Source organism: Arachis hypogaea, chromosome 7 (assembly GCF_003086295.3).
Source record: "Arachis hypogaea cultivar Tifrunner chromosome 7, arahy.Tifrunner.gnm2.J5K5, whole genome shotgun sequence".
Classification (NCBI taxonomy): domain Eukaryota; kingdom Viridiplantae; phylum Streptophyta; class Magnoliopsida; order Fabales; family Fabaceae; genus Arachis; species Arachis hypogaea.
In genome coordinates this window covers 33,920,207-33,992,295 of record NC_092042.1, presented here as the reverse complement: position 1 = coordinate 33,992,295, position 72,089 = coordinate 33,920,207, and the positions used below count along the sequence as shown (strand labels likewise).

The 72,089-nt window shown below is 40.6% G+C and overlaps 3 non-coding genes across 3 annotated transcripts; all 3 read left to right on the top strand.

Moving 5' to 3' along the window:
• The first annotated feature begins 10,282 nt into the window (after positions 1-10,282).
• LOC112704267 (small nucleolar RNA R71) lies at positions 10,283-10,390 on the top strand. The gene has a single exon (XR_003154902.1). It is a non-coding gene; the product is annotated as a small nucleolar RNA R71 (small nucleolar RNA).
• Positions 10,391-50,443: 40,053 nt separating this feature from the next.
• LOC112704706 (small nucleolar RNA R71) lies at positions 50,444-50,551 on the top strand. The gene has a single exon (XR_003155317.1). It is a non-coding gene; the product is annotated as a small nucleolar RNA R71 (small nucleolar RNA).
• Positions 50,552-56,124: 5,573 nt separating this feature from the next.
• LOC112704818 (small nucleolar RNA R71) lies at positions 56,125-56,233 on the top strand. Its single transcript, XR_003155424.1, has one exon. It is a non-coding gene; the product is annotated as a small nucleolar RNA R71 (small nucleolar RNA).
• Positions 56,234-72,089: the final 15,856 nt, after the last annotated feature.

Here is a 72,089-nt window from a genome sequence, read left to right as displayed (position 1 = left end):
AATTATATTTAAAAAAACGAAAATAAAAAATTTTTTTGAAAGATTTTTGAAAAGAAAATAAAAAGAAAATTACCTAATCTGAGCAACAAGATGAACCGTCAATTGTCCATACTCGAACAATCCCCGACAATGGCGCCAAAAGCTTGGTGCACGGATTTATGATCATCAAAAATGGCTCCAATGACTTGGTAGCTCTCACACGTGAATTACACTTAGTCACAACTCCGTACAACTAACCAGCAAGTGCACTGGGTCGTCCAAGTAATACCTTACGTGAGTAAGGGTCGATCCCACGGAGATTGTTGGTATAAAGCAGGCTATGGTCATCTTGTAAATCCCAGTTAGGCGGATTCAAATGTGATTGGATTAGATAATTAAAAGATAAATAAAATAAAAAGGAAATAAAGATAAAGTTACTCATGTAATCCAATGGTGGGAATTTCAGATAGGTGCATGGAGGTGCTGTGTTCCTTCCGAATCTCTACTTTCTTATTACATTCATCCAATCCTTCTTACTCCTTTCCATGGCAAGCTGTATGTAGGGCATCACTGTTGTCAATGGCTACATCTCATCCTCTCAGTGAAAATGGTCCAAATGCTCTGTCACAGCACGGCTAATCATCTGTCGGTTCTCAATCAGGTTGGAATAAAATCCCGTGATTCTTTTGTGTCTGTCACTAACGCCCAGCCTTCAGGAGTTTAAAGCTCGTCACAGTCATTCAATCCCAGAATCCTACTCGGAATACCACAGACAAGGTTAGACTTTCCGGATTCCCATGAATGCCGCCATCAATTCTAGCTTATACCACGAAGATTCTGATAAAGGAATCCAAGAGATATGCGCCCGGTCTAAGGTAGAACGGAAGTGGTTGTCAATCACGCGCGTTCATAGGTGAGAATGATTATGAGTGTCACGGATCATCACATTCATCAAGTTGAAGTGCAACGAATATCTTAGAACAGGAATAAATCGAATTGGATAGAAAATAATAGTAATTGCATTGAAACTTGAGGTACAGCAGAGCTTCACACCCCTAATCTATGGTGTGTAGAAACTCCACCGTTGAAAATACATAAGTGAAAGGTTCAGGCATGGTCGAATGGCCAGCCCCTAGGATCTGAGAACTAAACATCCCAAGATGTAACGTGGTAAAAAGGACTACTAATACACTAGTAAAAAGTCTTATTTATACTAAACTAGCTACTAGGGTTTACATGAATAAGTAATTGATGCATAAATCCACTTCCAGGGCCCACTTGGTGTATGTTTGGGCTGAGCTTGATCTATCCACGAGTTGAGGCTTCTTTTGGAGTTGAACGCCAAGTTGTAACGTGTTTTGGGCGTTCAACTCCGGTTTGTGACGTGTTTCTGGCGTTTGACTCCAGACAGCAACATGGAACTGGCATTGAGCGCCAGTTTACGTCATCTAATCACGAATAAAGTATGGACTATTATATATTGCTGGAAAGATCTGGATGTGTACTTTCCAACGCCGTTGAGAGCGCGCCATTTGAAGTTCTCTAGCTCCATAAAATCCATTTCGAGTGCAGGGAGGTCAGATTCCAACAGTATCAGTAGTCCTTTGTCAGCCTCCTATCAGAGTTTTGCTCAGGTCCCTCAATTTAAGCAAGAAAATATATGAAATCTTAGAAAAACACACAAACTCATAGTAAAGTCCAGAAATGTGAATTTAGCATAAAAACTAATGAAAACATCCCTAAAAGTAACTAGAACCTATTAAAAACTACCTAAAAACAATGCCAAAAAGCGTATAAATTATCCGCTCATCGGATACCATGCACATTAGAGGGTACTTGTACCAAGCAAGCTCTATGTGACCTTGGGGCAAGTATCAACTTAGTACCTGCATCTACTATCTAAAAGCTTGGTTTGACTGAAGAAGTCAAACCAACCCGGATATGTCTCCAACTTGCTGATGGCTCCATTAAATACCCATCAGGCATGATTGAAGACATGATTGTCAAGGTTGGGCCATATGCCTTACCCACTGACTTCGTGGTGCTGGAAATGGAGGAACACAAGAGTGCAACTCTCATTTTAGGAAGACCTTTCCTAGCAACTGGACGAACCCTCATTGACGTCCAAAAAAGGGAATTAACACTGAGAGTCAATGAGGACGAGTTTAAGTTGAATGTTGTCAAAGCTATGCAGCATCCAGACACCCCAAATGACTGCATGAGCATTAATATTATTGACTCTCTGGTGAAAGAGGTCAATATGACTGAGAGTCTCGAATTAGAGCTAGAGGATATCTTTAAAGATGCTCAGCCTAATCTGGAGGAACCAGAGAGAATAATAGAACCTCTGAAAATCTCTTAGGAAGAGGAGAAACCTCTTAAACCCGAGCTCAAACCATTACCACCATCCTTGAAATATGCATTTCTGGGAGAAGGTGACACTTTTCCTATAATCATAAGCTCTACCTTAGAGCCACAGGAAGAGGAACCACTGATTCAAGTGCTAAGGACACACAAGACAACTCTTGGGTGGTCCATCAGTGATCTTAAGGGCATTAGCCCAGCCAGATGCATGCACAAGATCCTATTGGAGGATGACGCTAAGCCAGTGGTTCAAACACAGAGGCGGCTGAATCCAGCCATGAAGGAGGTGGTGCAGAAGGAGGTCACTAAATTACTAGAGGCTAGGATTATTTATCTATTTCTGATAGCACCTGGGTAAGCCCTGTCCAAGTCGTCCCTAAGAAGGGTGGCATGATAGTGTTTCATAATGAAAAAAGGAACTAGTTCCTACAAGAACAGTTACAGGGTGGCGTATGTATATTGATTACAGAAGGCTCAATACAGCTACCAGAAAGGATCATTTTCCTTTACCAGTCTTAGACCAGATGTTAGAAAGACTAGCAGGTCATGAATACTACTGCTTCCTAGATGGATATTTAGTTATAATCAAATTGCAGTAGATCCCCAGGATCAAGAGAAAGCAGCATTCACATGTCCATCCGGAGTATTTTCATACAGAAGGATGTCATTTGGTCTGTGCAATGCACCTGCAACCTTTCAAATGTACATGCTCTCTATTTTCTCTGATATGGTGGAAAATTTTCTAGAAGTCTTCATGGATGACTTCTCAGTATTCAGAGACTCATTCAACTCCTGTCTTGACCATCTAGCACTTGTTCTAAAGAGGTGCCAAGAGACTAACCTGGTTTTAAACTGGGAGAAATGTCACTTTATGGTGACTGAAGGAATTGTCCTTGGGCATAAAATTTTGAACAAGGGAATAGAGGTGGATCAAGCTAAAGTAGAGGTAATTGAAAAATTACCACCACCTACAAATGTTAAGGCAATCAGAAGCTTTCTGGGGCATGCAGGATTCTATAGGAGGTTTATAAAAGATTTTTCAAAAATTGCCAAACCTCTGAGTAATCTTCTAGCTGCTGACACGCCATTTATCTTTGATAAGGAGTGTTTGCAGGTATTTAAGACTCTGAAAGCTAAGCTGGTCACAGCACCAGTCATCTCTGCACTAGACTGGACATTACCATTTGAACTAATGTGTGATGCCAGTGACCATGCTATTGGTGCAGTGTTGGGACAAAGGCATGACAAGCTTCTGCACGTCATTTATTATGCCAGTCATGTTTTAAATGACGCACAGAAGAACTACACAACCACAGAAAAAGAGTTACTTGCAGTGGTTTACGTCATTGACAAGTTCAGATCTTATTTAGTAGGATCAAAAGTGATTGTGTACACTGACCATGCTGCTCTGAAATATCTACTCACAAAGCAGAATTCAAAACCCAGACTCATAAGATGCGTGTTGCTTCTGCAAGAGTTTGATATAGAAATAAGAGATAGAAAAGGGACAGAGAACCAAGTAGCAGATCACCTATCCCGAATAGAACCAGTAGAAGGGGCGTCCCTCCCTCTTACTGAGATCTCTGAAAACATTCCAAATGAGCAACTCTTTGCCATCCAGGAAGTACCATGGTTTGCAGACATTGCAAACTACAAGGCTGTGAGATTCATACCCAAAGAGTATAGTAGGCAGCAATCAAAGAAATTGATCACAGATGCAAAGTACTATCTTTGGGATGAACCATATCTCTTCAAGAGATGTGCGGATGGAGTAATCCGTAGATGTGTGCTGGTGCGCGAAATTGTGAACAACACTTTTCACAACCCTCATAATCCCCAGTCATGAACCCCAAAGACTTGGTGTTCAATACCATGGCATTACACAACTTCACACAACTAACCAGCAAGTGCACTGGGTCGTCCAAGTAATAAACCTTACGCGAGTAAGGGTCGATCCCACAGAGATTGTTAGTATGAAGCAAGCTATGGTCATCTTGTAAATCTTAGTCAGGTAAACTCAAATGGATATGGGTGATATACGAATAAAACATAAAGATAAAGATAGAGATACTTATGTAATTCATTGGTAGGAACTTCAGATAAGCGAATGAAGATGCCTTCCCTTCCGTCTCTCTGCTTTCCTACTGTCTTCATCCAATCCTTCTTACTCCTTTCCATGGCAAGCTTATGCAAGGGTTTCACCGTTGTCAGTGGCTACCTCCCATCCTCTCAGTGAAAATGTTTCTATGCTCTGTCACAGCATGGCTAATCATCTGTCGGTTCTCGGTCAGGCCGGAATAGAATCCAGTGATTCTTTTGCGTCTGTCACTAACGCCCCACCTGCTAGGAGTTTGAAGCACGTCACAGTCATTCAATCATTGAATCCTACTCAGAATACCACAGACAAGGTTAGACCTTCCGGATTCTCTTGAATGCCACCATCAGTTCTAGCCTATACCACGAAGACTCTGATCTCACGGAATGGTTGGCTCGTTTGTCAGACGAGCACTCGGTTGTCAGGCGATCAACCATGCATCGTGCAATCAGGAATCCATGAGATATTCACTCAATCGAAGGTAGAACGGAGGTGGTTGTCAGTCACACATTCATAGGTGAGAATGATGATGAGTGTCACGGATCATCACATTCATCAAGTTGAAGAACAAGTGATATCTTAGAACAAGAACAAGCGGAATTGAATAGAAGAACAATAGTAATTGCATTAATACTCGAGGTACAGCAGAGCTCCACACCTTAATCTATGGTGTGTAGAAACTCCACCGTTGAAAATACATAAGAACAAGGTCTAGGCATGGCCGAATGGCCAGCCTCCCAAAGAGGGTTCAATCATTAAAACATGATCGAAAGATTATAATACAATAGTAAAAGGTCCTACTTATAGAGAACTAGTAGCCTAGGGTGTACAGAGATGAGTAAATGACAAAAAAATCCAATTCCGGGCCCACTTGGTGTGTGCTTGGGCTGAGCAATGAAGCAATTTCGTGTAGAGACTCTTCTTGGAGTTAAACGCCAGCTTTAGTGCCAGTTTGGGCGTTTAACTCCCATTTGGGTGCCAGTTCCAGCGTTTAACGCTGGGATTTCTGAGGGTGACTTTGAACGCCGGTTTGGGCCATCAAATCTTGGGCAAAGTATGGACTATCATATATTGCTGGAAAGCCCAGGATGTCTACTTTCCAACGCCGTTGAGAGCGCGCCAATTGGGCTTCTGTAGCTCCAGAAAATCCACTTCGAGTGCAGGGAGGTCAGAATCCAACAGCATCTGCAGTCCTTTTTAGTCTCTGAATCAGATTTTTGCTCAGGTCCCTCAATTTCAGCCAGAAAATACCTGAAATCACAGAAAAACACACAAACTCATAGTAAAGTCCAGAAAAGTGAATTTTAACTAAAAACTAATAAAAATATACTAAAAACTAACTATATCATACCAAAAACATACTAAAAACAATGCCAAAAAGTGTACAAATTATCCGCTCATCACAACACCAAACTTAAATTGTTGCTTGTCCTCAAGCAACTGAAAATCAAATAAGATAAAAAGAAGAGAATGTGCAATGAATTCCAAAAACATCTATGAAGATCAGTATTAATTAGATGAGCGGGGCTTTTAGCTTTTTGCCTCTGAATAGTTTTGGCATCTCACTCTATCCTTTGAAATTCAGAATGATTGGCTTCTTTAGGAACTTAGAATCCAGATAGTGTTATTGATTCTCCTAGTAAAGTATGATGATTCTTGAACATAGCTACTTATTGAGTCTTGGCTGTGGCCCAAAGCACTCTGTCTTCCAGTGTTACCACCGGATACATACATGCCACAGACACATAATTGGGTGAACCTTTTCAGATTGTGACTCAGCTTTGCTAGAGTCCCCAATTAGAGGTGTCCAGAGTTCTTAAGCACACTCTTTTTGCCTTGGATCACATCTTTATTTCTTTTTTTTTTCGAAATTTTTTTTGTCTCTCTTTTTTTTTTTGAATAGAAATGCTTTTTCTTGCTTCAAGAATCATTTTAATGATTTTTCAGATCCTCAGTAACATGTCTCCTTTTTCATCATTCTTTCAAGAGCCAACATTCATGAACCACAAATTCAAGATACATATGCACTGTTTAAGCATACATTCAGAAAACAAAAACATTGCCACCACATCAAAATAATTAAACTGTTATAAAATTCAAAATTCATGCAATTCTTTCCTTTTTAATTAAGCACGTTTTTATTCAAGAAAGGTGATGGATTCATAGGACATTCATAACTTTTAGGCATAGACACTAAGACATTAATGATCACAAGACACAAACATGGATAAACATAAGCACAAAATTCGAAAAACAGAAGAATAAAGAACAAGGAAATCAAGGAACGGGTCCACCTTAGTGATGGCGGCTCTTTCTTCCTCTTGAAGATCCTATGGAGTGCTTGAGCTCCTCAATGTCTCTTCCTTGTCTTTGTTGTTCCTCTCTCATGATTCTTTGATCTTCTCTAATTTCATGGAGGATGATGGAGTGTTCTTGGTGCTCCACCCTTAGTTGTCCCATGTTGGAACTCAATTCTCCTAGGGAGGTGTTCAGTTGCTCCCAATAGTTTTGTGGAGGAAAGTGCATCCCTTGAGGAATCTCAGGGATCTCATGATGAGTGGGGTCTCTTGTGTGCTCCATCCTCTTCTTAGTGATGGGCTTGTCCTCATCAATGGGGATGTCTCCCTCTATGTCAACTCCAACTGAATAACAGAGGTGACAAATGAGATGAGGAAAGGCTAACCTTGCCAAGGTAGAGGACTTGTCCGCCACCTTATAGAGTTCTTGGGCTATAACCTCATGAACTTCTATTTCTTCTCCAATCATGATGCTATGGATCATGATAGCCCGGTCTATGGTAACTTCGGACCGGTTGCTAGTGGGAATGATTGAGCGTTGTATAAACTCCAACCATCCCCTAGCCACGGGTTTGAGGTCATGCCTTCTCAATTGAACCGGCTTTCCTCTTGAATCTCTCTTCCATTGGGCACCCTCTTCACATATGACTGTGAGGACTTGGTCCAACCTTTGATCAAAGTTGACCTTCCTAGTGTAAGGATGTTCATCTCCTTGCATCATAGGCAAGTTGAATGCCAACCTTACACTTTCCGGACTAAAATCCAAGTATTTCCCCCGAACCATAGTAAGATAATTCTTTGGATTCGGGTTCACACTTTGGTCATGGTTCTTGGTGATCCATGCATTGGCATAGAACTCTTGAACCATCAAGATTCCGACTTGTTGAATGGGGTTGGTAAGAACTTCCCAACCTCTTCTTCGGATCTCATGTTGGATCTCCGGATATTCACCCTTTTGAGTGAAAAAGGGACCTCGGGGATCACCTTCTTCAAGGCCACAACTTCATAGAAGTGGTCTTGATGCACCCTTGAGATGAATCTCTCCATCTCCCATGACTCGGAGGTGGAAGCTTTTGCCTTCCCTTTCCTCTTTCTAGAGGTTTCTCCGGCCTTGGATGCCATAAATGGTTATGGAAAAACAAAAAGCAATGCTTTTACCACACCAAACTTAAAATGTTTGCTCGTCCTTGAGCAAAAGAAGAAAGAAGAGAGTAGAAGAAGAAAAAATGAAGGAGATGGAGATGGCTTTGTGTTCGGCCAAAAGGGGAAGAAGTGGTGTTTAGGTTGTGTGAAAATGAAGGAGTGAAGATGGGTGTATATAGGAGAGGGGGAAGGGTAGTGAGGTGATTGGTGAATGGGTGAAGAAGAGAGAGAGAGAGTGGTAGGGTAGGTGGGGATCCTGTGGGGTTCACAGATCCTGAGGTGTCAAGGAAAAGTCATCCCTGCACCAAATGGCAAGCAAAATCTCGTTTTGTGCCAATTCTGGCGTTAAACGCCGGGCTGGTGCCCATTTCTGGCGTTAAACGCCAGCTTCTTGCCCTTTTCTGGCGTTTAACGCCAGTCTGGTGCCCCTTTCTGGCGTTAAACGCCCAGAATGGTGCCAGACTGGGCGTTAAACGCCCAACAGCTAACCTCACTGGCGTTTAAACGCCAGTGGGTGCGTCCTGCAGGGTGTGCTGTTTTTCTTCCTGTTTTTCATTCTGTTTTTGCTTTTTCATTAATTTTGTTACTTCTCATGATCATCAACCTACAAAAAAGATAAAATAACAAAAGAAAATAGATAAAATATAACATTGGGTTGCCTCCTAACAAGCGCTTCTTTAATGTCAGTAGCTTGACAGAGGACTCTCATGGAGCCTCACAGATATTCAGAGCCATGTTGGAACCTCCCAACACCAAACTTAGAGTTTGAATGTGGGGGTTCAACACCAAACTTAGAGTTTGGTTGTGGCCTCCCAACACCAAACTTAGAGTTTGACTGTGGGGGCTCTGTTTGGCTCTGCTTTGAGAGAAGCTCTTCATGCTTCCTCTCCATGATGACAGAGGGATATCCTTGGGCCTTAAACACCAAGGATTCATCATTCACTTGAATGGTCAACTCTCCTCTATCAATATCAATCACAGCCTTTGCTGTGGCTAGGAAGGGTCTGCCAAGGATGATGGATTCATCCATGCACTTCCCAGTCTCTAGGACTATGAAATCAGTAGGGATGTAATGATCTTCAACTTTAACCAGAACATCCTCTACAAGTCCATAGGCTTGTTTTCTTGAATTGTCTGCCATCTCTAGTGAGATTTTTGCAGCTTGTACCTCAAAGATTCCTAGCTTCTCCATTACAGAGAGAGGCATGAGGTTCACACTTGACCCTAAGTCACACAAGGCCTTCTTGAAGGTCATGATGCCTATGGTACAAGGTATTGAAAACTTCCCAGGATCTTGTCTCTTTTGAGGTAATTTCTGCCTAGACAAGTCATCTAGTTCTTTGGTGAGCAAAGGGGGTTCATCCTCCCAAGTCTCATTTCCAAATAACTTGTCATTTAGCTTCATGATTGCCCCAAGGTATTTAGCAACTTGCTCTTCAGTGATATACTCATCCTCTTCAGAGGAAGAATACTCATCAGAGCTCATGAATGGCAGAAGTAAGTCCAATAGAATCTCTATGGTCTCATTTTGAGCCTCAGATTCCCATGGTTCCTCATTGGGGAACTCATTGGAGGCCAGTGGACATCCATTGATGTCTTCCTCAGTGGCGTTCACTGCCTCTCCTTCCTCCTAAAATTTGGCCATGTTGATGGCCTTGCACTCTCCTCTTGGATTTTCTTCTGTATTGCTTGGGAGAGTACTAGGAGGGAGTTCAGTAATCTTCTTGCTCAGCTGACCCACTTGTCCCTCCAAATTTCTAATGGAGGACCTTGTTTCAGTCATGAAACTCTGAGTGGTTTTGATTAGATCAGAGACCATGGTTGCTAAGTCAGAAGTATTCTGCGTAGAACTCTCTGTCTGTTGCTGAGAAGATGATGGAAAAGGCTTGCTATTGCTAAACCTGTTTCTTCCACCATTATTGTTATTGAAACCTTGTTGAGGTCTCTGTTGATCCTTCCATGAAAGATTTGGATGATTCCTCCATGAAGGGTTATAGGTGTTTTCATAGGGTTCTCCCATGTAATTCACCTCTTCCATTGAAGGGTTCTCAGGATCATAAGCTTCTTCCTCAGATGAAGCTTCCTTAGTACTGCTTGGTGCATTTTGCATTCCAGACAGACTTTGAGAAATCATATTGACTTGTTGAGTCAATATTTTGTTCTGAGCCAGTATGGCATTCAGAGTGTCAATCTCAAGAACTCCTTTCTTCTGACTAGTCCCATTGTTCACAGGATTCCTTTCAGAAGTGTACATGAATTGGTTATTTGCAACTATTTCAATCAGTTCTTGAGCTTCAGTAGGCGTCTTCTTCAGATGAAGAGATCCTCCAGCAGAGCTATCCAAAGACATCTTGGACAGTTCAGAGAGACCATCATAGAAAATACCTATGATGCTCCATTCAGAAAGCATGTCAAAGGGGCACTTTCTGATTAATTGTTTGTATCTTTCCCAAGCTTCATAGAGGGATTCTCCTTCCTTCTGTCTGAAGGTTTGGACTTCCACTCTAAGCTTACTCAATTTTTGAGGTAGAAAGAACTTTGCCAAGAAGGCATTGACTAGCTTTTCCCAAGAGTCCAGGCTTTCTTTAGGTTGAGAGTCCAACCATGTTCTAGCTCTGTCTCTTACAGCAAAAGGGAATAGCAGAAGTCTGTAGACCTCAGGGTCAACCCCATTAGTCTTGACAGTGTCACAGATTTGCAAGAATTCAGCTAAAAACTGATGAGGATCTTCCAATGGAAGTCCATGGAACTTGCAATTCTGTTGCATTAGAGAAACTAGTTGAGGCTTAAGCTCAAAGTTGTTTGCTCTAATGGCAGGGATAGAGATGCTTCTCTCATAAAAGTCGGGAGTAGGTGCAGCAAAGTCACCCAGCACCTTCCTTGCATTGTTGGCATTGTTGTTGTTTTCGGCTGCCATGTGTTCTTCTTCTTTGAAGAATTCGGTCAGGTCCTCTAAAGAGAGTTGTGCTTTGGCTTCTCTTAGCTTTCTCTTCAAGGTCCTTTCAGGTTCAGGATCAGCCTCAACAAGAATGTTTTTGTCTTTGCTCCTGCTCATAAGGAAGAGAAGGGAACAAGAAATGTGGAATCCTCTATGTCACAGTATAGAGATTCCTTGAAGTGTCAGAGGAAAAGAAGAGTAGAAGACAGAAGTAGAAAATTCGAACTTATCAAAGAAGATGGAGTTCGAATTTTGCATTAAGGGATAGTGTTAGTCCATAAATAGAAGGATGTGAGAAGGAGGGAAATGATTTTCGAAAATTAACTGAAAAATTTTGAAAACATTTTTGAAAAACATTACTTAATTTTCGAAAATGAAAATGGAAAAGAAATCAAGTGATTTTTGAAAAAGATTTTGAAATTAGAAATTAAAAAGATTTGATTGAAAACTATTTTGAAAAAGATGTGGTTAAGGAGATATGATTGGTTTTTAAAAAAAATTGTGATTGAGAAGATATGATTTGAAAGACATTTTAAAAAAGATTTGATTTTGAAAATTAAAAACTTGGCTAACAAGAAAAGATATGATTCAAACATTAAACCTTTCTCAACAGAAAAGGCAGCATACTTGAAATGTTGAATCAAATCATTAATTGGTAGCAAGTACCTTTGAAAATGGAAAGAAATTGATTTTGAAAAAGATTTTGATTGAAAAATTGATTTGAAAAAGATTTGATTTTGAAAAGATTTTGAAAACTTAAAAAAAATTGATTTGAAAACAAAATCTTCCCTTCTAGCCATCCTGGCGTTAAACGCCCAGAATGGTGCACATTCTGGCGTTTAACGCCCAAAATGCTACCCTTTTGGGTGTTAAACGCCCAACTAGGTACCCTGGCTGGCGTTTAAACGCCAGTCTGTCCTTCTTCACTGGGCGTTTTGAACGCCCAGCTTTTTCTGTGCAATTCCTATGCTGTATGTTCTGAATCTTTAATTCTTTGTATTATTGACTTGAGAAGACACAAATTAAAAATATTTTTGGATTTTTAATAATAAGGAAAAATCAAAATGCAACAAGAATCAAATAACAATGCATGCAAGACACCAAACTTAGCAGTTTGTATACTACTGACACTAACAAAATGAAAATGCATATGAGACACACAAAACACTCAAGTCAATTGAATTCAAAGATCAGAGCATGAAAATCATCAAGAATTACTTGAAGATCCTTAAGAAACATGAATGAATGCATGCAATTGACACCAAACTTAAGATGAGACACTTAGACTCAAACAAGAAATTTTTGGATTTTATGATTTTTTAATTTTTTTTTGTGTTTTTCGAAAATTAAGTGGAAAAAGATATCAAAATTCTTAATGAGAATTCAAGGAATCAGTGCAATGCTAGTCTAAGACTCCGGTCCAGGAATTAGACATGGCTTCACAGCCAGCCAAGCTTTCAAAGAAAGCTTCGGTCCAAAACACTAGACATGGCCAAAGGCCAGCCAAGCCTTAGCAGATCACTGCTCCAAAAGCAAGATTGATAAAAATCAACAAGCTCTTGTGATGATAAGTTGAAACCTCGGTCCAATGAGATTAGACATGGCTTCTCAGCCAGCCAGACTTCAACAAATCATCATGAAACTCTAGAATTCCTCTTCAAGAATTTCGAAAAAATAAATACCTAATCTAAGCAACAAGATGAACCGTCAGTTGTCCAAACTGAACAATCCCCGGCAACGGCGCCAAAAACTTGGTGCTCTTGCCGGATCTTGGCACTGATGTTACCGGACCAAAAGCTTGCTTAAAACTTGAACAATCCCCGGCAACGGCGCCAAAAACTTGGTGCGCGAAATTGTGAACAACACTTTTCACAACCCTCATAATACCCGGTCATGAACCCCAAAGACTTGGTGTTCAATACCATGGCATTACACAACTTCGCACAACTAACCAGCAAGTGCACTGGGTCGTCCAAGTAATAAACCTTACGCGAGTAAGGGTCGATCCCACGGAGATTGTTAGTATGAAGCAAGCTATGGTCATCTTGTAAATCTTAGTCAGGTAAACTCAAATGGATATGGATGATATACGAATAAAACATAAAGATAAAGATAGAGATACTTATGTAATTCATTGGTAGGAACTTCAGATAAGCGCATGAAGATGCCTTCCCTTCCGTCTCTCTGCTTTCCTACTGTCTTCATCCAATCCTTCTTACTCATTTTCATGGCAAGCTTATGCAAGGGTTTCACCGTTGTCAGTGGCTACCTCCCATCCTCTCAGTGAAAATGTTTCTATGCTCTGTCACAGCATGGCTAATCATCTGTCGGTTCTCGGTCAGGCCGGAATAGAATCCAGCGATTCTTTTGCGTCTGTCACTAACGCCCCGCCTGCTAGGAGTTTGAAGCACGTCACAGTCATTCAATCATTGAATCCTACTCAGAATACCACAGACAAGGTTAGACCATCCGGATTCTCTTGAATGCCGCCATCAGTTCTAGCCTATACCACGAAGACTCTGATCTCACGGAATGGTTGGCTCGTTTGTCAGACGAGCACTCGGTTGTCAGGCGATCAACCATGCATCGTGCAATCAGGAATCCAAGAGATATTCACTCAATCGAAGGTAGAACGGAGGTGGTTGTCAGTCACACGTTCATAGGTGAGAATGATGATGAGTGTCACAGATCATCACATTCATCAAGTTGAAGAACAAGTGATATCTTAGAACAAGAACAAGCAATATTGAATAGAAGAACAATAGTAATTGCATTAATACTCGAGGTACAGCAGAGCTCCACACCTTAATCTATGGTGTGTAGAAACTCCACCGTTGAAAATACATAAGAACAAGGTCTAGGCATGGCCGAATGGCCAGCCTCCCAAAGAGGGTTCAATCATTAAAACATGATCGAAAGATTATAATACAATAGTAAAAGGTCCTACTTATAGAGAACTAGTAGCCTAGGGTGTACAGAGATGAGTAAATGACAAAAAAATCCAATTCCGGGCCCACTTGGTGTGTGCTTGGGCTGAGCAATGAAGCAATTTCGTGTAGAGACTCTTCTTGGAGTTAAACGCCAGCTTTAGTGCCAGTTTGGGCGTTTAACTCCCATTTGGGTGCCAGTTCCAGCGTTTAACGCTGGGATTTCTGAGGGTGACTTTGAACGCCGGTTTGGGCCATCAAATCTTGGGCAAAGTATAGACTATCATATATTGCTGAAAAGCCCAGGATGTCTACTTTCCAACGCCGTTGAGAGCGCGCCAATTGGGCTTCTGTAGCTCCAGAAAATCCACTTCGTGTGCAGGGAGGTCAGAATCCAACAGCATCTGCAGTCCTTTTTAGTCTCTGAATCAGATTTTTGCTCAGGTCCCTCAATTTCAGCCAGAAAATACCTGAAATCACAAAAAAACACACAAACTCATAGTAAAGTCCAGAAAAGTGAATTTTAACTAAAAACTAATAAAAATATACTAAAAACTAACTATATCATACCAAAAACATACTAAAAACAATGCCAAAAAGTGTACAAATTATCCGCTCATCATGTGCCTAAAGAAGAAGCACAGAAGATCCTATGGCATTGCTATGGATCACAATATGGAGGACATTTTGAAAGTGAGCGAGCAGCCACAAGAGTCTTCCAATGTGGCATTTATTGACCTACTCTCCATAAAGACTCCCGAGAGTTTATACTTAATTGTGACAGTTGCCAAAAGATCTGGCAATCTGCCTTACAGTTATGCCATGCCTCAACAAGGGATCTTGGAGATTGAGTTGTTTGATGTATGTGGTATTGACTTCATGGGGCATTTTCCACCATCATACTCAAACACTTATATTCTGGTGGCAGTGGATTATGTATCCAAATAGGTGGAAGCTATTGCAACACCCACTAATGATACTAAGATAGTGTTGAAATTCCTCCAGAAATATATCTTCAGCAGATTTGGTGTCCCTAGAGTACTAATCAGTGATGGGGGCACTCATTTCTGCAATAAACAGCTTTACTCTGCTATGGTTCGATATGGAGTCAGCCATAGGGTGGCAACTCCATGTCATCCACAGACAAATGGGCAAGCTGAAGTCTCTAATAGAGAACTTAAAAGAATCTTGGAACGAACTATGATTAACCGTAGAAGGGATTGGGCAAGAAGCTTGGATGATGTTCTGTGGGCATACAGAACAGCATTCAAGACTCCTATAGGGACCTCTCTATACCAGCTTGTGTATGGAAAAGCCTGTCACTTGCCAGTGGAATTGGAAAACAAGGCCTACTGGGCAACCAGATTCCTAAACCTTGATGCCAAGGTAGCTGAAGAAAAGTGATTGCTCCAGTTAAATGAGCTAGAGGAATTCAGACTCAATGCTTTTGAAAATGCAAAAATTTACAAAGAGAAAGCAAAAAAGATGGCATGATAAGAAACTATCATCTAGAGTCTTTGAGCCAGGGCAGAAAGTTCTGCTGTTTAATTCTAGGCTCAGATTAATCCCCAGAAAATTGAAATCCCGGTGGAAAGGTCCATATGTGATTACAAGTGTGTCACCATATAGATACGTAGAGCTTCAGGATAATGATTCTAACAAAAAGTTCATTATTAATGGATAGAGAGTCAAACATTATCTTGAAAGTAATTTTGAGCAAGAATGCTCAAAACTGAGACTTGATTAAAGCTCAGTAATAGTCCAGCTAAAGACAATAAAGAAGTGCTTGATGGGAGGCAACCCAGCCATTTTGTTAATTAATCGAATTTTACAGGTCATACTAATTATCATCAAGGTAAAATAGCAATTGCATGAGTTCACAGAGTTACAGAAGGATTAAGAGGATAAAACAGCAAAAGAATCTCACTGGTGCGAAAAAGCCAGTAAGAGCTGCTTTGGGCGTTAAACGCCTAAAAGAAGCATCTACTGGGCGTTTAACGCCAGTAAAGATAGCCATCTGGGCGTTAAACGCCAGAAAGAAGCAACTTCTGGGCGTTTAACCCTAGATTGGCAGCATTCTGGGCGTTCAAAAAAATGCCCAGTGATAAAGGATTTTCTGGCGTTTAACGCTAGCCAGATGCTACAGCTGGGCGTTAAACACCCAGAAGAAGCTACAAATGGGCGTTAAACGCCTAAAACATGCGGCGTTTGGGGGTTTAACGCCAGGATTGTGGGGAGGAGGTAAATTCGTTTTTCACTTCAAATTTTTTCCATTTTTCATGTTTCAATTCATGATTTCTTGCATAAACATGTTACAAACTCTCATCTTTCAACTTCAATTCCAAAAATTTTTAATCCTAAACTTGTTTCTTAATTCTTCTTCAAAATCTTTTCAAACCTTTTTCAAAACTTAATTATCTTTTTAAATTCTTTTCAAATCTTTTTAAACTCATCATATCTTCTTTTCAAAATTCAGATTTATCTTTTTCAAATATCTTTCATAACTTTTCAAATTTTAAATTATATCTTTTTCCTATCATACTTATCTTTTACAAATCATATCTTCTATCTTATCTTTTTCAAATTTTCAAAAACCCACCCCTTCCCTTTAAATCCACATTCGGCCTCCCTCTTCTCCTCCACAATTCGAAATTGACTCTCCTTCTATCCCTCTTCTTTCCTTTCTTCTGCTTGAGGACAAGCAAACCTCTAAGTTTGGTGTGTTTATCCGTGATCACTAAACCAATACCCACCGAGATCATGGCTCCTAAGGGAAAACAAACCACCCCAAGAGGCAAGAAAGAGAATATTCCAAAATCACTTTGGAATCAAGGGAAGTTCTTAAACAAAGAACATTCAGACCATTACTACAAAATAATGGGTTTAAGGTCAGTGATCCCAGAAGTTAAATTCGATTTGAAAGAAGACGAATATCCGGAGATCTAAGAGCAAATTTGAAATAGGAGCTGTGAAATCCTGGCTAATCATGAAACAAAAGTGGGAAGAAACATGGTTCAGGAATTCTACTCTAATCTGTGGCAAACAGACAGGCAGAGAATAGCTGGAACCGCCTTCTATGACTATCGGACTTTGGTCAGAGGGAAGATTGTTCACATCCACCTTGACAAAATCAGGGAAATCTTTAAGCTACCTCAGCTGAAAGATGACCCAGACCCCTTTAATAGGAGAATGATGAGAACAAATAAGGGCTTGGACAAAATTCTAGAGGACATATGCCTCCCTGGAACCAAGTGGACAACCAGCACAAAGGGTGTCCCAAATCAACTCAAGAGAGAAGATCTCAAACCAGTCGCCAGAGGCTGGCTGGACTTCATTGGGCGTTCTATACTGCCCACTAGCAACCGCTCTGATGTCACGATCAAAAGAGTAGTAATGATCCATTGCATTATGTTGGAAAAAGAAGTGGAAGTTCATCAGTTGATTTCTTGTGAACTTTACACAATTACAAACAAGAACTCCAAAGATGCCGAATTGGCTTATCCAAGCTTAATCTCTATGCTATACAAAGATGCTGGGGTAAAGATAGGAGTAACTGAGTATATCTCAGTTGAGCGACCAATCACCAAAAAGTCAATGGAAGGACAACAAGTGCAGGACGACCCCATCAAGAGGAAAGCACAGGAGTTCCTCCAGGAAATCCCTCAAATTGAATGCTGGGAGCGTCTTGAAGCATCTGTCACCAAGTTGCAAGAAGCTATGGAGCAACTAAAGGAAGAACAGCAAAATCAAAATAGCATGCTTTGCAAACTGCTTAAGGAACAAGAAGAGCAATGGTGTGAACTAAAGCAACTGAAGCGTCAGAAGCTGTCTCTTGAAGGGCCAAGCACCCCACAGATTAAAGGAGCATCCACCTCCCAAAATAAAGGTTGTTGAGTCCTAATCTTAGCCTTAACTCTGTGATAGTTGTTCTTATTATGAATTTACCTTAGAAGTTATATATGAGTAGTAGTAATTAGTATATCTATTTTGATTTTATCTCCAATTAAGCTATAATTTATTTTTCTCATCATCATCAAACATGAATAAAATAGTAGATTTTTAGAATAAAAAGGCAATATTTTTTCGAGTTTTTAATAAGGAAAATTCTAATTATTTAGATGTGGTGGCAATACTTTTTGTCTTCTGAATGAATGCCTGAACAGTGCATATTTTTTATATTGAATTTTATGAATGTTAAAATTGTTGGCTCCTGAAAGAATGATGAACAAGAGAAATGTTATTGATAATCTAAAAAATCATGAAATTGATTCTTGAAGCAAGAAAAAGCAGTGAAAAAAAAGAGAGAGAAGGAGCAGTTGAAAAAGCCAATAGCCCTTAAAACTAAAAGGCAAGGGTAAAAAGGATCCAAGGCTTTGAGCATTAATGGATAGGAGGGCCCAAGGAAATAAATCCAGGCCTAAGCGGCTAAATCAAGCTGTCCCTAACCATGTGCTTGTGGCATGCAAGTCCAAGTGAAAAGCTTGAGACTGAGTGGTTAAAGTTGTGATCCAAGGCAAAAGAGTGTGCTTAAGAACTCTGGACACCTCTAATTGGCGACACTAGCAAAGCTAAGTCACAATCTGAAAAGGTTCACCCAGTTTTGTGTCTGTGGCATTTATGTATCCAGTGGTAATACTGGAAAACAAAATGCTTAGGGCCATGGGCAAGACTCATAAAGTAGCTGTGTTGAAGAATCAACATACTAAACTAGGAGAATCAATAATACTATCTGAATTCTGAGTTCCTAATGGAAGTCAATCATTCTGAATTTCAAAGGATAAAGTGAGATGCCAAAACTATTCGGAAGCAAAAAGCTACTAGTCCCGCTCATCTAATTAGAATCTGAGCTTCACTTAAAACTCTGAGATATTATTACTTTTTGATTTCCTCTTATCCTATTTTATTTATCTAGTTGCTTGGGGACAAGCAACAGTTTAAGTTTGGTATTGTGATGAGCGGATATTTTATACGCTTTTTGGGGATAACTTCATGTACATTTTAGTGTGTTTTATTTAGTTTTTTGTATATTTTTATTATTTTTTAGGCAAAATTCATATTTCTAGACTTTACTATGAGTTTGTGTGTTTTTCTGTGATTTCAAGAATTTTCTTTCTGAAATTGAGGGAGCTGAGCAAAAATCTGATTCAGGCTGAAAAAGGACTGCTATGCTGTTGGATTTTGACCTCCCTGCACTCAGAATGGATTTTTTGGAGCTACAGAAGTCTAATTGGCACGCTCTCAAATGGGTTGGAAAGTAGACATCTAGGGCTTTCCAGAAATACATAATAGTCCATACTTTGCGCGAAGAGAAATGACTTAAACTGGCGTTTAATGTCAGTTCCATGTTGCATTCTGGCGTTGAACGCCAGAAACAGGTTGCAAGTTGGAGTTAAATGCTAGAAACAGGTTACAACCTGAAGTTTAACTCCAGAAACAGCCCAGGCACGTGAGAAGCTTAAGTCTCAGCCCCAGCACACACCAAGTGGGCCCCAGAAGTGGATTTCTGCACTACCTATCTTAGTTTACTCATTTTGTGTAAACCTAGATTACTAGTTTAGTATTTAAACAACTTTTAGAGAATTATTTTGTATCTCATGACATTTTAGATATGAACTTTGTACTCTTTGATGACATGAGTTTCTAAACTCCATTGTTAGGGGTGAGGAGCTCTGCAGCGTCTCGATGAATTAATGCAATTATTTCTGTTTTCTATCCAAACACGCTTGTTTCTCTTTAAGATGTTCATTCGTACTTAACCATGATGAAGGTGATGATCTGTGATACTCATCACCATTCTCAATCTATGAACGTGTGCCTGACAACCACCTCCGTTCTACCTTCGATTGAATGAATATCTCTTGGATTCCTTAATAAGAGTCTTCGTGGTATAAGCTAGAATCCATTGGCAGCATCCCTGAGAATTCGGAAAGTCTAAACCTTGTTTGTGGTATTTCGAGTAGGATTCAGGGATTGGATGACTGTGACAAGCTTCAAACTCGCGAGTGTTGGGCGTAGTGACAGATGCAAAAGGATCAATGGATCCTATTCCGACATGATCGAGAACCGACAGATGATTAGACGTGCGGTGATAGCGCATTTGGACCATTTTCACTGAGAGGACGGATGGTAGCTGTTCCGAGGGTTTACCTGAAACGTGCAGCTCGGTCATCTGGAGAGGCCCGAGGTAGGGGTTTGGTGACCCGAGCTTTGATATGAGGAATGGTTGGTGGTTGTACCTGCAATGACACTCCGATGTTTAAGTTAGCATGGGTCCAAGCAGATATGTGTGTAGATTTGGAATGAATGCCATACCTGGGTGCTCCAGTGTATTTATAGTAGTTTGGCAGTGATCTTCCCTGGATAAGATATTCTTATCTTATCTTATCTTTTGGGAGTTTTATCTCTATCTTTGTGGAACCGCCTTTTCTAGGCCTTTTCGGCCTTTAGGTTTGGGCTGCGTTCCTTTTGATGGGCCTTCCTTGCTCTTTGTCCGAGGTCCGACCTTTAGATGTGAGCTTTAGGACAAGGTCGGACCTCTTGCAGATTTTCCCGAGATGGAGGACCTCGGTCAGGGTATGAACAGTGCCCCTGCCCGAGTTCGTCCTCTTTGGGAGGTCGTGCTCGGGCATAGTAGTCTGTTTTTCAAAATTTCAAAAATGGCCGTTACCTGCATTTTATTGCATTTTACCGTTTTTCCTCGATTTCCGTTCGGGCTCTCGTGAAGGCTTTATTTATTGCCCCTTTCCTCCTTTCCGCGTTTTTGTTTTTCTTTATGCTTTTACGAGCGCCGCTTCTTCTTTTCTCTTTGTTCTGCTTTCCCGAATCTTTCTGTGTGTTTTTCCGGGGTTTCCTCTGTGCCGTCGTTTTGTTCTCCTTGCTTCGGAGCTCTTCGTCTTCGTTTTTTCTTCCAGGTTTGTTCCCATGCTTCTCTTTTCTTGTGATCATATGCTTCTGCTCTTTGTGTGGCTCTTGTTTGTTTCTTTTTCTTTATGCCTGGGTTGCCCCAAAAAGAGGCGCCGCCATTGCTGTTGTTTGTATATGGGGGGCTCTTTTTTGTTCTCTGGTGTTTTTGTTCCGGGTTGCCCCATTTTCTTCGTGGGGTTTTTATTTCTTGCTTTGCTGAATGGGTTTTCGCTGTCTTCTTTATGTGATTTTTGCTTGCTGTTGTATTCTTCTTTGTAGGTAAGAATTTTATGTCTCGAAAGGTTCTTCAAGCGATGTCGACTAAAATTCCATGTGGTCTTGATTGGGTAGACCCTCTTCCTCTAAGAGTCCCTTCTGTAGTAGACTCTGAGTATTTAGTTAGGTTCCGTAGGCATTGTAGCATATGTGAGAATAGAGAATCTGAGAGGGATTATGAACTAGTAGCCCCGGATTCCGAGGAGAGAGTGTGCTTCCCGCCCCTAGATAGTTCCGAGAAGCTCTTCTTTTATGCCTATGATTGTTTTTTCTCTAAGCTGAGTGTCCGACTTCCCTTTACCGATCTGGAGTCCGAGGTGTTATGGTCTTGTAATCTTGCTCCTACGCAGCTCCATCCGAATTCTTGGGTGTTTTTAAAGTTGTTTCAACTTTTGTGTCAGTTTTTGGGCGTTGCTCCCTCTATTTCTCATTTTTCCTATTTGTTTGTGTTGACGAAGCCGGGGTCGGGTGGAGGGAAGGTATCTTGGGTCTCTTTTAGGGCTAACCAGGGAAGGAAATTTTGTACCCTGTATGATGAGTCCTTTCATGATTTTAAGAACTTTTATTTCAAGGTCCGGGCTACTGGAGACATCCGACCTTTCTTTCTAGATGAGAGTGGGGAGCCTTCTTTTCCTCTTTGTTGGCAGGAGAATGTAGTGTCTACTAAGTATACCCTTGAGAGTCTAGATGAGGTGGAGCAGGCTTTTGTGGGTGTGGTAAGCAGTTTATGGGGTCGGGCACCTCACTTGGACACGAAGAAAATGTTGGGAGATCCAAGCCTTCTCCGTTCCGAGTTAGGTAGTTCCCGACCTCTCCGAGATTCATCTTTTTTAGTATTTTGGCTTTGCTTGTTTTGGTGGAATTTCTGTTGTGGTAATCCTTTTCTCTTATTTTTGCAGAGATGTCTTCTCAGGCGGATTCCATGAAGTATCTTCGTCGGACGAAGAAGTCTGTGGCTGCTCGAAATATCGAGGCTGGGGAGGTTTCTGCCTGATCTTCTCCGAAGAAGACTACTGTGGGTGTCACTACTCGGTCAAAGACTATTCCGACTCCCCAGTTCCGACCTATAAATCAAGATCCTCCGACCTCTGGACCTGCTACCTCTTCTCCTCCTTCGTCCTCGGGTCCTCCTCCCAAGAAGCAGAAGACCTCTCAAGAGCTTGCCGGTTTCAATGATAAGGATTTTGATGCTCTTGGTTGGGTTGAACAGCATATTCTCCCTCAGACCTTTATTTCTACTGATGATGTGTCTATGGAGCACCATTTTCAGTATATGGCGCGGAGCTGTGTCCGGATGGCTAGTCTTCATGCCGCTATTGCCCGGCAGTTCAAGAAATCCCCTCTTGGCGCGACCAGTTCCCGACTTGAGAAGGCTCAGTCTGAGTTCGAGAGGATTAGCGAGCTGAAGGCTGCTAGGATTGCTGAGCTGGAGGCATCTTTGGAGAAGGAGAAAGCTAAAGCTACCGCGGCTGTGGCGGCAGCGAATGCGTCTGAGGAGATGGCGAAGGCGGCAAAGGATAACTATACTCGGACATATGCCGAGCTTGTGGAGACAAAGGAGAGGTTGCAATCCGCTCAGGATGATTTTTACGAGTTAGAAGGGCACGTGGCTAAGGGTATGGATGCTATGTTTGAAAATTTGAAAGCTCAGGTCCGGGTTCTTGCTCCTGACCTGGATCTGAGTTTATTCAGTACGGATAATGTTGTTGTGGAGGGAAAGATTGTTCCTGCTCCTAACGAGGATGAGGTTCCGGTGTCTGACCCTAAAGTTCCGGTTGTGGACCCGACTTTTCCTTTGGCCGGAGAGGGATCTGATGTGGAGGTTTTAAACCGAGATGACGGTGCCGTCAATGCTGTCCCGATTTCTATGTTTCCTCCGCAGACTTCTGCCGATGTGGAGTCCGGGAAGGATCTTGGTTCCCTGTAATCCTTTTATTTTTGGTTTTTTGCCCGGCCTGTGGGCTCTTTTTTTTTTGGATGCTTTGAACACCTTTTTGCTATTAGCTACTTGTAGTAACTTTTTTAGCTTGTTATGCGGTGTTTGTTCGCGTTTTGACGTTTAGTTCCGCTTTTATGCTTTTTAGTTGTTTTTGGATAACAACTTTTTAGCTAGCGCTTTTCTGAAAACTTTGTTTTCACCCTTCCCTTTGATTTCGTTTTTTCGCTTGTACTTTTTAGTTGTTTTTGTATAGCAACCTTTTAGTAAGCGTTTTTTCGAAATCTTTGTTTTCGCCGTTTTAGGGTTTCTTTCTCGGATCCGGGTTTTTTTTCTCGGACCTTGGGGGAGGGCGGTCAAGTACTTCCCTTTGTTGGGTCCGACCTTGTTGTTGGTCGGCTTTTAAGTTATTTTTGTAACCTCTTTTATTTGGCTTTTTGAGCCTTTTCAGAGTTGCTTTATAACTTCTCACATTAATTTGAACCTCGTCGCTTTATCTTTGCCGACCTTGTGTGGTCTCTTGGCAATGATTTTTTGCGTTTTGCTGAGCATAAATTAATGCGCCTTGGCGGGGTACTTTTTTCAGGATTTGTTTCATCACGAGGAAGAAGAAAAGAAAATAGAAAAATTTGATTAGTATTAAAAGAGAAAGAATATTTACAGAGTGTTTACCCTTGACTAGGTCGGGTGCCTTACTTGACCGGGTGTCTCATTAAAAAACCCTTGTAGGGAAAAAGAGTACACCTCGGGTTATCTTTTTCTAGCTGTAGTATCGTCTTAGATTACAGGCGTGCCAGGCCCTGGGCAACTCATTGCCTTCTAGGTCGGATATTTTGTAATAGCCTGTTCCTAAGATTTCTGTTACCTTGTAGGGCCCTTTCCAATTTGCAGCTAGCTTTCCTTCTCCCGACTTTTGTGTTCCGATGTCATTTCGGATTAGAATTAGGTCGTGAATGGAGAAGCTTTGTTTTATTACGTTTTGATTGTATCTGAGGGCCGTTCGCCGTTTTAAGGCTTCTTCTCGGATCCGAGCTCTTTCTCGGACCTCGGGGAGGAGGTCGAGTTCTTCCCTTTGTGCCTGCGGGTTACCTTCTTCGTTGTAGAAGATGCTTCTGGGTGACCCTTCATCTATTTCGATAGGAATCATTGCCTCCATCCCGTAAGCTAGTCGGAATGGTGGTTCTCCCGTTGTAGAGTGTGGAGTTGTCCGATACGCCCATAGCACCTGGGGGAGCTCCTCGGCCCATGCCCCTTTGGCCTCTTGGAGTCTTCGTTTTAACCCGGCCAAGATGACTTTATTTGCGGCCTCTGCTTGTCCATTGGCTTGTGGGTGCTCGACTGAGGTGAATTGCTGTTTGATTTTTAGTTCGGCCACCAAGTTCTGAAAACTTGTGTCTGTGAACTGTGTTCCATTGTCTGTTGTGATGGAGCAGGGGACTCCGAACCTTGTGACGATGTTTTTGTATAGGAATTTGCGGCTTTTCTGAGCCGTGATGGTGGCTAAGGGTTCAGCTTCGATCCACTTTGTGAAGTAGTCGACCCCTACTATGAGGTATTTGACTTGCCCTGGTCCTTGGGGGAACGGGCCGAGTAGGTCAAGTCCCCATTTTGCGAAGGGCCATGGTGCGGTGACGCTGATAAGGTCTTCGGGTGGTGCCTTGTGAAAATTGGCGTGTTTTTGGCAGGGGGGCATATTTTCACAAATTCCGTTGCGTCTCTTTGCAAGGTCGGCCAGTAGAACCCGGCTCGGACTACTTTCTTGGATAATGCTCGAGCTCCGAGGTGGTTCCCACACATGCCTCCGTGGACTTCTTCGAGGACGCCCTTTGTTTCTGAGGTCGGGACACATCTAAGGAGGGGGTTTGAGAATCCTCTTCTGTATAATATGTCGTGAATTAGCGTATAATTCTGGGCGTCTTTCCTGAGTCTTTTAGCTTCCTTCTTTTCGGCGGGGAGAGTTCCCGACTTCAGGTAGTTGAGTATGGGGGTCATCCACCCTTGCTGTTGGTTAGATATGTTTAGCGCTTCTTCCTCTCTTAGCACGGAGGGAGATTGTAAGGTTTCCTGGAGGAGACTTCTGTTGTTGCCTCTGGGCTTGGTGCTGGCAAGCTTCGAGAGGGCGTCTGCCCGGGCGTTTTGTTCCCGAGGTATGTGTTGAATCTGTATTTCTGAAAAGTGGCGTAATTGTGCCTGTGTTTGGTCCAGGTATTTTTTCATAGTTGGGTCTTTGGCTTGGTAGCTTCCATTGACTTGTGATATGACGACCTGGGAGTCGCTGAAGATCGTGATTTTCTGGGCTCCGACCTCTCCGGCTAGCTTTAGACCTGCTAGTAGGGCCTCGTATTCGGCTTGGTTGTTCGAAGCCTGGAACTCGAATTTTAGGGATAGTTCTATCCGCGTTCCTTGGTCGCTTTCGAGTATAACCCCGGCTCCGCTTCCAGTTTTGTTTGAGGACCCGTCGACATACAGGTTCCATGAGAGTGGTGTTCCAGGGGTCTCAGTGTATTCTGCGATGAAGTCGGCTAGATATTGAGATTTTATGGCAGTCCGGGTTTCATAGTGGAGGTCGAACTCGGACAGTTCCACCGCCCATTGCAGTATTCGTCCTGCCAGGTCTGTTTTTTGGAGGATGTGTCTCATGGGTTGGTTTGTCCGGACTTTGATGGTATGGGCTTGAAAGTAGGGACGGAGCCTCCGAGCTGTGAACACTAGGGCGTAGGCGAATTTTTCTATCTTCTGATAGTTTAATTCGGCCCCTTGTAGTGCCTTGCTTACAAAGTATATGGGGTGTTGTCCTCAGTCATTTTCTCGTATTAGCGCTGAAGCGACTGCTCGATTTCCAACCGAGAGGTATAGTACGAGTTCTTCTCCTTTTAGAGGTCGAGTTAGGATTGGTGGCTGCCCGAGGAATTCCTTGAAGTCTTGAAAGGCTTTTTCGCACTCCGGGGTCCATGAGAAGGGCTTCCCTTTCTTTAGGAGTGAGTAGAGAGGTAGCGACTTTATTGCTAATCCTGCCAAGAATCTTGATAGGGCGGCTAGCCTTCCATTCAGTTGTTGTACTTCCTTGACACTCGTCGGGCTCTTCATATTGAGTATCGCTCGGCATTTGTCCGGGTTTGCTTCGATGCCCCTTTGAGTCAGCATGAAGCCTAAGAACTTTCCGGCTTCTGCGGCGAAGGTGCACTTTGTCGGGTTAAGTCTCATGTTGTGTTTTCTGAGGATGCCGAAGATACTGGTGAGGTCGGTCAGCAAGTTTCTGTCTTCTTGAGTCTTTACCAGCATGTCGTCGACGTACACCTCCAGCTGTAGTCCGATCTGCTCTGAGAACACTTTGTTCATTAGCCTCTGGTAGGTTGCCCCTGCGTTCTTCAGCCCGAAGGGCATTACTACGTAGCAGTAGTTTGCCCTTGGGGTTATGAACGAGGTCTTTTCTTGGTCGGGTCCGTACATCGGGATTTGATTGTATCCTGAGTATGCATCCATGAAGGAGAGATATCTATAGCCTGAGGCTGCGTCTACTAATGCGTCGATGTTTGGTAGTGGATATGGGTCTTTGGGGCAGGCTTTGTTGAGATCTGTGTAATCGACGCACATCCTCCATTTCCCGTTGGGCTTTTTTACCAGGACCACGTTTGCGAGCCATAGGGGGTATTTTACTTCCCTAATGAACCCTGCGTCTAGTAGTGCCTGTACTTGTTCTTCTATTGCTTGCATGCGCTCGGGTCCGAGCTTCCGGCGTCTTTGTTGGACAGGTCGGGATCCCGGGTAAACTGATAGCTTATGGCACATCAGGTCGGGGCTTATGCCTGGCATGTCGGAGGCTTTCCAGGCGAAGAGGTCGGAATTCTCCCTTAAGAGGGTTATGAGTTCCTTTTTTAGGCCCGTTTCGAGGTTTGCTCCTATGTTTGTTATTTTTTCAGGTGTGTTCCCAATCTGGACTTTTTCGGTTTCTCCCTCTGGTTGTGGCCGAAGATCTTCTCGGGATTGAACTCGTCCGAGTTCTATTGTGTTGACCTCTTTCCCTTTTAGGCTCAGGCTTTCGTTGTAGCATCGCCGCGCTAGTTTTTGGTCGCCTTTTAGGGTAGCAATTCCTTTTGCGGTAGGGAATTTCATACAGAGGTGTGGGGTCGAGACGATAGCTGCCAGCCTGTTTAGGGTTGGTCGTCCAATGAGGGCATTGTATGCTGAAGTGACGTCGACTATAATGTAGTCGATGCTTACTGTTTTAGATTGCTCGCCTCTTCCAAAGGTAGTGTGTAGCGAGATGTATCCTAAGGGATGGATCGGAGTATCCCCTAGTCCGAATAGGTCGGTGGGATAGGCCTTTAGTTCTTTTTCTTCAAGTCCGAGCTTGTCGAAGGCCGTTTTGAACAGGATATCTGCTGAGCTTCCCTGGTCAATCAGGGTTCGATGTAAGTTGGCGTTTGCTAGGATAATGGTGATTACCATTGGATCGTCGTGTCCGGGAATTATCCCTTGAGTGTCTTCTCGGGTAAATGAGATAGTAGGTAATTCGGGCAGGGGACTATCTTCTCGGACGTGATAGACTTTTTTGAGGTGTTTTTTTCGCGAGGATTTGGATGTTCCTCCGCCTGCAAAACCTCCATTTATCATGTGAACATGTCTTTCAGGGGTTCGCGGGGTTTGTTCGGCCAGATCTTCGTTGTCTCCCCGCCTTCTCTTTCTGGTCTCTTCTCCTTTCTCCGCTATGTATCTGTCGAGTTTTCCTTCTCTGGCTAGCTTTTCTATAACATTTTTTAGGTCATAGCAGTCGTTAGTAGAATGACCGTAGAGCTTATGATATTTGCAGTATTCGGACCGATCTCTCCCCGCTTTCTTGTGTTTTAGCGGTCGGGGCGGTGGGATCCTTTCGGTGTGGCATACTTCTCTGTAGACGTCTACTAGGGAGACTCGGAGGGGGGTGTAGTTGTGGTACTTCCGTGGCTTGTCCGAGTTAGGTTCTTCTTTCTTCTTCTGTTCCCAATCCCGATCTCGGAGTGGGTAGGTTGATTCCTTCCTAGAAGAGTCTCTTAGCTGGGAGGTTTCCTCCATGTTGATATATTTTTCTGCCCGCTCCTGCACCTCGTATAGGGAGGTCGGGTATCGTTTGGATAGAGATTGGCTAAACGGTCCTTCTTTTAGGCCGTTTGCTAGTCCCATGATGGCTGCTTCAGTGGGCAAGTGTTGTATGTCCAGGCAGGCTTTGTTGAATCGCTCCATGTATTCTCGGAGAGTTTCTTGGTTACCTTGTTTGATCCCGAGTAGACTGGGAGCATGTTTTGTCTTGTCCTTTTGAATAGAGAATCTTGTTAGGAATTTTTTGGTTAGGTCTTCGAAGCTGGTGATTGATCTTGGTGGCAGGTTGTCGAACCACTTCATGGCCGACTTGGTGAGGGTGGTGGGGAAGGCTTTGCACCGAGTCGCGTCGGAGGCGTCGACTAGGTACATTCTGCTTCTGAAGTTGCTGAGGTGGTGACTTGGATCGGTGGTGCCGTCGTAGAGGTCCATATCGGGTGGTTTGAAGTTTCGCGGTACCTTCTCCTTCATGATCTCTTGCGTGAAGGGATCATGGTTGCCTTTGGTGGTGGTGCCGCGTTCTGTCCGGTCTTTCAGGTTGGCCTCTATTTTCCACAGTTTTTCTTCTAATTCTCTGCGCTTTCGAGTCTCCCTTCTCAAATCTTGTTCAGTTTCTTTCTGCTTCTTTATGTCCTCTTCAAGTTGTTTCAGTCGGTCTTGTTGTGCCCGGACTGCTTCTAAAATTTCCGAGCTCTTCTCTCTTTCGAAATTTTGTGGATCCTTGTTTGGGGGTGATGTCTTTGGGCGATTCTGTTTGTTTCCTCCTGGAGTACGTGGTGATAGAGGGCTGTCCGGTCGTTCTCCGGTGTCAACTTCGTCCTCTTGTTCAGACGTAGCGTGGTCATTGTTGAGAGGGTCGTCCGCCATGGTAGTGGGATGACTTCCAGGTTCCCCGGCAACGGCGCCAATGTTCCGAGGGTTTACCTGAAACGTGCAGCTCGGTCGTCTGGAGAGGCCCGAGGTAGGGGTTTGGTGACCCGAGCTTTGATATGAGGAATGGTTGGTGGTTGTACCTGCAATGACACTCCGATGCTTAAGTTAGCATGGGTCCAAGCAGATATGTGTGTAGATTTGGAATGAATGCCATACCTGGGTGCTCCAGTGTATTTATAGTAGTTTGGCAGTGATCTTCCCTGGATAAGATATTCTTATCTTATCTTATCTTTTGGGAGTTTTATCTCTATCTTTGTGGAACCGCCTTTTCTAGGCCTTTTCGGCCTTTAGGTTTGGGCTGCGTTCCTTTTGATGGGCCTTCCTTGCTCTTTGTCCGAGGTCCGACCTTTAGATGTGAGCTTTAGGACAAGGTCGGACCTCTTGCGGATTTTCCCGAGATGGAGGACCTCAGTCAGGGTATGAACAAAAGCTAAGATTGAAAAGTGTGACAGACACTATATCCCAAGAGTGTGGTGGAAACCATATCATGGAATGAATAGGCGAGTTGAGGTTGAGGATTGTAACACCCTACCACACAGATTTTTACGCCTAGGTCGTAAATCAAAGGTGGTGAGGTCATCGGTCTGTCTCAAAAACTGGAGGTTATCGATCGATCATCTATATGGAAATCACAATGCTCACAACTTAGTCATCTGTTACAAATGAATGCTACATATCTGTATTATGCCAGACAGTTGAGAATTTAGCTATGAGTTCACAATTACCTCGGCTCTGAGAATCAGATTTAGTTGCATTGTGGCTTTTCCTTGTGTGCACAGTTCCAAGATATATGCCCTGGTTTCTTGCACTTGTAACACATGCCTAGCCTGGCCCTACACGTCTTGTCTTGATGATACCTTTTGCATCTTGGGCACTTTAAATTATCCAATTGAGTCCTCACCTCCTCTTCCTTGTTTGATTGATGGCGGTTGTCGTTCCTTCCGTCATTGTTCTTGTCCTGAAGATGTGGGGGAACATAATCCTTCCTTTTTGACGGCATGAGTCTCTAAACTCCATTGTTGGGGGTGAGGAGCTCTGCAGCGTCTCGATGATTTAATACAATTCCTTTGTTTTCCATTCAAACACGCTTGTTCTTATCTAAGATGTTTATTCGCGCTTAACTGTGGAGAAGGTGATGATCCGTGACACTCATCACCTTCCTCAATCTATGAACGTGTGCCTGACAACCACCTCCGTTCTACATCAGATTGAATGAATGTCTCTTAGATTCCCCAACAGAATCTTCGTGGTATAGGCCGGATTGATGGCGGCATTCATGAGAATCCGGAAAGTCTAAACCTTGTCTGTGGTATTCCGAGTAGGATTCTGGGATTGAATGACTGTGACGTGCTTCAAACTCCTGAGGGCTGGGCGTTAGTGACAGACGCAAAAGAATCAATGGATCCTACTCCAACCTGATTGAGAACCGACAGATGATTAGCCGTGCTGTGACAGAGCATAGGAACGTTTTCACTGAGAGGATGGGAAGTAGCCACTGACAACGGTGACACCCTACATAGAGCTTGCCATGGAAGGAGCCTTGCGTGTGTTGAAGGATTTCAAGGAAGAGTTGAAGTTCAAAGGACAAAGCATCTCCAAAACTCCAACATATTCCCCATTACTGCACAACAAGTAACACTGTTATTCTCTTTTATTTTTATAATCAAACCTTATAATTTCATTAAACCCTTATTGGCTTCCTGACTAAGAGGTCACCAATGCTCCTCCAGATCTGAACCCCAGGGTTTGTGCGAATCTAGTTTGATTGAGGGTGAAGCTCCTGCAACCCATTCTCCTTAGTAATCCTACTCAAAATGCCACAGACACGGTCGAATCTTCCGGATTAGAGAAGGATGCGCCTTTGGTTCTAGCCTTTACCACAAAGACACTAATCTCCCCATACCTCGGCTGAACTGGTGTCTCGAGAAGTCCCCAACAAAGTCATCGATTTGCCGTCTAAGAGATGTATAATCAAGCTAGTTTTTCATCATTGTTCGATGAAAGACTCACTCTGAACCCATGTAGAATGAGATAACCTTATGCCAGTTCAACGTATTCATAAGGATGAAGAATGAAGATACATCATAGAATAGAGAATCAAACACGGATTGAAGATAAAACAGTAATACTTTATTAATCCATAAAACTCAGCAAAGCTCCTCCCCTTAACTTAGGAGGTTTAGAAACTCATACTGATAGAAAAATACAATGTGGAATTCGAAAATATGCTAGAAGTGTTCCCCTGCCCCTTTTTTAAAAGTGTAAAAGTTCTCAAATAAATACTAGGCTAATGACTAAGGATTACATAAGAGGGGTATAACAGTCTTTTAGTGCAAAAATCACTTATGGGGCCTACTTGGTCAGTGTTTGGGCTGAGCCTCGAGTGTATCCACGAGCTAGGGTTGCTCCTTGGCATTGAACGCCTACTTGGGGGTCCTTTTTGGGTGTTGGAACGCTGGCTACTCCCTTTTGGGCGTTGGACGCCAGAATAGGGCAGATGGCTGGCGTTGGATGCCAGTTTTGGGCTTTCAATTCCGAAACAAAGTATAAACTATTATACATTGCTGGAAAGCCCTGGATGTTAGCTTTCCATAGCCGTTAAGAACGCTCTATTTGGACTTCTTTAGCACTAGAAAATATCTTTTGAGTGCAAGGAGGTCAGATCCTGACAGCATCTGCAGTGCTTTCTCTGCCTGTAAATCAGACTTTTGCTCCAGCTCCTCAATTTTAGCCAAAAAATACCTGAAATTACATAAAACACACAAACTCAAAGAAGAATCCAAAAATGTGAAATTTGCACTAAAACCTATGAAAACTTAATAAAACTTAAACAAAACATACTAAAAACTATATGAAAATGATGGCAAAAAATGTATAAAATATCCGCTCATTACAACACCAAACTTAAACTGTTGCTTGTCCCCAAGCAACTAAGAACAAAGTAGGATAAAAAGAAGAGTAAGATACAATAAATCTCAGAGTTTTCAATAAAGCTCAGTTTCAATTAGATGAGCGGGACTCAGTAGCTTTTTGCTTCTGAATAGTTTTGGCATCTCACTATCCATTGAAACTTAGAAGTGTTGGCATCCTTAGGAACTTAGAATCCAGATGATATTATTGACTCTCCTAGTTCAGTTCTTTTTTATTCTTGAACACAGTTTTTTAGAGTATTGGCCGTGGCCCTAAGCAGTTTGTTTACCAGTATTACCACCGGATACATAAATGCCAGAGATGACACTTAACTAGGTGAACCCTTTCAGATTGTGATTCAGCTTTGCTAGAATCTCCAAATAGAGGTGTCCAGAGTTCTTAAGCACACTCTTTTTGCTTTGGATCATGACTTTAATTGCTTAGTCTCAAGCTTTTTTACTTGACACCTTCACACCACAAGCATATAGTTAGGGACATTGTCCATTTGGAGTGCTTGGGCCAAGATTTTACTCCTTTTAGGCCCTCCTAACCATTGATACTCATAGCCTTGGATCCTTTTACCCTTGCCTTTTGGTCTAAAGGGTTATTGGCATTTTGCTCTTGCCTTTTGGTTTTTAAGAGCTATTGACTTTTTCTACTTTTTATTTCATTTTTTTGCAAGCATATATATATATATTTCTTTTACTGCTTTTTGCTACTTTTTCTTGCTTCGAGAATCAATTTTTAGATTTTTCAAATTACCAATAATACTTCACTTTTATCATCATTTTTTCAAGAGCCAACTTTCTTAATTTCAATGTCAAATATGCACTGTTCATTCATACATTTAGAAAACAAAAGCAATGCCACCATATCAAAATAATTGAACTATTCTTTAAGATAAACTCGAAATTCATGTATCTCTCAATTCTTTTCAAATAAAATTTTCTTTTAAGTAAGGTGAGAGATATATGGGACAATTTATAACTTTAAGACATAGAGCGAAATGATCATGCAATAAGAACAAGAGAACAGACAATAAAACATAACAGAAAACAGAAAAATAACATAAGAAAAGGGGATTAAGAGAACGAATCCACCTTAATGATGGCGGCTACTACTCCTCCTTAAGGATCCAATGTAGTGCTTGATCTATTCAATTTCATGCCCTTGTTTCTATTGTTTTTCCCTCATAGCCCTTTGATCTTCTCTTATTTCATTGAGGATGGTAGAATGCTCTTGATGCTCTAACCTCAATTGCTCCATATTAGTGTTCAATTCTCCAAGAGAATTATGCAATTGGTCCCAATAGCCTTGAGGAGGAAATTGTATCCTTGAGGTCTCCCAGGGATTTCTTGCTGAGGAAGTTACACAGGCTCATGTGCATGCTATCTAGTTTGCTCCGTCCTCTTCTTAGTGATAGGCTTATCCTCCTCAATAAAGTTGTCTCCCTCTATGATAATTCCAGCTGAATTGCATAGGTGACAAATGAGGTGAGGGAAAGCTAACCTTGCTTTGGTGAAAGGCTTTTCAACTATCTTGTACATTTCTTGAGGTATCACCTCATGTACTTCCACCTCACTCCCAATCATGATGCAATCAATCATGATGGCTCTGTCAATGGTTACTTTTGACCGATTGCTAGTAGGGATGATAGAGCGTTGGATGAATTCCAACCATCCTCTAGTTAAGGGCTTGAGGTCAAGCCTTCTTAGTTGAATGGGCTTGCCTTGGGAATCCCTTTTCCACTGTGCTCTTTCCACACAGATGTCTGAGAGCACTTGATCTAGTCTCTGATCAAAGTTGACTCTTCTAGTGTAAGGATGTGGGTCTCTTTGCATCAAAGGCAAGTTGAACGCCAACCTTACACTTTCCAAACTAAAGTCCAAGATTCTTCCTCGGACCAAGGTGCTCTAATTCTTGGGATTTGGGTTCACATTAATGTCATGGTTTTTCGCGACCCATGCATTAGCATAGAACTCTTGTACCATTAAGATCCCAACCTCTTGGATGGGATTGGTTAGGACTTCCTAACCTCTTCTCCATATCTCTCTTCCAATTATTGGATACTCATTCTTGATAAGCCTAAAAGGGACCTCAGGGATCACCTTATTCTCTGCCACTTCTTCATAGAAGTGATCTTGGTGGGCTTTGGTGATGAATCTTTCCATCTTCCAAGATTAGGAGGTGGCGGCTACGACCTTTCCTTTCCTCTTTCTAGAGGGGTCTCCAATCTTGGGAGCCATAAGTGGTAATGGAAAGCGAAAAGCAATGCTTTTCCCATACCAAACTTAAAAGCTTTGCTCGTCCTCGAGCAAAAAATATATAAAAGAGAAGAATGGAGTAGAAGAAGAAGAAAATAGATGGAGATGGAGGGAGAGAAGACCATTGGCTTTAGAGTATATGATGTATGTGGATGAAAGGTTAGTAAGAGGGGGTATTTATAGGAGTGGGCTAGGTTAGGGTTCGGTCATGGGTGGGGTGAATGGGAGGAAAATTTGATTTTGAAGTGAGTGGGAGTTGGTGGGAGTTATGATGGTTTTGGGAAAGTGATAGGGATGTGATTGGGCTAGGGTTTATAGGGAAGAGTGTATAGGGAAGTGTGAAAATAAGAGGGAAGAATTAGGGTGGGTAAAGATATTGTGGGACCCACTAGTCTTGAGAGACTAGGGCATTCAGAATCCCTGCCCTCTACATGGGCGTTTGAACACCAAGCACTATTTTCTTAGCTGGCGTTCAACGCCAGCTATGCTGCCAATTGGGGCATTGAACACCCTAGCTCTGCCTTTGGCTGGCGTTCAACGCCAGTAAGTTTGCCAATTTGGGCGTTGAACGCCTGATAAACCACTATTTATGGTTTATCCTATGCTAAATTGAGTGGTTTTTATCAGTTCTTTGCACACTTATTCATACAAACTACATGGTTTTATAAATCCTTCCCAATTTTGTTCTATTATTGAAAACTTGCTTCTTAAGCCTTTAAATTGTCAATCTTTAATTCCCCTTTATACCATTCAATGCCGTGATCTGTGTGTTAAGTGTTTTCAGGCTTTATAGGGCAGGAATGACTTAGAGGATGGAAAGAAAGCTTGCAAAACTGGAAGGAACACAACAAACTAAGGAGCTGACCAGCGAGGATCGACGCGCACGCATGGCTCACGCGTGCGCGTGACTTGGCGCATTTCTTAGCGACGCGCACGCGTAACTAACGCACACGCGTGACACGCGCAGAAGACCGTCGACGTGTATGCATGACATGCGTAACGTACTGCACCTACAGAAAATGCTGGGGGCAATTTGGGCCGAGTTTGGACCCAGTTTTCGGCCCAGAAACACAGACTAGAGTCAGGGGACAGCAGAGACTCAAGACACATCCTCATTCACTAGTTTTAGTTTTAGTTTTTGAATTTGAGAGAGAATTTGCTACTTCCTCTAGGATTCTTTATAGTCATAGATTTTCTAGTTTTATGCTTTGGATTGGATATTGAGAAGAGTTACTACCTCCGTTGAAGTCTCTATCATTATAGTTTGTTTTCTATTTCCTTACTCTTTTATTTCCCATTTACTTTGTTCAGAGTTACATATGATATCTTCGATTTTTGGAATTTATTAATGCAAGATTCATTTTTTGTTTGATTATCTGCAATCAATTTTAATTACCATGTCTACCTCCTACTCTCTTTACATTATGCGAAAATGGCATCCATGTCAATGGAGTAGGCTCCCAACTTGACTTTGGAGTTGATTAATAGGAGACCTTTGAATTGGAATACTCAAGAGTTAATTCGAAACTAGAAGTTGTTGGCTGGCTCTCTAGTCACTAACGCTAATCCTTCCCGAGGGAGAGGATTAGAACTTGTGAATCAGAGTTGGCTCAATTACTTGACTTTCCTTTATTCGGTAAAGGTTAACTAAGTAAAAACAACAACCTCTTACTATTACTCTTGGAAAAATTCAACAAGGATAGAACTTCCGATCAATCTTCTCCTAGTCAAGGCTTTTTATTTCAATTACATAAAACCTCTTATTAATTTTTATTGCTTTAATTAATAATCATTTTAATTCTCTATCCTACAACTCTAAATTTTCTCAGAAAATTTCTGACCAATAAATTGCACTCTTTTGTCAACTCGTTGGGATACGACCTGGGAATTCCACTCCAGTATTTTATTCTTAAATTGTGAGAATCCTTTTTAAATTGATAAGCAGAATTTTTGTCGGTTAAGAACTGTACTTGCAACGTTACTTCATTCTAAATTCTTAATCGGCAATTTTCCGCCCGTCAATTTTTGGCGTCGTTGCCAGGGAGTTATAACAGTGTGCAAAATTATTGGTTAGTGTAAATATTTTTGAATTTACATATTTACATATTTTATTTTATTTTATTACCACGAGCTCTATGTTTCTTTCATCGAATGACGCATTCGTTACCGGATCCGAGCTTAGCCGCGTTTGATCCTAAAATTGAAAGAAATATTTCACGTATAAGGTGATCTCGGCGTCGGTTAGCCTTTGAGGATGGTGAAGTGGTTACTACCAATTCACCAGTCCTATCCGAGGGCAAATCTGAAGCGCTATTTGAGGAAGAAACAAGCTCTTCTTCCAATAATTTTGTTAATTTACGCGCAGGTAATATGGCGGAGCCCAGAAGGATTACTCTCTAGGAAGAAGGGGCTCTGGACTTTACACTGCAACCGTATCAAGCGTGTCATCCAAATCTGGCCGCAGATTTTGAACTGAAGATTGCGCTAATCAATCTACTGCCTAAGTTTCATGGCTTACCTTCTCTAGAGCCTCTCAAGCACCTCAGAGATTTCCAGACAGCCTACTCAACTGTTAGGTGTCATGGTGCAGATGAGACTACTATTTTGCTATCTGCCTTCCCGTTTTCTCTTGAGGGAGAGGCGAGGGAGTGGTTCAACACTCAACCTGAAGCAGTTGTTACTAATTGGGATCTGCTCAGAAGGGAATTCCTGGATAAATACTTTTTGGCTAAAGTTACAGATAGAATGAAGGAAAGAAATTTCCTGCATTATTCAAGGTGAAGCAGAGACTCTTTATGAGTATTGGGAATGCTTCAGGAATCTCCTAGAATCATGTCCTCATCACAAGATTGACCGGTTGGTGTTGATTAGCTATTTCACACAAGGCATGAAGCCTCAAGATAAGACTACGTTAGATGCTGCGAGTAATGGCTCTCTGAAGAAGTACAAGACTGCGACAGAAGCGTGGCAACTGATCACCGATCTAGCTGAGCCTACTCGGAATGCCAGGCACAGGAGCAACCATCCCAAGGCTATTGCGGAGGTTTCCTCTGGTAGTGAGACTGCTGCTCTCACATAAACTCTAGGAGAGATGACCAAATACTAAAGCAGCTATAGCTGAATCAACAACAACCTCAGCCTCCCCACAACAATAGTGTCAAAAGTTGGTTCCTCAGAGAGTGTGTAGAATATGTGCCTGCTATACTCATTACACTGATGAATGTCTGCAGCTCCAACAAGAAGACAACACCTTGGCAGCTACCCATAATTTCTATGACCGCCCGAATCAAGGATACTATCAACAAGGCGATAATTATAACCAAGGTAGAAACTACAATCAAGGTTGGCAAGACAACTCCAACCAGGGATGGAGAGAAAATCCCAACCAAGGGTGGAGAGGTAACTCCAACCAAGGGTGGAGAGACAACTATAACCAAGAAGGGAGAGACAATGGTGGAAATCAGAAGTGGAACAACAACAGCAATCAGCAGATCCGGTATCAACAGAACCAAAGCCAGCCTTACCGAGCACCTCACCAAAGGCAAGCCCAGGCACCTCAAAACAACCAGCAGCAATCCCCTCAAATTACTTACCTCCTTCCTCTTCCAATGACGAGTTGCTTCACTCTATTGCACAAGGACAAAAAACCATGGAAAACACACTCAACTCTACCATAAACGGTCTGAACTCTACTTTACAAGCTCTCGTCTTCCGGATAGAATCACTAACTACCCTCAATAATCAACCTGCAAGCTCCAGTGCACTTCCTTCTCAGCCTTTACCCAACCCAAAGAAGGAATTAATGCCATTACTTTGAGGTCCCGAACCACACTACAAGAGAAGAGTCTTGAGGAGCCAAGCTCAAAAGCAGACGTCCCAGTTGAAGACATTGTTGAGGTAGAGGATGCTGAAGAAGAGGATGAAATACAAGACATGGTTGAAGAAGAAGCGGCTCAACCGAGGAATGGAGCACCAAAGGAAGATAAAGTTACCAGCGAAGCCATTCCTATTCCTTTTCCACACCTTGCTAGGAAACCCAGAAAGTAGATGGAGCTAGACCCCAAGATGGTGGAGATCTTCAAAAAGGTTGAGGTAACTATTCCCCTTTTTGATGCCATTCATCAGGTACCTAAGTATACTAAGTTTCTAAAAGATTTATGCATGAATAAAGATAAAATACATGATTTAGAAACTATTCCTCTAGGTAGCTCTATTTCAGCTTTAATGGGTGCCATACCAGAAAAATATGGGGATCCAGGTCCATGCATGGTTGCTTGTACTATTGAGGGTGTACAATTTTTTGACTGCATGTGTGAGTATTATGCCATTATCTGTATATGATGCTTTGAGACTCCATCACTTGAAAAGGTCGGCAACACATTTTATTTTGGTAGATAAAAGCATAATCTTGGTGGTTGGAATTGCTGAGAACGTGCTGGTGAGCATTAAGGGACTAACATTCCCTATTGACTTCTACATTTTGGAGATGCCCTCTAATGACTCACGAAGACCATATCCATCCTGTTTGGAAGGCCATTTCTGAAGACTTCAAGGTTCAAAATGGATGCCTTCTCAGGAACTTACTCTTTCGAGATAAATGGCAGAACAGTGAGCTTCAACCTGGATGAAGCTATGAAGCACCCACCAGAAGATCACTCCATCTTCCAGTGCGACATTATTAATGAGACCATGGGTGAAGTTCATCAAGAAGAAGTAGAGGAGATGAACATGGAGCAAAGTGCAAGTGTGGGGAAACCCTCCGAGCTTACTGAAGATACATTGCCTCCATCAATGGCTCCAGATGATCCAGTGCCTAGCCATTGGCAGAAAATAGAGTTGAAGCCCCTTCCACCCCACCTCAAGTATGCTTACCTTGAGGATAATCAGAAGCCCCCAGTTATCATTGCAAGGGAACTCACCTCCCAACAGGAGGAGCAGTTTCTTAGTGTGCTGAGAAAGCACAAGAAAGCTATTGGGTGGAGCTTGGCGGATATAGTTGGCATCAGCCCTCAAGTCTGTGAGCATCGTATATTTTTAGAAGAGGGAGCAAGGCTTGTCCGTCAACCCCAAAGGCGGCTAAACCCCACCATTCTAGAGGTTGTCAAGAAGGAAGTGACCAGACTGCTTGAAACTGACATCATCAATCCAATCTCGGATAGTGAATGGGTCAGCCCAGTACAGGTGGTACCAAAGAAGTCTGGCATCACAACAATGAAGAATGAGCATGGAAAACTCATTGCAACTAGAGTGCATAACTCCTAGAGGGTGTGCATTGATTATAGGCGTCTTAACCAGGCCACTCGCAAGGATCACTACCCACTTCCTTTCATCGATCAGATGCTTGATCACCTGTCAGGTAAATCACACTACTATTTTCTAGATGGTTACACTGGCTATTTTCAAATTCATATAGCTCCTAAAGATCAGGAGAAAACTACTTTTACATGTCCCTTTGGTACGTACGCATATAAGATGATGCCTTTTGGCTTATGCAATGCACCGGCTACATTTCAAAGATGCATGATGAGCATTTTCTCAGATCTTCTTGAGAACTGTATGGAAGTTTTCATGGATGACTTTAGTGTGTATGGTGATTCATTTAACCTTTGCTTGGATAGTTTAGCTAGAGTATTAGACAAGTGTGTTAGTTTAAACCTTGTATTGAATTTTGAAAAATGTCATTTTATGGTAAAACAAGATATTATTCTAGGACATGTTGTTTTTAATATTGGTCTTTCAGTTGATCCAGCAAATGTAGATGTCATTACTGGTTTACATTACCCCTCCTCCGGGAGGGAAGTCCGTTCGTTTCTTGGTCATGCATGTTTCTACCGGCGATTTATCAAGGACTTCAGTAAGGTAGCACTGGCTTTATCCTGACTGCTGCAAAAAGATGTTGAGTTCAAGCTGAGTGAGGACTGCATGGAAGCGTTTGATAAGCTGAAGCTCGCCTTGACTCAAGCTCCGATTGTGAGAGGACTCGACTGGAGCCAGCCATTTTAGAAACATCTTAGCATGTAGTTGCATTCATATACATAGGTTGTAGTGCATGAGCCTTGCTTTTCCCCATTTATTCTTTTGATCCCCTTGAGCTTAACATGAGGACATGCTAATGTTTAAGTGTGGGGAGATTAATAAACCACTATTTTATGGTTTATCTTGTGCTAAATTGAGTGGTTTTTATCAGTTCTTTGCACACTTATTCATACAAACTGTATGGTTTTACAAATCCTTCCCAATTTTGTTCTAGGATTGAAAACTTGCTTCCTAAGCCTTTAAATTGTCAATCTTTAATTCCCCTTTCTACCATTTGATACCGTGATCTATGTGTTAAGTGTTTTCAGGCTTTATAGGGCAGGAATGGCTTAGAGGATGGAAAGGAAGCTTGCAAAAATGGAAGGAACACAAGAAACTAAGGAGCTGACCAGCGAGGATCGACGCGCATGCATGGCTCACGCTTGCACGTGACATGGCACATTCCACAGCAACGTGTATGCGTCAGTACGCATAACTGACACGTATGGGTAACTGACGCGCATGCGTGACACGGGCAGAAGACCATCGACGCGTACGCGTGACATGCGTAACGTACTGCAATTGTAGAAAACACTGGGGGGCGATTTTGGGCAAAGTTTGGACCCAGTTTTCGGCCCAAAAACACAGACTAGAGCCAGGGGACAACAGAGACTCAAGACACATCCTCATTCACTAGTTTTAGTTTTAGTTTTTGAATCTGAGAGAGAATTTACTACTTCTTCTAGGGTTCTTCATAGTCATAGATTTTCTAGTTTTATGCATTAGATTGGATATTGAGAAGAGTTACTACGTCCGTTGAAGTCTCTATCATTATAGTTTGTTTTCTATTTCCTTACTCTTTTATTTCCAATTTACTTTGTTCAGATTTACATATGATATCTTCGATTTTGGAATTTATTAATGCAAGGATATTTTTCTATTTAATTTCATTATTTGTTTGATTATCTGCAACCAATTTTAATTACCATGTCTTCCTCTTACTCCCTTTACATGTATAAGAAAATGGCATCCATGTCAATGGAGTAGGCTACCAACTTGACTTTGGAGTTGATTAATAGGAGACCCTTGAGTTGGAATACTCAAGAGTTAATTTGAAATTGGAAGTTGTTGGCTGGCTTTCTAGTCACTAACGTTAATCTTTCTCGAGGGAGAGGATTAGGACTTGTGAATCAGAGTTGGCTCAATTACTTGAGTTTCCTTTATTCGGTAAAGGTTAACTAAGTAAAAACAACAACCTCTTACTATTTACTCTTGGGAAAATCCAACAAGGATAGAACTTCCGATCAATCTTCTCCTAGTCAAGGCTTTTTATTTCAATTTCATAAAACCTCTTGTTAATTTTTATTGCTTTAATTAATAATCATTTTAATTCTCTGTTCTACAACTCTAAAATTTCTCAAAAAATTCCTGACCAATAAATTGCACTCATTTGTCAACTCGTTGGGAGACGACCTGGGAATTCCACTCCCAGTATTTTATTCTTAAATTATGACAACCCTTTTTAAGTTGATAAGTAGAATTTTCGTCGGTTAAGAACTGTACTTGCAACATTACTTCATTCTAAATTCTTAATCGGCAATTTTCTGCCCGTCAACGCCTAGCCAGTGCTTCCTGGCTAGCGTTCAACGCCAGTAAAACACTCTATCCAGAGTGTTCTGTTTTCATTGCTGAACCTTTCTTTCCCTATTCTGACTGCATCACATGATCATGAACCTAAAGAAGTAACTAAAGAAGAACATACTTAAGAAATTAGAGGAAATATAAATAACTAAATAAGGTTGGGTTACCTCCCAACAAGCGCTTCTTTAACGTCACTAACTTGACGGTGAGCTCCTTACGGAGAATTATATGGGCTCAGAATTTCACCCCTTACAGTGAACTTTCTTTCTGTCTTCTTATGAATGAGTTCCACACGCTCTAGAGATAAGACACGACTCACTGTATGTGGTATGACAGGTTTCTTGGAGAAGACAACTCTCATACCAGGTGAGAGGCCTTCAGTGGGGACTTTCTTGTCCTTCCAGCCTTTAGGTACTTTCTTTTTAGTACCTTTTTTCTCAGTGCTTATTGGTGGCTGCTGATGTGTGGAAAATGATCCAACACAAAACTCACCGGCAAGTGTACTAGGTCGCATCAAGTAATAAAACTCACGGGAGTGAGGTCGATCCCACAGGGATTGAAGGATTGAGCAATTTTAGTTCAGTGGTTGATTTAGTCAAGCGAATCAAGTATTGGTTGTGTGATTTTGTATCCAACAGTAAGTAAATAGCAAATAATGTACAGGGAGAGGGAGGAATTGCAGAAATTAAAGAGAATTGAAAGTAAAGGTGCTGAATCTTAAATAACAAGAAATTAAATGACTGAAACTTAAAGTGCAAGAAATGTAAATTGCAGTAACTTAAAGTGCAAGAACTATAAATTCCTCTAATGGAAAAGGGATTTGAGGACTGGGAATTCAGAATTTAAGCAAGGGAAATTAAATTGCAATAATTATCAAAGTAAGAAATGATTTGAATTCAACTAGATATCAAACAGAAAATAGAAATTAAATTGCAGCAGTGGCTCAACAGAAGAACCAAAAGGAAAATTAGATCTCAGGACTCCAGAGACTAGATAGCAAAGTCTAGATCCCAATTGCCTTCCCAGATCCAAGTTCACAAAGCAATTAAAGAGAAATTGAAGATTGAAGCAGTAAAGGAAATTGAATTCAACTCAATTATGCAGTAGGAAAATCAAAGAGATCTTGAATAGAGATTGAGATAGAAATTCCTCAATTCTTCACACCTAAGACTCAAACAAGAAAAGTAAAAAGTGCTCAAGCAAGAATGAGGAAGAAGAGAGATCAATTCTCCTTCCCAATTCTCTAAAATCTCAGTTCCAAGCTCTCAACGAAAAATCAAGTCTAAAGATGTGAAAATTCAAAAAATAAAAAAGAAGCTCCTAATTACATCAAACTATCTCCTATTTATACACTTTCTATTCTTTGATTTTGGAATTTGGATGGGCTTTTGATTTGGTGAAGAAATGAATTAAATTGGATTTTTAATCCAATTTTCAGCCTATGAGAAAGTAGCTTCCAGGAGGCTGCCCTGCCCTTGTGGAGGGCAGAGCAGGGAAATTGTGTGATAAAGCCTCGTGCATGCGTGTGCTGCGTCAGGATGCTGCCCTACCCTTGTGGAGGGCAGGGCAGTGTTGCCATGGTGCGCCTGCCTTGCTGCCCGTGCGTGCTTGTTGTGCGCCAAGCTCATGCCCGTGCCAATTTTGTGCGCTGGCCATGCACCACAAAATGCTGCCCCTGCCCTTGTGGATGGCAGGGCAATGTTGCTACTTGGTGAAGTCCCAAGTTCGAAACTTGGTGGAGGCACATGCTGCTCCTTTTTCCTTGGTTTTCTTGGCACCAAAGTAACGCCGAGTTTCTTGCTTCCTCATGGAGGGCAGTGTTCTCTCATGGAGGGCAGTGTTTGCTTCCTCCTTCTATGTTGCACCACACTTCTCCTCTCTTGGCCACACTTCTTAAGCCATGTTTTTCTTCTTTTCTTCCTTTCTTCACCTACAAGAAACCAAAACAACCAATCAAAGTATCTCTAAACTCATAAGGTTTATTTTTCATTAAAAAAATAATAAATTTTAGCTCAAACCTCATGATTTAGCATCAATTTAATGGTGGTTATTTGATTTAAAGAAGTTATGCATTTTCATTCCAAATCACTTACATATGATGCAAGAAAGTGCATAGATACTAATGAAACAAGTGAAATTAGCTTGAAAAATAGGTATATGAAGACTTGTCATCAGCTGCCCAATACCAAACTTAGAATTGATGTTTGGGGGCTTGGTAAAGCTTTGTGATAGGCAAAATTGTGATTTACTCTTTTTCATAACTTGAACAATTCTTAGCAATGGCTCCAAAAACTTGTGCACACTACTATGGTTCACTCACATTCTTCACAACTTCGCACAACTAACCAGCAAGTGCACTGGGTCATCCAAGTAATAAACCTTATGTGAGTAAGGGTCGATCCCACGGAGATTGTTGGTATGAAGCAAGCTATGGTCATCTTGTAAATCTCAGTTAGGCTGATTCAAATGATAATAATGGTTTTCGAAAATAATAATAAATAGAGCATAAAATAAAGATAGAAAACTTATGTAAATCATTCGTGGGAATTTCAGATAAGTGTATGGAGATGCTTTGTTCCTGTTGAATCTCTGCTTTCCTACTGCCTTCCTTCAATCCTTCATACTCCTTTCCATGGCAAGCTGTATGTAGGGCATCACCATTGTCAATGGCTACTTCCCATCCTCTCAGTGAAAATGGTACAAATGCTCTTGTCACAGCACGGCTAATCATCTGTCGGTTCTCGATCATGTTGGAATAGAATCCATTGATTCTTTTGCGTTTGTCACTACGCCCAAAAATCGCGAGTTTGAAGCTCGTCATAGTCATTCAATCCTTGAATCCTACTCGGAATACCACAGACAAGGTTTAGACTTTTCGGATTCTCAAGAATGGCCGCCAATAATTCTAGCTTATACCACGAAGATTCTGACTAAGGAATCCAAGAGATACTCGCTCGTTCTATGGTAGAATGGAAGTGGTTGTCAGTCACGCGTTCATAGGTGAGAATGATTATGAGTGTCACGGGTCATCACATTCATCATGTTGAAGTGCAACGAATATCTTAGAACAAGAATAAGCTGAATTGAATAGAAAATAGTAGTAATTGCATTAAAACTCGAGGTACAACAGAGCCCCACATCCTTAATCTATGGTGTGTAGAAACTCCACTGTTAAAAATACATAAGTGATAATAGTCCAGGCATGGCCAAATGGCTAGCCCCCATGAAGGTCTAAGGACTACATGTTCGAAGATAGATACCAAGATGTAAAATCCCCGATGAAAATACAATAGTAAAAAGTTATATTTATACTAGACTAGCTACTAGGGTTTATAGAAATAATTCTAAGTGCAGAAATTAACTTCCGGGGCCCACTTGGTGTGTGCTTAGGCTGAGCTTGAGCTTTATACGTGCAGAGGTTTCTCTTGGAGTTAAACGCCAAGTTGTAACGTGTTTTTGGTGTTTAACTCTGGTTTGTGACGTGTTTCTGGCGTTTTACTCCAGAATGCAGCATGGAACTGGCGTTGAACGCCTGTTTGCGTCATCTAAGCTCGAACAAAGTATGGACCTTTACATATTGCTGGAAAGCCCTGGTTGTCTACTTTCCAACGCAGTTGAGAGCGTGCAATTTGGAGTTCTATAGCTCCAGAAAATCTATTTCGAGTGCAAGGAGGTCAGAATCCAACAACATCAGCAGTCCTTTTTCATCCTGAATAAGATTTTTGCTCAGGTCCCTCAATTTCAGCCAGAAAATACCTGAAATCACAGAAAAACACACAAACTCATAGTAAATTCCAGAAATGTGAATTTTTCATAAAAACTAATAAAAACATCCCTAAAAGTAGCTAGATCCTACTAAAAACTACCTAAAAACAATGCCAAAAAGTGTATAAATTATCCGCTCATCACAAAACCAAACTTAAATTGTTGCTTGTCCCCAAGCAACTGAAAATCAGATAGGATAAAAAGAAGAGAATGTACTATAAATCCCAAAATATCAATAATATTAGTTCTAATTAGATGAGCGGGACTTGTAGCTTTTTGCTTCTGAACAGTTTTGGCATCTCACTTTATCCTTTGATGTTTAGAAAGATTGGCATCCATAGGAACTCAGAGTTCAGATAGTGTTATTGATTCTCCTAGTTGAGTATGTTGATTCTTGAAAACAGCTACTTTTATGAGTCATGGCCGTGGCCCTAAGCACTTTGCTTTCCAGTATTACCACCGGATACATAAATGCCACAGACACATGATTGGGTGAACCTTTTCAGATTGTGACTCAGCTTTGCTAAAGTCGCCAGTTAGAGGTGTCCAAAGCTCTTAAGCACACTATTTTTGTTTTGGATCACGACTTTAACCACTCAGTCTCAAGCTTTTCACTTGGACCTGCATGCCACAAGCACATGGTTAGGGACAGCTTGATTTAGCCGCTTAGGCCTGGATTTTATTTCCTTGGGCCCTCCTATCCATTGATGCTCAAAGCCTTGGATCCTTTTTACCCTTGCCTTTTGGTTTTAAGGGCTATTGGCTTTTTCTGCTTGCTTCAAGAATCAATTTTATGATTTTTTAGATTATCAATAACATTTCTCTTTTTCATCATTCTTTCAAGAACCAACAATTTTAACATTCATAAACAACAAGATAAAAAATATGCACTGTTCAAGCATTCATTCAGAAAACAAAAAGTATTGTCACCACATTAATATAATTAAACTAATTTCAAGGATGAATTCGAAACTCATGTACTTCTTGTTCTTTTGTATTAGAATATTTTTCATTTAAGAAAGGTGAAGGATTTATGGAACTATTCATAGCCTTAAGACATAGTTACTAAACACTAATGATCATGTAGTAAATACACAAACATAGATAACATGGAGCTTAAAAACTGAAAAACAGAGAGATAAGAACAAGGAAGTTAAGGAATGAGTCCACCTTAGTGATGGTGGCATCTTCTTCTTGAAGGACCAATGATGTCCTTGAGCTCCTCTATGTCTCTTCCTTGCCTTTGTTGCTCCTCCCTCATAGCTCTTTGATCTTCTCTAATCTCATGGAGAATGATGGAGTGCTCTTGGTGTTCCACCCTTTTTTTGTTTATATCATGACTCAATCCTTCTAGAGAAGTATTGAGTTGTTCCCAATAGTTGTTTGGAGGAAAGTGTATCCCTTGAGGCATCTCAGGGATTTCTTGATAATGAGCTTCCTCATGCGTCTCTTGAGATCCATGGATGACCTCTCTTGTTTGCTCCATCCTCTTCTTAGTGATGGGCTTGTCCTCTTCAATGAGGATGTCTCCTTCTATGACAAATCCAGCTGAGTAGTATAGATGGCAAATAACATGAGGAAAAGCTAGCCTTGCCAAGGTGGAGGGCTTTTCGGCTACTTTGTAGAGTTCTAGAGAGATGACTTCATGAACTTCTACTTCCTCTCCACTCATGATGCTATGGATCATGATGACTCGATCCATAGTTACTTCGGATCGGTTGCTAGTGGGGATGATGGAGCGTTGGATGAATTCTAACCATCCTCTAGCCATAGGCTTAAGGTCCAGTCTTCTCAATTGAACTGGCTTGCCTTTAGAGTCTCTTTTTCATTGGGCTCCTTCCACATATATGTCCATGAGGACTTGGTCTAACCTTTGATTAAAGTTGACCCTTCTAGTGTAGGGGCGTGCATCTTCTTGCATTATAGGCAAGTTGAATGCCAACCTTACATTTTCCGGACTGAAATCTAAGCATTTTCCCCGAACCATTGTAAGATAATTCTTTGGATTCAGGTTCATAATTTGATCATGGTTCCTAGTGATCCATGCATTGGCATAGAACTCTTGAACCATTAAGATTCCGACTTGTTAAATGGGGTTGGTCAGAACTTCCCATCCTCTTCTTTGGATCTCATGTCGGATCTCCGGATACTCATTTTTCTTGAGCATGAAAGGGACCTCAGGGATCACCTTCTTCTTGGCCACATAGAAGTGGTCTTTATGGGCTTTTGAGATGAATCTCTCCATCTCCCATGGCTCGGAGGTGGAAGCTTTTGTCTTCCCTTTCATCTTTCTAGAGGTTTCTCCGGCCTTAGGTGCCATAAATGGTTATAGAAAAACAAAAAAGCTATGCTTTTACCACACCAAACTTAGAATGTTGCTCGTCCTCGAGCAAGAGAAGAAAGAATAGAAGAAGACGAATAAGATATGGAGGAGAATGAGAGAGTTGTTTATTTCGGCCAAGGGGGAGAAGAGAAGGTTGTGTTGTGTGAAAATGAAGAAGGATGGAGGGGTTTATATAGTGAAGGGAGAGGGTAGTGGGTTCGGTCATTTAGGGTGGGTTTGGGTGGGAAAGAGATTTTAAATTTGAAGGTAGGTGGGGTTTATGGAAAAGAGTGGATGGATGTGAGTGGTGAAAAGGTGATGGGGAAGAGAGATTGAGGTGATTGGTGAAGGGTGTTTAGGGAAGAGTGTCATTGGATTGTGTGAAGAGGAGAGAAGGTGAGTTGAGGTAGGTGGGGATCCTGTGGGGTCCACAGATCCTGAGGTGATCTTGTGGGGTCCACAGATCCTGAGGTGTCAAGGATGAATCATCCCTGCACCAATTAGGAGTGTAAAATGCCCTCTGCCTGCAATCCTGGTGTTTAATGCCAGACTAAAGCTTGTTTCTGGCGTTAAACGCCCAAATGTAGCATGTTTCTGGCGTTTAACGCCAGCCTGATGCTTGTTGCTGGCGTTAAATGCCAACTTTCCTCAGGGTGCAATCCTAGCGTTTAAACGCCAGATTGCTGCTTGTTTCTGGCGTTCAATGCCAGATTCATGCTCTGTTCTGGCGTTGAACGCCAGCCAAATGCTCCTTACTGGTGTTTAAACGCCAGTAAGCTCTTCCTCCAGGGTGTGCTATTTCTTTTGCTGTTTTTGATTTTGTTTTTAATTTTAGTAATTGTTTTGTGACTCCACATGATCATGAACCTAATAAAACATAAAAGAACAATAAAAATATAGATAAATAAAAATTGGGTTGCCTCCCAATAAGCGCTTCTTTTAATGTCAATAGCTTGACAGTGAGCTCTCATGGAGCTTCACAAATCATCAGAGCATTGTTGGGACCTCCCAACACCAAACTTAGAATTTGAATGTGGGGGTTCAACACCAAACTTAGAGTTTGGTTGTGGCCTCCCAACACCAAACTTATGTGGGGGCTCTATTTGACTCTGTATTGAGAGAAGCTTTTCATGCTTCCTCTCCATGGTTGCAGAGGAAGATCCTTGAGCTTTAAACACTAGGTAGTCCCCATTCAATTGAAGGACTAATTCTCCTCTGTCAACATCAATTACAGCTCTTGCTGTGACTAGGAAGGGTCTTCCAAGAATAATGGATTCATCCTTATCCTTCCTAGTGTCTAAGATTATAAAATCAGTAGGGATGTAAAGGCCTTTAACCTTCACTAACACGTCCTCTACCAATCCATAAGCTTGTCTTATTGACTTATCTGCCATCTCTAATGAGAATGTGGTAGCCTATACCTCAAAGACCCTAGTTTCTCCATTACAGAGAGTGGCATAAGATTTATGCCTGACCCCAGGTCACACAGAGCCTTCTCAAAGTTCATGGTGCCTATGGTACAAGGTATTAAGAATTTACCAGGATCTTGTTTTTTTGAGGTAAAGTTTGCTGAACCCATGTATCTAGTTCACTAATGAGCAAGGGAGGTGCATCTTTCCAAGTCTCATTACTAAACAACTTGGCATTCAGCTTCATGATAGCTCCTAGATATTGAGCAACTTGCTCTCTAATTACATCTTTATCCTCTTCAGAGGAAGAATAGTTTTCAGAGCTCATGAATGGTAGAAAGAGGTTTAAAGGGATCTCTATGGTCTCTATATGAGCCTCAAATTCCTTTAGGTCCTCAATAGGGAACTCCTTCTTGTTTGGGAGACGTCCTATGAGGTCTTCCTCATTGGGATTCATGTCCTCCCCTTCCTCTCTAGGTTCGGCCATTTTGATTATGTCAATGGCCTTGCACTCTCTTTTTGGATTCTCTTCAGTATTGCTTGGGAGAGTACTAGGAGGAGTTTCAGTGATTTTCTTACTCAGCTGGCCCACTTGTGCCTCCAGATCTCTGATGGATGACCTTGTTTCACTCATGAAACTTAAAGTGGCTTTAGACAGATCAGAGACTATGTTTGCTAAGCTAGAGGAGCTATGCTCAGAATGCTCTGTCTGTTGCTGAAAAGATGATGGAAAAGGCTTGTTATTGCTAAGCCTGTTTCTTCCACCATTATTAAAGCCTTGTTAGGGCTTTTGTTGATCCTTCCATGAGAAGTTTGGATGATTTCTCCAAGAAGAATTATAGGTGTTCCCATAGGGTTCACCCATGTAATTTACCTCTGCCATTGCATGGTTCTCAGGATCATAAGCTTCTTCTTCAAAAGATGCCTCTTTAGTACTGTTGGACGTATTTTGCCATCCATTCAGACTTTGAGAAATTATGTTGACTTGCTGAGTCACCATTTTGTTCTGAGCCAATATGGCTTTCGGAGCATCAATTTCAAGAACTCCCTTCCTCTGAGGTGTCCCATTACTCACATAATTCCTCTCAGAAGTGTACATGAATTGGTTATTTGCAACTATGTCAATGAGTTCTTGAGCTTCTGCAGGCATTTTCTTTAGGTGAATGGATCCATCTGCAGAATGGTCCAGTGACATCTTGGAGAACTCAAATAGACCATAATAGAATATATCCAAAATGGTCCACTCTGAAAGCATGTCAGAAGGACACCTTTTAGTCATCTGCTTGTATCTTTCCCAAGCTTCATAGAGGGATTCACCATCTTTTTGTTTGAAGGTCTGAACATCCACTCTAAGCTTGCTCAGCTTTTAAGGAGGAAAGAACTTAGCCAAGAAGGCCGTGACCAGCTTATCCCAAGAGTCCATGCTATCTTTAGGTTGTGAGTCCAACCATGTTCTAGCTCTGTCTCTTACAGCAAAAGGGAAAAGCATGAGTCTGTAGACTTCAGGATATACTCCATTAGTCTTAACAGTCTCAGATCTGCAAGAACTCAGTTAAAAACTGATAGGGATCTTCTGATGGAAGTCCATGAAACTTGCAGTTCTGTTGCATTAGAGCAACTAGTTGAGGCTTCAGCTCAAAATTGTTTGCTCCAATGATAGGGATTGAGATGCTTCTTCCATTAAATTTGGAAGTAGGTGTGGTATAATCACCAAGCATCCTCCTTGCATTATTATTTTCGGCTGCCATCTCCTCTTCCTTTTCGAAAATTTCTGTAAGGTTGTCTCTGGATTGTTGTAATTTAGCTTCTCTTAGTTTCCTCTTCAGAGTCCTTTCAGGTTCAGGATCTGCTTCAACAAGAATATTCTTATCCTTGCTCCTACTCATATAAAAAAGAAGGAAATAGAAAATAATAATAGGGATCCTCTTTACCACAGTAAAAAGATTCTTTTATGTGAGTAGAAGAATAGAAGAGTAGAAGAGGGATGAGAAAAATTCGAACACAGATGAGATGAGAGGGTTCGAATTTTTAGATGAAGAGAAGAGTTAGTAAATGAATAAATAAATAGAAAGAGATGAGAGGGAGAGAATTTCGAAATTAACTAAAATAAAAGAAAAATATTAAAGTTAAAATTCGAAAATTAAGAAAAGGAATAAAATAAAAATTAAAATTTAAAACAATTAGTTAAAAAAAAGAATTTTGAAAAAGAGGGAGGTAATTTTGGGAAATTAGAGAGAGGAATGTAGTTAGGTGGTTTTGAAAAAGATAAGAAATAGTAAAACAAAAAGTCAATTAGTTAGTTGAAAAAGATTTGAAAATCAATTTTGAAAAGATAAGAAGTTAGAAAAGATTTTTGAAATTGATTTTGAAAAAAGATATGATTGAAATTTATTTTGATAAAAGATTTTATTTTTAAAATTAAAATTGATTACTTGACTAACAAGAAACTAAAAGATATGATTCTAGAATTTAAAGATTGAACCTTTCTTAACAAAAAAGTAACAAACTTCAATTTTTTAAATCAATCACATTAATTGTTAGTAAAGTTTTCGAAAATTATGAAATAAAGATAAGAAAAGGATTTTGAAAAATATTTTTAGAATTTTCGAAAAATAAGAAGAAAAATGAAAAATATTTAATTTTTGAAAAAGATTTTGAAAAGATAAGATTTTTGAAATTGAAATCTTGACTTGACTAACAAGAAACAACTTATTTTAAAAAATTTTGACTAAGTCAACCCAAAGATTTCAAAATTTATGAGTAAAATAAGAAAAATATATTTTTTTGATTTTTTTGAATTTTTTATGATGAGAGAGAAAAACATAAAAATGACTCACAATATGAAAATTATGAATCAAAACAAATGATGCATGCAAGAACACTATGAATGTCAAGATGAACACCAAGAACACTTTGAAGATCAAGATGAATATCAAGACTTATTTTTGAAAATTTTCAAGAAAAGAAAAACATGCAAGACACCAAACTTAGAAATCTTTAATGCTTAGACACTATGAATGCAAAAATGCATATGAAAAACAACAAAAGACACAAAACAAGAAAACATAAAGATCAAACAAGAGGACTTATCAAGAACAACTTGAAGATCATGAAGAACACCATGCATGAAATTTTCGAAAAAATGCAAAAAAAATTTTTAAAAATGCAATTGACACCAAACTTGAAAATTGACTCTAGACTCAAACAAGAAACACAAAAATATTTTTTTGATTTTTTTTGGTTTTATTAATTTTTTGGATTTTTCGAAAATTAATTTTTGGAAAAACGAAAACAAAGAAAAAATTTTTGAAAGATTTTTGAAAACTTTTTGAAAAGAAAATTACCTAATCTGAGCAACAAGATGAACCGTCAGTTGGCCAAACTCAAACAATCCCTGGCAACGGCGTCAAAAACTTGATAGGCAAAATTGTGATTTACTCTTTTTCATAACTTGAACAATTCTTAGCAATGGCTTCAAAAACTTGGTGCACACTACTATGGTTCACTCACATTCTTCACAACTTCGCACAACTAACCAGCAAGTGCACTGGGTCATCCAAGTAATAAACCTTATGTGAGTAAGGGTCGATCCCACGGAGATTGTTGGTATGAAGCAAGCTTTGGTCATCTTGTAAATCTCAGTTAGGCATATTCAAATGATAATAATGGTTTTCAAAAATAATAATAAATAAAGCATAAAATAAAGATAGAAATCTTATGTAAATCATTGGTGGGAATTTCAGATAAGTGTTTGGAGATGCTTTGTTCCTGTTGAATCTCTGCGTTCCTACTGCCTTCCTTCAATCCTTCATACTCCTTTCCATGGCAAGCTGTATGTAGGGTGTCACCATTGTCAATGGCTACTTCCCATCCTCTCAGTGAAAATGGTCCAAATGCTCTTGTCACAGTACAGCTAATCATCTGTCGGTTCTTGATCATGTCGGAATAGAATCTATTGATTATTTTGCATCTGTCACTACGCCAACAATCGCGAGTTTGAAGCTCGTCACAGTCATTCAATCCTTGAATCCTACTCAGAATACCACAGATAAGGTTTAGACTTTCCGGATTCTCAAGAATGGCCGCCAATAATTCTAGCTTATACCACGAAGATTCTGATTAAGGAATCCAAGAGATACTCACTCGTTCTAAGGTAGAACGGAAATGGTTGTCAGTCACGCGTTCATAGGTGAGAATGATGATAAGTGTCACGGATCATCACATTCATCATGTTGAAGTGCAATGAATATCTTAGAACAAGAATAAGCTGAATTGAATAGAAAATAGTAGTATTGCATTAAAACTCGAGGTACAGCAGAGCTCCACACCCTTAATCTATGGTGTGTAGAAACTCCACCGTTAAAAATACATAAGTGATAATGGTCTAGGCATGGCCGAATGGCCAGCCCCCATGAAGGTCTAAGGACTACACGTTCAAAGATAGGTACCAAGATGTAAAATCCCCGATGAAAATACAATAGTAAAAAGTTCTATTTATACTAAACTAGCTACTAGGGTTTACAAAAATAATTATAAGTGCAGAAATCCACTTCCGGGGCCCACTTGGTGTGTGCTTGGGCTGAGCTTGAGCTTTACACATGCAGAGGCTTCTCTTGGAGTTAAATGCCAAGTTGTAACGTATTTTTGGTGTTTAACTCTGCTTTGTGACGTGTTTCTAGCGTTTTACTCCAGAATGCAGCATGGAACTGGCGTTGAACGCATGTTTTCATCATCCAAGATCAAACAAAGTATAAACTATTATATATTTCTGGAAAGCTCTGGATGTCTACGTTCCAAAGCAGTTGAGAGCGCGCTATTTGGAGTTCTGTAGCTCTAGAAAATTCATTTCAAGTGCAGGGAGGTCAGAATCCAACAGCATCAGCAGTCATTTTTTAGCCTGAATTAGATTTTTGCTCAGGTCCCTCAATTTCAGCCAGACAATACCTGAAATCACAGAAAAACACACAAACTCATAGTAATGTCCAAAAATGTGAATTTTGCATAAAAACTAATAAAAACATCCTTAAAAGTAGCTAGATCCTACTAAAAATTACCTAAAAACAATGCCAAAAAGCGTATAACTTATCCGCTCATCACTTTGCACTGAAAGAGATAGTTAGAACACTAAGTGTTACACAGTTATCTCTCTTTTTTCAGAGGGAGAGTTGGGGTGAGGCATCTTGAACAAGATATGATCCTCCCCTAGTTGTAAAATCAGTTCTCCCTTAGCTACGTCAATGATAACATTGGCAGTGGCTAGGAAAGGTCTTCCAAGGATGATGGATTCATCCCCATCTTCCCCAGTATATAAGATTATGAAGTTTGCAGGGATGCACGGGTCTTCAACCTTTACCAATACATCCTCTACTAAGCCATATGCTTTCTTCATTGATTTGTTTACCATCTCTAGTGAGATATTTGCAGCTTGTACCTCAAAGATTCCCAGCTTCTTTATAATAGAGAGTGACATGAGGTTTATACTTGAACCTAGGTCACACAGAGCCTTATCAAAAGTCATGGTGCCTATGGTTCAAAGAAATAGGAAGCGTCCGGGATCCAGAAGCTTCTGAGGTAGCTTCTACTGTACCAAAGCATTGAATACTTTTGTAAGCATTGGAGGCTCTTCCTTCAAAGGTTTAGTACCAAATAACTTAGCATTCAGCTTTATGAGAGCTCCTAGGTACCGAGCAACTTGCTCTTCCCTAGTGTCCTCATCCTCATCAAAGGATGAGTATTCATCAGAACTCATGTACTGCAGGAGTGCATGCAAGGGAACCTCTATGGTCTCTACATAAGCCTTAGCTTCCTTTAATTCTTGGATAGGAATTTCTTTAGTGGGTGCTGAACACTTAGTAGGTAAGCTATTACTGGCATTCAACGCCAGTTCTGGTGGTTCTTTGGGCGTTGAATGGCCATCATGCATCCCTTCACTGGCGTTCAACGCTAGTTCCTTTACCAAGTTAGGCGTTGAATGCCCAGTAACACTTTTCTTAATGGCATTCAACGCCAGATTCCCTGCCAGTTTGGGCGTTGAATGCCTAGTGAGGGCTTCCTCACTGGTGTTTAAGGCCAGCTTTAATGCCTGTTTGGGCATTGAACGCCCAGTGAGGTATTCCTCACTAGCGTTCAATGCCATCTGAGTTTTTCCAGGTTCGGCCTCATCCTCTGTGGTGATGGCCTTACACGCTTCTCTTGGGTTCACTTCAGTATTACTAGGAATATTGTTAGGAGGAGTCTTAGGGATTCTCTTGCTCAGCTGACCAACTTGTACCTCCAAAATTCTAATAGAGGATCTTGTTTCAGTTATGAAACTGTGAGTGGTCTTAGAGAGGTTGGAGACTATAGTTACCAAGTCAGAAAGGCTCTGCTTAAGAGTCTCCATATTCCCTTGAAAATATGGGAATGATGGCCTGTTGTTGAACCTATTCTCGGTTCTTCCACCTTGATTATTATTGAAGCCTTGCTGAGGCTTCTATTGATCCTTCCATAAAAGGTTAGGATGGTTCCTCCATAAGGGATTGTAGGTGTTTCCATAAGATTCTTTCATGTAATTCACCTCTTCCATGTTGGATTAGTCAGGAATATAAGCTTCTACTTCAGAGGAAGCTTCTTGAGTGCTGCCAGTTGCAGCTTGCATTCTAGTAAAATGCTGAGATATCATATTGACCTACTGGGTCAAGATCTTGTTCTGAGCCAATATGGCATTCAGAGTGTCTACTTCAAGAACTCCTTTCTTTTGAGGAACCCCATTGTTCACAGGATTTCTCTTAGAGGTGTACATGAATTAATTGTTTGTAACCATCTCAATGAGTTCTCTTGCTTCTACAGGTGTTTTCTTCAAGTGGAGTGATCCACCTGCAGAGTTGTGCAATGATGTTTTGGACATCTCAAACAGACCATCATAGAAAATACCTAGGATACACCATTCTGAAAGCATGTCAGGAGGACATCTCCTGATGAATTGCTTGTATCTTTCTCAAGTTTCATAGAGGGATTCACCTTCTCTTTGTCTGAAGGTTTGAACTTCCACTCTGATTTTGCTCATCTTTTGAGGACGAAAGAATTTGGCCACGAAAGCATTGATAAACGTTTTCCAGGAGTCTAACTTTTTTTAGGTTGAGAATCCAACCATATTTTAGCTCTGTCTCTAACAGCAAAGGGAAAGAGCATAAGTCTGTAGACCTCAGGGTACACTCCATTGGTCTTAACAATGTCACAGATTTATAAGAATTCTAACAAGAATTGGTGTAGATCTTCTAGTGGAAGTCCATGGAACTTGTAATTCTGTTGCAAAAGAGAGACTGATTGAGGCTTAAGCTCAAAATTGTTAGCTCTAATGGAAAGTATAAAGCTACTTCTTCCATAGAAATCAGAGGTTGGTATGGTGTAGTCGCCAAGAACCTTTCTTGCATCTCCTCTATTATTAGCATCGTTTGCCATGTCTTCAGCTTCTTGTTCAAAATTTTCCGAGAGATTTCTTCTAGAGTGTTGTGCGTTAGCTTGTTGTAAATGCCTCTTTAGAGTTTTCTTAGATTCAGGGTCAGGATTAAAGAGATGTTCTTTATCTATGTTCCTGGTCATAAACAAGAAAAAGAAGACAAGAAAGAAGAAGAATGGGAGCTCTATGTTCAAGAACAGAGCACTCCTTGCGAGATGTGAAGAAGAAAGAAGATTAATAATAGAAAGAAGAGAGAAAGAATTCGGCTATGAGGAGAGAAGAATTCGAAAATTAGAAGTAAAAAGAGAAAATATTTTTGTTTTTTTATTTTTTAATTAATTTCGAAAATTAAAGCTAATTAACTAAAAAGTTTTGAAAATTACATGATGAATTTTTGAAAAAGAAGAGAGAGAAATAGAGAAGATATTTTCAAAAATTAGAAGAGAGATGAATTAGTTAGGAAGTTTTGCAAAAGAAGAAAGAGAAAACAAGTAACTAATTAAGAAAGATTTGAAAACAAGATAAGATAGAAGATTAGAAAAGATTTGAATTTAAAATTTAAAATTATAAAAGATTTGAATTTAAAATTTAAAATTAGAAAAGATAAAATAGAAATTGAAAAGATATGAAAAAAATTTGAATTTAGAATTTGAAATTAGAAAAGATAAGATAAGAATTTGAAAAGATTTGAAAAAGATAACATTTTAAATTTTAAATTTTAAATTTTGAAATTGAATTTTAAAATTTGAATTTGAAATAAGATAAGATAAGTTTTTTGAATTTTTAAAGAAAGATAAGATAGTAATTTGAAAAAGATATGATTTTTGAAAAGATTTGAATTTGAAATTTAAAACTAAGATATGATAAGATAATGATTTTGAAATTAAAATTTGAAAAATTTGTTATAATTTTCGAAAATTAAAGCAAAAAGATAGGAAAGATATATTTTTTTTGAATTAATGAAGAAAGAGAAAAACAAACAAAAAGACACCAAACTTAAAATTTTTAGATCTAAAACACCTAGAATTCGAAAATTGCAAAGAAAATTACAAAGAGAAACCAAATTTAAAAATTTTAAGATCAAAGCAAGGAGAAAAAACAAGAACACTTTGAAGATCAAGAAGAACACCATGAACAAAACTCAAAGAATTAAAAGAAAACAAGAACATACAAAGGACACCAAACTTAAAAATTTTGAAAACCAAAAATACCAATTTCGAAAACTTTAAAAAAAAGACACAAGAAGACACCAAACTTAAAGATTGACACAAGATTCAAATAAAAGACACTATTTTTAAAATTTTTTTGAAAAAGATTCAAGAAATTCAAAAAAGACTCAGACAAGAACAAGAACAAAGACTCAAACAAAAGATCAAGAATAATAAAGTAAAGAAAATGTTTTTGAATTTTTTTTAATTTTTTTCGGAAAAAGAAAAATAAAAGACTCTGACAAAATTAAAAACAATAGCTAACCTAAACAACAAGACAATCTGTTAGTTGTCTAAACTCGTACAATCCCCGACAACGGTGCCAAAAACTTGGTGTGCGGAATTAAACTTCACACAACTGAACCAGCAAGTGCACTAGGTCATCCAAATAATACCTGAGTGAGTTAGGATCGATCCCACGAGGATTGTGATTTGAAGCAAGCTATGGTTATCTTGTATATCTTTGTCAGGCGGATAGAAAAGTTGTTTGATTGTTTAAACGCATAAAAAGAAAATAAATAAAACGTTACTTAGTTGATGGTGAAAACAATGATAAGAAGATGGTTAAGGCTTCGGAGATGCTTTGTTCTTATGGATCAATTTGGTTTTACTGTTTCCTCCAACTGTAAATGATTTCTTCTATGGCAGGCTGTATGTGATCAACGCCTTTCTTGAGAGGTCGCTAATGCTCCTCCAGATCTAAACCCCAAGGTTAGTGCGGGTCCAGTCTAATTAAGGTCGAAGCTCCTACAGTCTATTCTCCTTAGTGATCCTACTCAAAATGCCACAGATAAGGTTAAATCTTTCGGATCAGAGAATGCTTCCGCCTTTGGTTCTAGCCTTTACGACAAAGACCATAATCTCCTCATACCTCAGCTGAACTGGTGTCTTGAGAAGTCTCCAACGAAGTCGTGGATTAGCCGTTTAAGAGATGTATAATCAAGCTAGTGGTTCATCATTGTTCGATGAAAGACTCACTCTGAACCCACGTAGAATGAGATAACCTTATGCCAGTTCAATGCATTCATTAGGATGAAGAATGAAGATACATCTTAGAATAGAGAATCAAACACGGATTGAAGATAAAACTCAGTAGAGCTCCTCCCCTCAACCTAGGAGGTTTAGAAACTCTTTCTGATAGAAAATACAATGTTGAATTTGAAAAAATGCTAGAAGTGTCCCCCCTCTTTAAAAGTGTAACAGTTCTCAAATAGATACTAGGCTAATGACTAAGAATTACACAAGAGGGGTAAAATAGTCTTTTAGTATGAAAATCCACTTCTGGGACCCACTTGGTAAGTGTTTGGGCTGAGCCTTGAGGGTCTCCATGAGCTAGGGTGGCTCCTTGGTGTTAAACGCCTGCTTAGGGATCTTTTTTGGGTGTTGGAACATTTTGATAAACCCCAATATTGTGGTTTATCTTGTGTTGATTTTAAGGGATTTTATCGATACTTTCCACACTTATCCTTATAAAATGCATGGTTTTGTGTTTCCTTCCTTATTTTGCCTCATGGTTGAAAACATGCTTATTTGACCCTAAAAATGCTATATTTTAATCTCTTCTATCACCATTTGATGCCGTGATGCGTTTGTTGAGTGAAAGGAACATGAAAAATAGAGCTTTGGAGAATCAGCACCGACGCGCATGCATGGTCTGCGCTTACGTGTGGAAGCATGGTTCAGCTTGGCGTGCGAGAATTGGCGCGTTCGCGTGCATTGGCAAAAACTCCATCGACACACACGCGTGCATGACGCGTACGCATGGATTGCAAATTCATCGGCGCGCACGCGTGACCGACGCGCACGCGTGACGCGCAGCACGTGACCTCATTAATGAACTCGTGGCTAAAAATTTCTGAGGCTCTCCAGACCCAAATTCAAGCTGATTCTGCAAGGAAAAGACCCAAGGAACCAAGGGAGAAAGGGGGAGATCATTCATTACACACTTAGACATAATTTTAGCGAGTTTTTTGGTTTATGTTCTTCTAGAGGGAGAAACCTTCATTCTCCTCTAGATCTAGTTTTGATTTGATCTTTCCTTGTTGAATTTTGAATTGGGTTTTGTTAATTTCTAGTTTTGATTACTTAATTTGGATTCTCTAGTATAATTTTGTTTAGATATTGTGTTGGATTTATATTTTCTTGTTAATTCCCATTTTTATCATTTTATGAGCTTTGTAGATCTTGAATTTTTATTAATGCATTGATGTCTCCCATGATTAATAGTATTGTTTGAGTTTTTTTCCATTGATAATTGTTAGTAGGTATCTTTAATTTCCAATTTAATTGCAATTCGAATATGTCTTTAATTTCCTATTCCTCTGTTGATACCACTAATACTTCTTTGCATCCTACAGGTGAACCTTTCATGGCGGAGCAACGCCAAATTACCTTGCATGAACAAGGGGCTCCGAATATTATACTTCCACCATTGCAAGCGAGATACCCAAATCTTGATCCAAACTTTGAGTTGAATAATAGCTTGATAAATCTATTTTCCAAGTATCATGGGATTTCAGATCAAGATCCCATCCGACATCTAAAGGTTTTTCAAGTTGCTTGTTCCACGACTCAAAGACATGGGGCTGATGAGGTTGCTGTTATGGTTTTTTCTTTCCCCTTCTCTCTTGAGGGACAAGCAAAAACATGGTTCTATTCCCAACCAGATGAGATAGTGATCGATTGGGATTTGTTGAGAATAGAGTTTTTAGACAAGTTCTTTTCGCCGGAGAAGACCGACTACATTCGGAAGGAAATTTTGGATATAATGCAAAAGGACCAAGAGAGCTTGTATGAGTACTGGACTAGATTCAAAAGGCTATTGGATTCTTGTCCGCACCATGGATTGGACACTCACTTGCTCATTAGTTATTTCACTGGAGGTCTTTGCGCAGAAGATAGAAGATTGCTCACCGCTTCTACTGGTGGTTCCCTTTCCAAAAACAAGACGGCGGGAGAAGCTTGGAACTTGATAAATGATGTCGCCAAGGGTACACAACATGTAAGAGTAAGGAGCAATCCCCTCAAGGGTGTGGTAGAAGCACCTCCTTCCGAGACAAGTTTGACCAAGGTGCTTGGGGATATGACTACCATCCTTACGGAGATGCACAAGGAATAAAAGGCGTTCTATTCTATCCAAGCTATCCAAGCTCCACCCCCAAGTTCCCCAACTTGAAGGGCCTCCTAGAATATGTGGCTTATGCTCTAGCACCGCACATTACACGGACCGATGCCACCAAATTCAAGAGGAGTATACCCTTGCCGTAGCCAATGTAAACTATAACAATCGTCCACCTTACCCCTTTCAAGGCCAAAACAACTACTCTCATGGCAATAATTCCAATCAAGGGGGAGCGATAATGCACAAGGGAGCAATCAAAATCAAAGATAGAACAACTCCTCTTCTCACTACCAAAACAACCACCAAGCTTCATCCCAATACCACCATAACAACAACAACCATCAAGCTAACCAAAATCACCATAACCAAACATCACACCAAAACCAAAACAACTACCTTAAATACCAAGCACTACATCAAAGACAACAATCCAACCAACCCTCCTCCCCATCTACCAACCAAGTTGATGAACTTAGAGCTATTATGGAAAAACATGAAGAGAATAACAAGGCTCAATTTAATAGCATGAGTGCTCAATTGGCCAACATCATCGAGATGCTTTCAAAGTTTTGCCCACCTTCCTCCAACAACACCAACCAACACTCAAGCTCTTCTAACCTTCTGTGCCAACCCCTTCCAAACCCAAAGGGCGGCCTTAATGCCATCACTCTACGGTCGGGGACTACATTAGAGGAGATACCTCCTAGGGTCATGGAAGACATTTGTGAGGAAGAAATAGTTGTTGAAGCTCCACAAGAAGAAGAGGAGGTGGACACAAAGCAAGAGGAAGAATAAGCAAGTCTTAAGGAGCCCAATAGGAAGGTTATAATGGATGAATCAATTCCCATTCCATTCCCTTCCATGGTAAAGAAGGCAAAGAAAACTCCGGAGTTTGATTTGAACATGCTTCAAGTATTTAAGAAGGTTGAGGTAACTATCCCACTTCTTGATGCCATTCAACAAATTCCGAAGTATGCAAAATATTTAAAAGACTTATGCACACACAAGGATAGGATAGGTGAGTTAGAGACAATGTCATTGGGTAGTTCCATTTTTTCATTGATGAAGCCTATTCCGAAAAAATGTGGTGACCCTGGACCGTGTTTGGTGTCTTGTCGTATTGGTGGAGTTGCTTTTCATGATTGTATGTGTGATCTAGGGCCTTGCGTAAGCATCATGCCACTTTCTATCTTTGCAAGGTTGAATTTAGCTCCATTGAAGAGGTCGGCCGCCAAATTTGCCTTAGCTGACAAGAGTATGATTACCGTAGTAGGAATAGCAGAAGATGTACTTGTGAGGATCAAGGATTTGGTGTTTCCAATTGACTTCTACATCCTGGAAATGCCTCTAACGAATAATAGAAGTTCTTCCTCTGTTTTGCTTGGTAGACCTTTCTTAAAGACCTCTAAATTTAAATTGGATGCATTCACCAGTACATATTCTTTTGAGGTAAGAGATAAGACTATCAAGTTCAATTTGGAAGAAGCCATGAGACAGCCACCAGAAGAGCATTCTGTTCTCCAATGTGATATGATTGATGAGGTAGTAGCGGAAGTACGAGGAGAAGATCACACCAAGTTGTGCTACCCTATTGTTGAAGAGACGGATGACCATGAAGGTGGACAAGAGAAAGTTGTTGAGAATAAACTCCATGACCTTGATGAAAAGGAACCTCAACTTGAGGCAAAAAGTGAATTGAAGCCTCTCCCATCTCATTTGAAGTATGCATTACTTGAGGACAACAAAAGGTTTCCAGTCATTATAGCTAGTGAGCTCTCAAGCCAAGAAGAGGAGAAGCTCCTAGAAGTTCTAAGGAAGCAAAAGAAAGCAACAGGTTGGAGCTTAGCCGACATTTTGGGAATTGACCCACGTATGTGCATGCATCGTATCTTCCTCCAAGAGGGAGCCCGGCTGGTTAGACAACCCTAAAGAAGACTCAACCCCACTATCCTTGATGTGGTGAAAAAGGAGGTCACAAGACTACTTGATGCGGGTATTATATATCTGATTTCAGATAGTGAATGGGTGACTCCGGTCCAAGTCGTGCCAAAGAAATCGGGAATCACCGCAGTCAAGAAGGATGATGGTGAAGTGGTCACTACAAGAGTACAAAATGCGTGGCACGTATGCATTGATTATAGAAGGTTGAATGCCGCAACAAGGAAGGACCACTACCCTTTACCATTCATTGACCAGATGTTGGACTGACTTGCGGGTAAATCCCATTATTGCTTTCTTGATGGCTTTACTGGTTACTTTCAGATACATATTGCTCCTGAGGATCAGGAAAAGACCACATTTACTTGTCCTTTGGCACCTTTGCATACAAAAGGATGCCATTTGGGCTATGCAATGTACCCACCACTTTTCAACGGTGCATGACTAGTGTCTTTTCTGATCTTATGGAGAGTTGTCTGGAAGTCTTTATGGATGACTTCAATGTGTATGGAACTTCATTTGATAGTTGTTTAGAGAACTTGGCCAAGGTCTTAGATAGGTGTATTGACACTAATCTTGTCCTAAATTTTGAAAAATGCCATTTGGGGCTTGTAGGATTCTATAGGCGCTTTATCAAGAATTTTAGCAAGATTACACTGCCGTTGTCGCGGCTACTCCAAAAGGACGTGGACTTTGAATTTGATAGTGCTTGTGTGGAAGCATTTGAGGAGTTAAGGAGAGCTCTTACCACGGCACCAATTGTGAAGGGCCCTGACTGGATGCAGCCATTCGAAATCATGTGCGATGCGTCAAGTCATGCCGTATGTAAGAACCGCAATTAATCGAACCAGTTAATTAAGTGGTTATATTGCCCAAATTTGATTCTAAAAAGTTAGAATGAGAATTTGAGGTTTTAAACATCATTTTTGGACTTAGTGGGTCTTTCTGAGTCAGGAAATATGTTTTCTGTGAAAAACCGTAAAAAACCGTGAACCGATAGTTAAACTGGTTGAACCGGTTCAAGTCTGCCCAGTACTGCATGGGAAAAAGTAGAGACAGTCAAAAACGTTAGAAAAACAATAGAAATAGAAAATCGGGCCTTAATTTTAAAGGTTTGGCCTGAAGTTGGGCCAAACAGGCTAAGAACGCTAATGGATTGAACCGGGCCCAAGTTAGGCCCAAGTCCAACATATATAAAGGTTCATTTAATGAACCCTAGCCTCACAAACACACACACACTTCAGAAATTGAAAGAGGGAGAGAAGAAGAGGTTGAACCCTAATCACCTCAATCTTCTCAAGCTCATATCTTGAGTTATAGAGCTCCAATTTGCGTGCCGTTAGCGGCTATGCGTTCTTTGTGAAGAGCTCTACAAAACCTATCCAAGAAAATCTAGAGGTAAGCTCGAAATCTTCCCAGTTCTTCTCTCCAAAATTTTGGGTACCTAAGGTTTTTGAGTAAATGAGTTTTTGTGATTCTTGGTGTTTAGGTTCACTCTAATCCTTGCTTAGCTTTGGGCTTTGCCATCCAAATCTGTGGAAAAGGTAAGAGGCTTAGCCCTAGGTTGATTTTGTGGTGCTTTATATGTATATAGCTTGATTATTGTGAGTTTGGAGCTTGTTGGTGCTTATTGGAGCTACATTGGTGATTGGATTTTGGTTAAAATCTCATTTGGTTCATATTGGGAATCGACCAAGGCATGGTTTCGGTTTCCTCTATGTAGTATATAATATTCATAGACACTTAGGCTAGTGACCCACAGGATAGGATTGGATTTGAATGGTTGTTGAATTGTTAGATGTGGTTGTATGATGATGTTTGATGAAATGATGATTAATAGTGATATGATGAGAATAAATGAATTGTGAAGTTGAGAAGTGAATTATGTTGATAAATATGAATTTGGTGTTGATTGATTGGTAATGTAGTCGGAAATTGTTAATAAAGTTTGATATATGAGATATATTGATATGGATGTTGTGGATGAGGAAAAGTGAAGAAAAATGTGATAATTTTGGTGTGGTATGACAAAGAGGGTTGATTTTGAGGAAAGGTAGAGTTTGGGAATGGTTTGGTTTGGTTTTGGTTGTATTTTGCAAAGGAATTGTGAAAATTATGATTTGGGATAAAAATGGAATTTTTGTGAACTTTGTCTGACATAACTTTTGCTTCAATTTTCAAAATTAGTTGAAATTTGTTTAGAACTAAAGATCTTTGAAAACCCTTTAAATCGATATAAAATTTGTGAAATTTGGAATTTTGTAGAGGAAGTTATGATCATTCAAAGTTGGTGTGAAAATCTGAAAATTCTACAAAGTTATAGAATTCTGCGTAAATGGCGACCTATGCACATGTGATGCATGAAATTTTAATCCCAATATCTAAATCAAGATTTCTTATGATTTCGTACTGATGAGCGGATAATTTATACGCTTTTTGGCACTATTTTTAGTATGTTTTTAGTATGTTTTGGTTAGTTTTTAGTATATTTTTATCAGTTTTTATTTAAAATTTACCTTTCTAGGCTTTACTATGAGTTTGTGTGTTTTTCTGCGATTTCAGGTAATTTCTGGCTAAAATTGAGGGACCTGAGCAAAAATCTGATTCAGAGGCTGAAAAAGGACTGCAGATGCTGTTGGATTCTGACCTCCCTGCACTCGAAGTAGATTTTCTGGAGCTAAAGAAACCCAATTGGCGCGCTCTTAACTGCTTTGGAAAGTAGACATCCTGGGCTTTCCAGCAATGTATAATAGTTCATACTTTGCTCGAGATTTGATGGCCCAAACCGGCGTTGCAAATCAGCTTCAGAATTCCCGGCGTTTAACGCCGGAACTGGCACAAAAATTGGAGTTAAACGCCCAAACTGGCACAAAAGCTGGCGTTTAACTCCAGGAAAAGTCTCTACACATGAAAGCTTCAATGCTCAGCCCAAGCGCACACCAAGTGGACCCCGGAAGTGGATTTTTACGTCATTTACTCATTTCTGTAAACCCTAAGTTACTAGTTCACTATTAATAGGACCTTTTGACATTGTATCTTTACCTCATGACACATTACACGTTTCTTATTGTATCTTATATGGCATGAGTCTTTAAACCCCATGGTTGGGGGTGAGGAGCTCTGCTGTGTCTTGATGGATTAATGCAATTACTACTGTTTTTCATTCAATCACGCTTGCTTCCATTCTAAGATATCACTTGTTCCTCAACTTGATGAATGTGATGATCCGTGACACTCATCATCATTCTCACCTATGAACGTGTGCCTGACAACCACCTCTGTTCTACCATAGACTAAGTGAATATCTCTTAGATTCCTTAATCAGAATGACTGTGACGAGCTTCAAACTCCTGAAGGCTGGGCGTTAGTGACAGACGCAAAAGAATCACTGGATTCTATTCCAGCCTGATTGAGAAACGACAGATGATTAGCCGCGCTGTGACAGAGCGCGTTGAACATTTTCATTGAGAGGATGGGAGGTAGCCATTGACAACGGTGAAACCCTACATACAGCTTGCCATGGAAGGAGCCTTGCGTGCATGAAGAAGAAGACAGTAAGAAAGCAGAGATTCAGAAGATAGAGCATCTCCAAAACCTCAACCTGTTCTCCATTACTGCAAAACAAGTATTTATTTCATGTTCTGTTACTCTTCACAATTAAACCTGAGAATTATTGATATCCTGACTAAGAGTTACAAAATAACCATAGCTTGCTTCAAGCCGACAATCTCCGTGGGATCGACCCTTACTCACGTAAGGTATTACTTGGACGACCCAGTGCACTTGCTGGTTAGTTGTGCGGAATTGCAAGAGCGTGATTGCAATTTTGTGCACCAAGTTTTTGGTGCCGTTGCCGGGGATTGTTCGAGTTTGGACAACTGACGGTGTATCTTGTTGCTTAGATTAGGACTATTTTATTTTTGTTGGTTTAGAGTCTTTTATTTGAGTTTAGTTTCATATTTTAAGTTTGGTGTCAATTGCATGTTTTTGTTTTCTTTTAATTTTTCGAATTTGCATGTCTTAGTCCTTTCTTGATCTTTAAAAGTTCTAAGTTTGGTGTCTTCTTTGTGTTTTCCTTTAAAATTTTTGAGAATTTGTGTTTGATTTCCTAAAAAATTTTAAGTTTGGTGTCATTTTGTTGTTTTTCTCTTTCTTCATTCCAAAAAAAAATCAAATCTTTTTCAAAATAATTTTCAATCATATCTTCTTAATTGCTAATTCCAAAATCTTTTTAATCAGTTAATTAATTTAGTTTTCAAATTGCTTTGATTTTATTCTCTTTTGGTTTTCAAATTTTTATTTTATTTTTCATTCATTTTAGTTTATTATTTTTGGTTACTTTAAAAAAAATAAAAAAATATTCTATACTTTACTTGTGAATCCATATCATTTCCCTTTCTCCATCATGGACCTAAGTGGAATTGAGCAGTCCAGAAGGACTCTGGGGTCATATGCTAACCCCATTACAGCTGCATATGGGAGTAGCATCTGTATACCTCCCATTAAAGCAAGCAGCTTTGAGCTAAATCCTCAACTCATTGTCATGGTGCAGCAAAACTGCCAGTATTCCAGTCTTCCACAGGAAGAACCTACTGAGTTTTTGGCACAATTTTTACAAATTACTGACACAGTACGTGATAAAGAGGTGGATCAGAATGTTTATAGATTATTACTGTTTCCATTTGCTGTAAAAGATCAAGCTAAGAGGTGGTTAAATAACCAACCCACAGCAAGCATAAAAACATAGAGACAGTTATCAGACAAATTCCTGAATCAATTTTACCCTCCTAAAAGGATGACACAGCTAAGGCTGGACATCCAAGGCTTTAAACAAGAGGATAATGAATCCCTTTATAATGCCTGGGAGAGGTACAGAGGTATGCTAAGAAAATGCCCCTCTGAAATATTTTCAGAGTGGGTACAGTTAGACATCTTCTATTATGGGCTCACAGAAAAAGCTCAGATGTCTTTAGACCACTCAGCTGGTGGATCTATACACATGCGGAAGACGATTGAAGAGGCTCAAGATCTCATAGATACAATTGCTAGAAATCAATATTTATACTCAAGCAATAAGTCCCCTATAAAAGAAGAAGCTATGGCAGTAACTACTGATCCTAACCCTCAAGAACAGATGGTTGAGCTTAATCAGCAATTACTCATGATGACCAAACAGTTAGCAGAATTTAAAGAGATGCTCCAAGAAACTAAAATTGCTAACAAGAATATGGAAGCACTATTAAATCAGACAAGACAGCAACTATCTAAACAGATAACAGAAGAATGCCAAGCTGTTAAATTAAGGAGTGGGAAAATATTGAATGTATCAACTCAAAGCAGCAGAAAGCTAAGAAAGGAACAACTGACAGAGGATAACCAAACCACTATCCAAAATCCCTCTGAGGACAGTAAGAGCCCAGAGAGGAATACTTCTGGCATGTGAACGCCAGAAAGGGGGGAAAAGTTGGCGTTAAACGCCCATTCCCTACCCAGTTCTGGCGTTCAAACGCCAGAAAGGGGGGAAAAGTTGGCGTTAAACGCCCATTCCTCACCCAATCCTGGCGTTTAAATGCCAATGAGGAATCAGACACCTAAGAGTGCTGATAGTAACCCCTCTAAGAAGGCTTCTCCAACCACTTCTGTAGGAAATAAACCTGCAGCAGCTAAGGTTAAAGAGTATAAAGCCAAGATGCCTTATCCTCAGAAACTCCACCAAGCGGAACAGGATAAGCAATTTTCCCGCTTTGCAGACTATCTCAGGACTCTTGAAATAAAGATTCCGTTTGCAGAAGCACTTGAGCAAATACCTTCTTATGCTAAGTTCATGAAAGAGAACTTAAGTCATAAGAAGAATTGGAGAAAACTGAAAAAGTTTTTCTCACTGAAGAATGCAGTGCAGTCATTCTAAAGAGCTTACCAGAGAAGCTTCAAGATCCAGGAAGCTTTATGATACCATGCACATTAGAAGGTGCTTGTACCAAGACAGCCCTATGTGACCTTGGAGCAAGTATCAATCTAATACCTGCATCTACTATCAGAAAGCTTGGGTTGACTGAAGAAGTCAAACCAACCCAGATATGCCTCCAACTTGCTGATGGCTCCATTAAATACCCATCAGGCATAACTGAGGACATGATTGTCAAGGTTGGGCCATTCGCCTTTCCAACTGACTTTGTAGTGCTGGAAATGGAGGAGTACAAGAGTGCAACTCTCATCCTAGGAAGACCCTTCCTAGCAACTGGACGAACTCTCATTGACGTACAAAAAGGGGAAGTGACCCTGAAAGTCAATGAAGATGAGTTCAAGTTGAATGCTGTCAAAGCTATGCAGCATCCTGACACATCAAATGACTGCATGAGCGCTGATATTATTGACTCTTTAGTGGAAGATATCAATATGACTGAGAGTCTCGAATCAGAGCTAGATGATATCTTTAAAGATGTTCAGCTTGACCTAGAGGAACCAGAGGAAATAAAAGAACCTCTGAAAATTCCTCAGGAAAAGGATAAGCCTCCTAAACTTGAGCTCAAGCCACTACCACCATCCCTGAAGTATGCATTTCTGGGAGAAGGTGACACTTTTCCAGTGATTATAAGCTCTGCTTTAAACTCACAGGAAGAGGAAGCACTAATTCAAGTGCTAAGGACACATAAGACAACTCTTGGGTGGTCCATAAGTGATCTTAAGGGCATTAGCCCATCAAGATGCATGCACAAGATCCTATTGGAAGATAATGCCAAGCCAGTGGTTCAACCACAGAGACGGCTAAATCCAGCCATGAAGGAGGTGGTGCAGAAAGAGGTCACTAAGTTACTAGAGGCTGGGATTATTTATCATATTTCTGATAGTCCCTGGGTGAGCCCTGTCCAAGTTGTCCCCAAGAAGGGAGGCATGACAGTGGTTCATAATGAAAAAAATGAACTGGTTCCCACAAGAACAGTTACAGGGTGGCGTATGTGTATTAACTACAGAAGGCTCAATACAGCCACTAGAAAGGATCATTTTCCTTTACCATTCATAGACCAGATGCTAGAGAGACTAGCAGGTCATGAATATTATTGCTTTTTGGATGGCTATTCAGGTTACAACCAAATTGCAGTAGATCCTCAGGACCAAGAGAAAACAGTATTTACATGTCCTTCTGGAGTATTTGCCTACAGAAGGATGCCTTTTGGTCTGTGCAATGCACCTGCAACCTTTCAGAGGTGCATGCTCTCTATCTTCTCAGATATGGTAGAGAAATTTCTGGAAGTCTTCATGGATGACTTTTCAGTATTTGGAGACTCATTCAACTCCTGCCTTAACCATCTAGCACTTGTTCTGAAAAGATGCCAAGAGACAAACCTAGTTTTAAACTGGGAAAAATGTCACTTCATGGTGACTGAGGGGATTGTCCTTGGGCATAAAATTTCAATCAAGGGAATAGAGGTGGATCAAGCAAAGGTAGAGGTAATTGAAAAATTACCACCACCTGCCAATGTTAAGGCAATCAGAAGCTTTTTGGGACATGCAGGATTCTACAGAAGGTTTATAAAAGATTTTTCAAAAATTGCAAAACCTCTGAGTAACCTGCTAGCTACTGACACCCCATTTGTGTTTGACGCACAGTGTCTGCAGGCATTTGAGACCCTAAAAGCCAAGCTGGTCACAGCACCAGTCATCTCTGCACCAGACTGGACATTACCATTTGAACTAATGTGTGATGCCAGTGACCATGCCATTGGTGCAGTGTTGGGATAGAGGCATAACAAGCTTCTGCACGTCATTTATTATGCTAGCCGTGTTTTAAATGATGCACAGAAGAATTACACAACCACAGAAAAAGAGTTACTTGCAGTGGTTTATGCCATTGACAAGTTTAGATCCTACTTAGTAGGGTCAAAAGTGATTGTGTACACTGACCATGCTGCTCTTAAATACTTACTCACAAAGCAGGATTCAAAACCCAGGCTCATAAGGTGGGTATTACTTCTGCAAGAATTTGATATAGAAATAAGAGACAGAAAAGGGACAGAGAACAAGGTAGCTGATCATCTGTCCCGAATTGAACCAGTAGCTGGGGCGTCCCTCCCTTCTACTGAGATCTCTGAAACCTTTCCAGATGAGCAACTATTTGCCATCTAGGAAGAATCATGGTTTGCAGATATTGCAAATTATAAAGTTGTGAGGTTCATACCACAGGAGTACAGCAGGGTGCAAAGAAAAAAATTAATATCAGATGCCAAGTACTACCTATGGGATGAGCCATATCTCTTTAAGAGATGTGTAGACGGAATAATCCGCAGATGTGTACCTAGAGAGGAAGCACAAAGGATCCTGTGGCATTGCCATGGATCGCATTATGGGGGACATTTCGGAGGTAAGCGAACAGCCACTAAGGTCCTCCAATGCGGATTCTACTAGCCTACTATCTATAGGGATGCCCGGGAGTTTGTGTGTAACTGTGATAGTTGCCAAAGAGCTGGTAACTTGCCTCATGATTATGCCATGCCTCAACAAGGGATCCTAAAGATTGAATTGTTTGACGTGTGGGGAATTGACTTCATGGGTCCCTTCCCACCATCATACTCAAACACTTATATTCTCGTGGCAGTAGACTATGTGTCTAAATGGGTAGAAGCAATTGCCACACCCAATAATGATACCAAGACCGTACTGAAATTCCTCCAGAAACACATCTTCAGCAGGTTTGGTGTTCCCAGAGTACTAATCAGTGATGGGGGCACTCATTTCTGCAATAAACAGCTGTACTCTGCTATGGTCCGGTATGGAATTAGCCACAAAGTAGCAACTCCGTATCACCCACAGACAAATGGGCAAGCTGAAGTCTCTAATAGAGAGCTAAAAAGAATCCTGGAACGGACTGTTATTGCCCGTAGAAAGGATTGGGCAAAGAGCTTGGATGATGCTCTGTGGGCATACAGAACAGCCTTCAAGACTCCTATAGGAACCTCTCCATACCAACTTGTGTATGGGAAGGCTTGTCATCTGCCCGTGGAACTGGAACATAAAGCCTACTGGGCAACCAGATTCCTAAACATGGATGCTAAGTTAGCTGGTGAAAAAAGATTGCTCCAGCTAAATGAGCTAGAGGAGTTCAAACTCAGTGCCTTTGAAAATGCAAAAATTTATAAGGAAAAAGCAAAGAAGTGGCATGACAAGAAGTTGTCATCCAGAGTCTTTGAGCTAT